The 72,089-nt window shown below is 39.9% G+C and overlaps 1 protein-coding gene across 1 annotated transcript; it reads left to right on the top strand.

Moving 5' to 3' along the window:
- The first annotated feature begins 39,607 nt into the window (after nucleotides 1-39,607).
- Nucleotides 39,608-40,504, top strand: LOC138874960 (uncharacterized). The gene is made up of 2 exons (XM_070153760.1): nucleotides 39,608-39,841; nucleotides 39,959-40,504. Exons 1-2 carry the CDS (start codon nucleotides 39,608-39,610, stop codon nucleotides 40,502-40,504), a joined length of 780 nt encoding a protein of 259 aa, XP_070009861.1.
- The last annotated feature ends 31,585 nt before the right edge of the window (nucleotides 40,505-72,089 follow it).

Below are 72,089 nucleotides of genomic sequence, written 5' to 3'. Positions count from 1 at the left end.
CCATGCACACTCATAGAAGGACATCTGCTTCCAGATTCTTTCAATCCACTCCTTGAGTCAGGGCACCACATTGGGAACCCGGGCAACAGTTGCACGACCATAAACACTGGTGATGAGAAAAGAAATAAAAGAAACTTGACATTTAAAGAAAACCTGTACTTACGAGATACATTCCACTTCTTAGGGAATGATAGGAACTCGGGACTGATCAGGTCTTTAGCTTTTATTAGAGAAAAATGCCCTGCCAACCTCGGTCTCGATCCTTGACGATTCTCGAAAAGGGAGCCTTGCTGGCTCGACAAACAAGCATGATTAGTCCCCCTCAAAAAATTCGGGGACTGTACAAATGAAGTATATGGTCGAGGATGAACTGAGGATATTCGGTGTTGTTCACAAAATGATATAAGAGGATCACGATCCTTTCAAGGGAGGGGTGGATTTGCCCTAGGCACATCTCATACCTCTTACAAAAGGCAAGGACTACTGGTTATACCGGGCCCAGCATGAAGGGGTAAGTACAAACACTTAAATGCCCCTCCACGTGAGTAGTAATATTGCCCTTAGGCCAGGGGACTACCAAGTCTTTGCCTTCCTATTTACAGTCCTCTCGGACAATATGAAGGGTATCTTCGGTAATGGAGCATATATATCTCCATGCTCCTTCACCTCGGTCTTGTTTGTCATAGGCCTTCTTGACCTTGAAGTCTTCTCTGATTGAACAACCCCTAGGGTATAAAGCTTTTCATGGTGGGCTCTGGGGCCGCCTCGGGAGCAGCCACCTCGGAAACATCCACATTGGGAACAACCACCTTGGCATCTGTTGCTGGGTGGGAAGATGAAAGGGCAGCTTGTTGAGGAGCTGATTTGGAAATTTTAGCCATTGGAGTTTTGGAAATTATGAATATTTGAAGAAAAATATGAGGATTTGAAGAATAAGTATGAAGATTTGAAGGAAAGGTATGAAGGTCCGATGAAAAGAATTTGAAGGTAGGATGAAGATCTCGGTAGAAATCTAAGAACAAATATGAAGATTTGAAGATCAAAGATGAATATATGAGAATTTGAAGAAGTTGGAAGCCGTTCGAAAATTCCAAGTAAACGCTAGTATCGGAAAGTGAGAGAGGTATAAAAAGTTTGAAGCTTTTATAGGGTAAAATATAATCAATATACGACGTTTCACATTCGAAGAGGACTAGCCGGTGATCGACACGTTTCCGAAGCCAGAATTACAGGATTGATGGGACGTTTCGGCTTATTCGTCATCTCAGTTGTAACATACGCAGTAAGTAACTAGGATTCGTCTATCGTTTCCCATAATTTCGACAAGCCTACTCTCTGGAAAACGACGGGACTATATGTATACGGGTAAAAATCGAGGCTGACACACACCCCGTTTTCCGATTGGTCAAACGAAGCAAAGACGTGACTACATGAGATCAGAATCGAAGGTGGGAACTTCTCATACTAAGGCCCGAATGGAGTGCTCACCACCGGGCCTGATAAGAAAACACTTCCCCAAACCCAGAACGAGCTCTGAGAACACGGAAAGCATGGCAATGATTGCACACGACTAACAGAGGGCAGTGATTTCCGCACTCCACCAAATATCATGGCGCAGATCTCGCCCGGCATCGGCAGCGGATCAGTAATTGACAAGAAAGGAGGATTTTTATCATTTTTAGAATTGTACTAGGATGAAACTCTCTTAGTATATACAGGGTAAGTTTCTTTACATTGTAACACGTATATCAAGGCAATACAATCTTATTTCTCTGCTTCCTAGCTATAGAAAGGCTCTTGTTTTAATTATTATTGTTTGTGTGTGTGTGTGTGTGTGTATATATATATATTTGTTTTCGAATTAAGGGTCTGGTCAAGGACAAAACTCCTGTTTAGCTTAAATCCGAACCTGGCCTTAACGTCACAACTGGTTTAATTATTTATTTTATCTTTAACTCATTTATCTAACATTCTTGATTATTTGTGTTGAATCTATCCACATATCCTTAAAATCGCGTATAAATTCAATTGTTATCCGTTATAAGGGTAAATAACCTAACCTCCCTAACCTTCTTGGATTGAGAAATATTACCTCCTCCACCTTTTGAATAGGAATGGTAATCCCCTTAAGCTCAGGGGCGGAGCTAGAGTGCCGAGAGCGGGTTCGGCCGAATCCAGTAGCTTTGGTTCGAACCATGTATTTGTCTTAAAATTTTTATTCAAAATGTAAAATTTATTAATTTAGAACCCAGTAACTTAAGGAGATTAAAATTTCGAACCGATAAACTTGAAATCCTGGTTGCGCCTCTGCTTAAGCTATATTTTCTTGTGAAGTTTAGAATTTTAATACAAGAAAAAAATATAGTTGTCTTTTTCTTTTTTTATAGTTCAACAAACAAAGAAATTGTTTCGGCCCAGAGGATATGTAAAATCAGTACCGCGCTTCGATCAAAGACAACTAATGTCATGAGCGTTCCTCCCTTATGTGAATAGGAATTATAATCAAATGAATAGAAGTCTCGCAGATTTCTGAAATTTCTAAGCCATTTGTGATTATATAAATCGCAATTCCATTTGACTGATTGCACAAATTTAACTCTGGTATGATACCTAATGGTTCACCATCCGTACATATACCGGCAGACAAAGATGCCGAGAACACCTGGTGAACAAAATACTTGAATTATCAGTTCATTACATGTAAAATAATAATCCTATCAGCAAGTGACAATATTTATTCTACAGCTCGCCGGAAAAATTTATCCTTGCAATTTATCTCTCATACTTCCAGATTATGATTTTGAAAATTCAATATGATGTACCTTATTCTGACCTATTAAGAGCAAATTAATTGTTGTAAAAGAAAAACAACAAAATGCATTTAATGAATTTAAATCTGGATACAATGATTCAAATTTAGACCCTTGATCATTAAGGTGAAACAAATGAGATTATTAATGTTCTCTCTGTAGAAGAAAGGCTTCTTTCCATTTCCTTTCACTGACATCTCTTGCTATGAACAGTGGGATACCGTGAAGGAAATTGAATAGCTAATGCAAATTATTAGACAATCGATTGTTTAGCTCACTATAAGTAGAAAAAACAAATTGTGAAAACAAACTTCGCTTGTCTTGATCGGTACCACTTCAACTGGCTAGGCTGGAAGGGGTTATAAAAGGACCAGTCAAAGTTATTTTTCTCAAACATCATTTGAGTAAATCTTAGCATCCAACCAAATACCTTAAAGTAATGACTAAGTACTGACAGTTCCCTTTTACCTATTGGATTGATTCAAATGCAACCTCAACCTCTTAAATTCATATAATGTATGAACAAACATGAGTTCAAATTATGTGTTGATGGTGTAAAAAAATTTTACATAATCAAATCAGTAATTGCAATTAATCTTATTTAATAGCATTAACTGAAAATCTAGAATAAGTAGGAAAAATATTAGTTGGCCAACCACTTTTTTGTAACGACCCGGTCGGTCGTTTTGAGAATTTAAGCTCTGTTCGGCAGCGCACGGTCTTGAACAACTTCATAAAATGAGTATCGACTTGCGTGCAAGGTTGAATTCAGTTAATGGAGGATTCAGAGTCAAAATTGGAAAAAGGAATCTAGTTTTGGAAGTTTGAACGTGAGTGTCACACCTCCTTTTTGCGCGCCCGCCCCCGAAGGGTTAAATGCGCGAGAGAGTTTTTCCAATTTAAGTGACAATAATCGAAATGAGATTATTTATTTAATTCAGAGTCGCCACATGGGAAAGGTTTGGCTTTTGGTGTCCCAAGTCACCGGTTTATCTTGAATCCCAAATCGAGGAAATTTTCGACTTTTCCAAATGAAGTCTGCGAACCAGAAATTCTAAGTAAGGAATTCTGTTGACCCGAGGGAAGGTGTTAGGCACCCTCGAATCCCGTGGTTCTAGCACGGTCGCTTAAATTGTTATAATGGCTAAATATCTGATTTAAATATATGTTATGACTTACGTGCTTTTATTAAGTTTAAACCGCTTTTATTATTATCATTTATTTTTATAGAATTGCAACGTCGTGAAAATGCATCTCGAACCACGTCACAATCAATGCACCCATAGTTGTTAACACATTTCGACTCCGTTGAGATTTGAATTTGGGTCACATAAATGCGCACCCGAATTTAAGAATGTAATTTAATTAAGTCGCGCCTAAAGAATCTAACGCGTTATTATCTTTGGGGAAGGCAGTGGAATTCACTAAACAGTCCATCCCAAATTCTAAGTATTTATCATGATCAATTATTGAGGGCCCCGCAATTTGCATTTTTATTTGGCGAGGCTCGTCTCACTATTTTAGAAGGGTATCCTACAGTGACTACATTTCTACTACGTTTGTCTCTAAAAAAAGAAAGATGATACCGAACTTACTTGTTTGAACAAATACAGACTGAATCTTTATTATGTTTGCCGAACCTAAATTTGTTTGATTACCTGATTGATTGTTTATGAGGTGAGAGTTACCTCATGCTTTGTCTTCATCGAGTGAATACGCTTATTAATTTGCTAAGTGAGATTGCAAGCAAACTAACAACATATACTGAGTTACATTTAACGACCTCCAAGTTTTATTTTGAACTCTAACCTATTTGAAATTGATAAACGAAATTGGCTGTTTATTAGGAAAATTACTACTAATTGAACTCAAAACGACTATTAGTTTTCCTCAACAGTCATCGCATTATTTCGAAACAAGGAATCTATACCGAGACCCGATATCGAACCTATATCGGAACAAATAATCTGACAGGAGAGCTGGCATTCATAGCCAGACTCTTAATGTGACTGCATAAGAGTTTGTTTGGGATACATTTATCCCAGACCTAGTACCACAGATTTGTCAATTCAGTGGTCTAGGCAAAATACATACCAGTGCTTGCCATGACTCTATGTTATACAGCCATAACTAAGTCAAACAGAATGTTATACTAAACTGAATGTATACTAAATCAAACATATTGTCTATGTCATGCTGTCATTACTATTGAACAATACTATCTAATAGTTCATCTCAAACAGAATGTATGTTAGTTTATACAGAATGTTTGCAGTTTGCAGTTAAACAAATACAGGCTAAACTAGCATTCAACCTATTTTGAACACCAGTATTATAACATAAACAGATGTTCATTTCTTTATTTCTGCTTCAACTTCGAACTTTCAACAACACATGGTTTCAGGAGTTGTGTACCTGGAAATATTTGACAATTTGAAGAAGGGGGAAATCAGCAGAGTAACAATGGCAACAGGTGCAGCAGCAATAACAACAGCAATCGAAACAACACAGCAGAACAGGTTCTATTGCAAGAAGTAGAGCTATAGTTGAAGAGAAAGCAGCCAAATGAAGCAGCACACAGTGTGATGGAAACAAAACTCCAGACGATCTAATTCCGAGATATACCAAATGCAACAAACACTAACAATAATCTCGATTGAAACTCAGAAGAAGCAACACTGCCTAACACATTGACAACAGATGAACTTCAGACAAAACCAGGCCAAGTTTCTGATTTCCTAATCTGTTTTTATCTCTTTCTTGTTCTCTTTCTATTTCTGTATCCTCACAGTCTGTGTATCCCTCTATCTCTTTTTCTTCTATATCCTCCCCTAGTGTGTCCTCTATGTCTGTATGTATATATCTGTATGTCTCTATCAACTCTCTCTTTTTCTCTTCTCTCCTCGCAGTGTGATGTATTTCTTTCCTCTAAATCTTCAGGGTTCTCTAACCTCTAATCCTCCCCTTAACAATTCCCTCTGTCTCTACCTCCCTCCTTATCTCTCAATCCTCTTATGTTTGTCCCCCCTTTTTTATCAGATGTCCTTCTCCCTTTATAAGCCTTAACACTACCCCTTTTAACAGCCTGTTTTAGAATATCATCACACCCCTCTCATGTGCCTTCCATTTTCAGTTCCACTTTAGCTAATTAAGTATTAAACCCCATCATTTCCTTGGCAGGCTTAACTTTTAAAAGGTTTAATACTTTTAAACTAAAGCAAGGTATGGGCAGTAGAATATATCTGACAGCATATGCTGTCAAACCATTTTTAACTCAAAAACCCTTTAATGCAGGAAATAGGCTGTGCACAATGCACATGCTGTGCACAAGTGCACATGCCATCAACTCAGATTTCAATTACAGATCAAGCCTTAGGTTTCTGAAATCATATTAACAACTATAAGTAACTGAACTTGGTTCTTAATTGATTCAGGCAAATGTTCAACAGAAGCAAATCGATTTATTTCGTTCAGGCAGTTGAAACTAATTGACGACCCATGTCGACTTGACTATATTAGCATTAACACATACAATCGTAGCCAAAAATCAGACATTTAATAGTATCGACCCATGATTTGAATTATACTGACTAAACAAAGTGGTACTCGAGGAAACCAATCAATCAGTTCAATTTTGAGAATTAGCTAATTGCACACCACTTACATACACATTATCAGGGCAAATAGAAAGACTCATTCAAACAAACAGAAGTTCAGGCAAAGTGGATGGGGCACAGTTGACAAAATTCAAAGACACAAAATCAAAGCATGAACAGACTTTTACCACAATCAGATGGGCCAAAACAAATAAAGAAAAGAAAGAACTCACCTTAAACCTTGAAAAATCAAAACCTCAACTCGGACTCGGACAGACCTTTCTTAAGGCTGAACGGACTTTAATCGAAGTGTTTCTCAAATGAGAAACACTTTGATTAAAGTCCATTAGACCTTAACCTCTTTGGTTTGAACGGATATGGACCAGTGACGAAGAATCACCAAGTTCCAAAACTCAGATCTGGGATTCATGCTTCCCTGATCAGATTCGGACCAAACCAAGTATGGTTTGGTCACGAGGGGGTCTGGGGAGTGTCTGGTATGAATTTAGGGTTAAACCGTGTAGATCGAGTTTTGACTCGAATCTTCAAATGAAGATTCGAGAAGGTGGGAAGGGATTCGAACTACATGGTTGATAGATTTGGGTTCAGGATGGCAAGGGGGTTCTAGGGTGTTAAAGGGAAGGTCACCGGCGTCCATGCCGCCGGGTTTCTGGTGAAGGGAGATGGGGGCGGCTCTAGGGTTTCGTAGGGGAAAGGATGAGGACGAAGGCTAGGGTATTGGATAGGGGGGGCAGGGTATGGTTGGGAACTTATATATGAGATGGGTGGGGTTGATCTTAGCCGTTGGATGAGGCGAGATGGAAGGCTCAGATCTTTCCTCTGATGAGGAAACGGCGTCGTTTATCATTCAGAGTTTGGGGGTTGGTTTGGGTAAGACGGGTCGGGTTAGTTTATGGGTATGGGAATGTGATCTAGGCCGTTGATCAATCTGAGATCAACGGCCCAGATCGACCTGTATTAATACGACGTTGTTTGGACTCTCTGGGCATTAGCTGGACTGGACCGGGCAGGCCTGGTTTGGGTATTGTTTGTTTGGGCCAATTTTAATAAATTGGCCCAATCCGGAGGAGGAAGATTATTTCTTTTTTTTTTTATTTTGAAAACAAAACTAAGCAAAAAATCAAATTAAAAATTAAATACACACTCAATACAATTATTTGCACACACACTAAAATATTTCAAAACAGGTAAAATCAAACAAATCAAAATCACGGACGAAGATGCCTATTTATGATTTTCTATTTAACGACCGGATTACGGTTCGAATTATGCATGACCCACACATTTTTTGTATTTTGTTTTAAATAAATAAATAAATAAAAATGGGCAAAAGTCACAAATAAATCAACAAAGTGCCGCACAGAAATCCAAAATTGTACAGCAGGACCAATTTTTATTCTTTTGGAGCGACTGTCGCGCAAAACAAAAATCACGTGCTCACAACTGCCCCTCTTTGTTCGGAAACACGAAGAGTTTTCGTGCAAAGATAAAGTGAGCGTGTATGAGCGATTTTTGCCTATGGACCACTCCATATGAAGCATGTTTTTGAAAGATCTGACCGAATCTTGCTCCAAAGATTTCCTACATATCCTGGGCTAAACAGGAATCAGGTCAATGTAGTTCGAGAAGTTTTGGTAGCTGGGACTACCATGGGATTGCAATGCTTGCTGCTACTGCTGTTGCTGTTGTCACTGCTGCGTTACTGACCGCCTTATTACAACCAAACGAAAATTGGAAACTGAACTAACTACTTATATGCATGTCAACTGCTAGTTACAAGATTCCTATCTATGATTCTTTTACGACTTGATCTTGGGTCTTAGCTGATTCTACTTGTAGACTCCGATCTGAATCTTGATGCTTGCGAGTTGCGGCGACTTGTTTAATCTCTGGGATACTGAGTGAGACGCGATTGGCAGGGTTCAGGACCTTAATCAAATGTTGGAGTCAATCCGCCTTCCATTTACTCCGATATCTCGGGACATCTTTTTTTTTCTTTTTCTTCTTTGATTCCGAACTGGGACTCATCTCGTGGGTCATTTCGATCCATGTGGCTCGAGGTCAGACCTGCGGGAGAAAACAAACGAACGAAATTTTCTGCCCCAGTTTCACTAGGAAAATTTCGTTAATTATTCGCCAGGAAGTTCATAAAATTGATGAAAGAGGATATGCATGCTCAGTTCAGGGTTGGAGCCCTAATACCGACTAGCTGGGGAAAGGTTCAGTTTAGGGTTTAAAACCCTAACGCCGAACAAAGGAAGAATTCAGTTTAGGATTTAAAACCCTAATGCTGACTAAAGAAAAATTCAGTTTAGGGTTTAAAACCCTAATGCTGAACTGCATGGAAAAGCTCAGTTTAGGGTTTAAAACCCTAATGCTGGCTGAATGGAAAAAGTTCAATTTAGGGTTTAAAACCCTAATGCTGACTAAAAGGAAAATTCAGTTTAGGGTTTAAAACCCTTATGCTGATTGCATGGAAAAGCTCAGTTTAGGGTTTAAAACCCTAATGCTGGCTGAAAGGAAAATTCAATTTAGGGTTTAAAACCCTAATGCTGATTGCATGGAAAAGCTCAGTTTTAGGGTTTAAAACCCTAATGCTGGCTGAAAGGAAAGAGTTCTCGGGTTATGCCGGGAGGATTCATCGGGTTACGCCGGGAAGATTCATCGGGTCATGCCGGGAAGATTCATCGGGTCATGCCGGGAAGATTCATCGGGTTATGCCGAAGGTTCATCGGGTTATGCCGGAGGTTCATCGGGTTATGCCGGAAAGGTTTATCGGGTTATGCCGAAAAGACTCATCGGGTTATACCGGGAAGGTTTATCGAGTTATGCCGAAAAGATTCATCGGGTTATGCCGGGAAGATTCATCGGGTTATGCCGGGAAGATTCATCAGGTTATGCCGGGAAGATTCATCGGGTTATGCCGGGAGGATTCATCGGATCATGCCGGAGGTTCATCGGGTTATGCCGGAAAGTTTATCGGGTTATGCCGAAAAGATTTATCGGGTTATGCCGAAAGATTCATCGGGTTATGCCGGAGGGGTTCATCGGGTTATGCCGAGAAGATTCATCGGGTTATGCTGGGAGGATTCATTGGGTTATGCCGGGAGGATTCATCGGGTTATGCCGGGAAGGTTTATCGGGTTATGCCAAAAAGATTCATCGGGTTATGCTGGGAGGATTCATCGGGTCATGCCGGGAAGATTCATCGGGTTATGCCGGGAAGATTCATCGGGTTATGCCAGGAGGATTCATCGGGTTATGCCGAAAAGATTCATCGGGTTATGCCGGGAGGATTCATCGGGTTATGCCGGGAGGATTCATCGGGTCATGCCGGGAAGATTCATCGGGTCATGCCGGGAAGGTTTATCGGGTTATGACGAAAAGATTCATCGGGTTATGCCGGGAAGATTCATCGGGTTATGCCGGGAAATTCATCGGGTTATGCCGGAAGGTTTATCGGGTTATGCCGAAAAGATTTATCGGGTTATGCCGAAAGATTCATCGGGTTATGCCGGAGGGGTTCATCGGGTTATGCCGAGAAGATTCATCGGGTTATGCCGGGAAGATTCATCGGGTTATGCCGGGAAGATTCATCGGGTTATGCCGGGAGGATTCATCGGGTTATGCCGGGAGGATTCATCGGGTTATGCCGGGAAGGTTTATCGGGTTATGCCGAAAAGATTCATCGGGTTATGCCGGGAGGATTCATCGGGTCATGCCGGGAAGATTCATCGGGTCATGCCGGGAAGATTCATCGGGTTATGCCAGGAGGATTCATCGGGTTATGCCGAAAAGATTCATCGGGTTATGCCGGGAGGATTCATCGGATTATGCCGGGAGGATTCATCGGGTCATGCCGGGAAGATTCATCGGATCATGCCGGGAAGGTTTATCGGGTTATGACGAAAAGATTCATCGGGTTATGCCGGGAAGATTCATCGGGTTATGCCGGGAAATTCATCGGGTTATGCCGGAAGGTTTATCGGGTTATGCCGAAAAGATTTATCGGGTTATGCCGAAAGATTCATCGGGTTATGCCGGAGGGATTCATCGGGTTATGCCGAGGGGATTCATCGGGTTATGCCGGGAAGGTTTATCGGGTTATGCCGAAAAGATTCATCGGGTTATGCCGGGAAGATTCATCGGGTTATGCCGGGAAGATTCATCGGGTTATACCGGGGGGATTCATCGGGTTATGCCGGGAAGATTCATCGGGTTATGCCGGAAGGTTTATTGGGTTATGCCGAAAGGGGAAAGAGTCCTCGGATTATGCCGGGGATTTGGGTAGGAAAAGCTCCTTGGGTTATGCCAGGGAGATCCGTGGTTTATACCGGGATAGCCGAGGAATGAGGTCCTACGCTACCATGATTTGTTTTTTCATTTGGGATGTTCATTTTTATTTCTTGTCTTCTTTCTTTTCTTTGGTTCAATCCCTTATATTTATCAAAATGCACGAAAAATTTCGGGAAACTTACCTTTGGTCGTTTTCCCGCTGCAAGGCTGTTTCAACGCTTGCGTGTTCTATTTCTTTTAGGCTACACTTGCTTCTTGCATGGCTGCTTTGGGCCGCACCTGTCTCAATTTCCTAAACAAAGAAAAATTGTTAGTTTGAAGACGGCGGTTGGTCTGGGGACCTTGACTGTTCCAGTTGCTTTGTTTTAGCCTAAATCTTGTTGAGAAACTCTGCCATTGATTAGATTTACATGCGAAACCCTTTGGACTACTCAGACTTGCGTTTCCAAATTTTGTGACGATTTGCCTTATAAGGCTTTGGTTTTTCCGTCCCGTTCTGCTTGGGGATTTTTGGTGGGGATTTTATCAGGGAGACTCTGTGGGGATTTGTACAAGAGAACCTCCGTGTGGATTTATCCAATGCGGACTCTGTGAATTTTTTTTTTTTTTGTAGTTTTTTGTAGCAAACTTGCTGGAGATGTGCTGGGGTGGACTTCTTTGGGGAGTTGTACAAGGGGAGACTCTGTGGGGATTTGTAACAAGGGATACCCTGTGGGGATTTGTCGGTTTTGGAAACAAATCAACTACCATGGCCAATCGGGATGGGACTGACGCGCCACTGAGGTCGTACATTTTATTTGACTCTTGCCAAACGGAGACCTATAAAACCGGTCCTGCCACCTTTCCTTGCGATTATTACGGAATTAAGAGTTAGATCAAAAAGAACTCAAAGAAAACTATGTAAAGGAGAACATATTAGTTTAAAGAGAAACGCCCCTTTCGGGGAGAAAAGAAGGACTTATCTGGAGTGTATGCCAGTTTCAAACTGACATGACATGCCTTTTGGACTGGATGCCCGACCTCCGAGAACTTGCATTTCCTCATGAATCAAAACAGATCTATATTTATTTTTTCAAAACCCGGGAACCTTGCCAGGACTTTCTGAGGTGGAATCATCTTTTTGGCCGACAACGCCCTTTGCGGGTTTTCGCTAGTCGACCTCTCTCATTTCTCTTCTTACTGTCGCCTGCTAGTACTCTTTGCGGGTTTTTACTAAACAAGCTCTCTCATTTTCAATTTCTCTTCTCGCATCACCTCACGGTGCCCAAAGGTTTTCTCCGACAAGACTCTCTCATTTGTTGTATCGGACCCAAATAATTCCATCTTCCTATTTTGAAATGCTTTGCTGATTGATCAGAAGGACTTGAAAAAGGTTTGGGGTGGAAAGAATTTGGATTGAACTACAACTTTGGAACCTTTTGGGTAGGATTATTGCGGAATCGTTATAACTTCTGCCCCAGTTTTACTTTCGGGGGAATTCCTGGATTTTATTGTTGGTGTGACTGAACCCCTAAGAGAGGTTGCCTACGTATCCTTTCGGAATCAAGTCAGACGTAGTTCATGAAATTCTTTTGTTTTTGGATTTTTTTTTGTTTTTCTATTTCCTCTTTCTTTCTCCTTTCATTTTCCTCATTTTTCTCATTTCATTTTCTTTGTATTTTCATCCTTTTTTTTTCAATAATAGTTTCAGGTTCCAAAGAGGGTAATCAAAGAAAAGTAACCTGCTCAAATGGGTTTGCAAAGGGTTAATAGTGTTTGGGTAGCGAGAATGAAAGCCTTCGTCATCTCAAACTGTGCAAAGATATCGCCAGAGTGATCTAGACATATCACTGCACCTGCTTTCCAAGCAAGGCTGACGTCGTTTCTTTCGACGTCGCCCAGATACAAATGCTCCATTTGGTAACGTTTTTCGATGACGTATGGACCCTTCTTTCTTGGTACAATTGCTCGTGACAAACTGCAGTTATTAAGGTTGTCATTCTGTACGGGTCTAAACCCATTTACTGCTCTCAAACTCTGCTTTAGTGACGGACATTTTCCAAACCGATGAACCAATTTTCTTTAGTTGTTCCTACTTTTAAAATTCTTTATATCTCAAATTTTGACTCATTATTTGAAGTCTGGTCGGAGTTCTCGTGATCCGGGCATGAAGTCCGCAAACATGTCATGTTATTTAAAGCTGCATTTATCAGAATTGAAGAGAACACAAAAGAAAACATAGAAAAAGAAAGTGAGTAATCAAGCATAATTTCATTTCTTGGCATTTTGGGGAAGATAAGGAAAAAGGTTGACATTCAGGAAATTAAAAACATGAAACTGAAGAAAAACATCTGAGTCACCCTCTGGGGTAACTCGTGATGCAGAGAAAGTGGCAAGACAGGTTCATTAGGACTTCTGTTTGATCAAGAATGGCGTAGCCTTCTAGTTTTGAAGCTTGGTGCTTGGTCCTATGTACGATACTTCAATGGTGCTAGTGCCCTCTCCTGGCTGGACCATGTGTATTTGGCATAGCTTTTCCCTTGTCGCCTCACATATTTCCTCACTCTCGTCGAGCGGGGACACCTTATCATCTTCCTCTTTGTTGTATTTTGGCTTCTGTGGTATGCGTCCGACAAACACTGGGTCGTTCGGCCGAGGTTGTTTGATCGTCCCCCATACAATGGAGGCCTGCTTGAATACATCACTTATTCCTTTTTCTTGCTCCGGAGTTACCCTGGGTCCTTTTTCTGTATCAGCAATAACAATTATGGCTTTAAGTGCTGGATCAACTTCCTCGTGTTCACAAATCATCCCAACTATCGGCCCGTTGTTGTGGGCGGGCAGCGGATTATTGGTCACATTTGGGATATCCTCGTCTCTCAACACAATCTTCCCTTGGTCTAACAGATTCTCTACAGCTTGTTTCAATGTCCAACAGTCGTTGGTGTCGTGCCCTTCTACCCCTGAATGGTATGCACATCTGACACCCCGCTGATATGATGGTGATCCCGGGTTCTGCCCGTTTGGTGGTATGGGCTGCAACAAATTCATTTGGACAAGCTTGGGGAATAGGGCGGAATAGGGTTCACCGATTGGTGTGTAGTTGGGTCTCCTGGGTGGTTCCCGAGGACGGAAATTATTCTGAGGAGGTCGAGGATTGTAGTGGTTTCGGTGAGGAGGCTGATTCCTAGGATGTGGGGCCTGCCCCCGATTGACTGGTTGTGACCGCTGGATATAAGGCTGGGCGCTCATGACCATGTAGGGCTGAGGAGCGTAGGTCGCATTTTGGTGGGGGAAATAACGTTGCGAGGTTCTTTCCGAAGAACAAAGCCCGGGATTATGATATTCTCCCGCCTCTGATACCGTCATGGACGTTTCCTCTTTTTTCTTCCCTCTTGCCATTCCTCCAGACCCGCTTTGGACGGCTTGGGAGGTTGCCCTTATGGCTGCCTGACTCAAAATTCTTCCCGTTTTCAAACCGTTCTCCACCATCTCTCCAATCTTAATCGCTTCTGCGAAAGGCTTTCCCATGGCCGACATCATGTTTTGGAAATAGTCGGACTCTTGAGCCTGGAGAAAAGTAGTGACCATCTCTATCTCGTCCATGGAAGGTTTTACCCTTGACGCTTGCTCGCGCCATTTGATGGCGTATTCTCTGAAACTTTCCGAGGGTTTCTTCTTTAAGTTTGACAAAGCATTCCTGTCTGGTGCGATGTCAATATTATATTGAAACTGCCCTACGAAGTCTCTGGCAAGATCATCCCATATATGCCAGCGAGATATGTCCTGGTCCATATACCATTCCGAAGCGACTCCCACCAAACTTTCTCCAAAATATGCCATTAGCAGTTCTTCTTTTCCGCCGGCTCCCCGCAATTGATTGCAGTATTTTTTAAGATGTGCAATGGGGTCACCGTGCCCATCGTATTTCTCGAACTTTGGGGTCTTGAAACCTGCTGGCAGGTGCACGTGAGGGAACATGCATAGGTCGGCGTAAGAGACGCTCTTCTGTCCGCTCAATCCTTGCATATTTTTCAAACTTTGTTCAAGGCTTCTCATTCTCTTGGCAATCTCATTTTGTTCTGCAATTCTGGGGTTCTGATCCTGCCCGGGTGCAAGCTCGCACTGAGGCGGTAGAGGATTAGTGCTGGTAGCGAACCTAGTTGGTTCCATTGAGAACGATGGTGCTTGGAATGTAAAAGAGGATGAGTCAAAGCTTGGCTTGTACGTGGTAGGCTGTGCCGTAATCGGGCAAGGCGATGCAGTAAAGATGTTCATGCTTGCATCAGTGGATGACATTCGGGGATGAGGCTCAGAAGGCGATCCAGCAGAGAAGGCTGAGGTGGCTGGGTACCCGAATGGGGTAGCAGGATAATTTATGGGGACATTAGAAGTCCCACTTGACCTGGAGAATAATTCAGGGAATCCGGGGACGACACTTGGCGGCTCTTTCCCATTATTCCAATCGTCCAGCATTTCCAACATGCGGAGCCGTAGGATTCTATTTTCCTCCGCAGTTGCGGATTCAGGTGTGAGGACGGCTGAGATTGAGCTCTCCTCAGAAACAGGGATTGTTTGCAATGGAATTTCTGAAGACATTTCCACACTTCCTTTTGACCTGGTGAAGTAAGTGTGAGTACTGCTTCTGGTCCTAACAACAGGTAGTTGAACACTTCCCCTTGACCTTGTGAAGTATGAGTGCGAGGCCAGACTTTCACCAAACCAACCGTCTTTTCAAAAACCCTGGAGTACTCAACGACAAACGCACGGTTAATTTGCAGCAAATAACAGATAGTCAATCTCACGTTGGGCATGATACACCTACACAGTCAAGTGGATTACTACATGTTTGCTACGAGAGCATGCGTCATTCCGGCATTTTCCTCTTATTAGTTTTTCCCCTTCTTTTCTTTTTTCTTTTTTTTTTTCCTTTTTTTTGTTTTTCTTTTATTTTATTTTTTTTATTTTGCAGTAAAAGAAATGCGACCGGATCCGATGAGGATTGCCTACGTATCACGATGCCTACGTGAATCAGATCATTACGTAGTTCGAAACTAACAAGTATAAAAATAAAGAAGCAAATGCTCATTTAGCATAGGGCTCAAAAGATTTGACTATTCTTTGTTTATTTACTTATTCAATTTTTTTTTTTTTTGGAATTTTTGAAAATACTTTGAAAGAAGAAAGAAAATTTTGTTTATTTTGATTTTTGTTTTATTTTTAAAAGAAAGACTTCTAAAAAGTTTATTTGCTTTTGACTTGAATTCTGGAAATTTATTAAAAAAAGAAAATATGTTTGGTTGATTTTTTTTCGTTTGTTTTACCTTTTCTACGGAAGAAAGAATGTATATGATGTTGCCCCTTAAATTTTGAAAGAGGGACTTTTAAGAAAATGATGTGAAATTCTGAGTTTTATTTATTTACAAAAGCACTTCTAAAGAAAAATCCTAATATTTTGAAATTCAATTTTTCAAATATATATTTTTTTAAACAAAACATTTTACAAAAGAGAGACTAAAAAGCAAAGAGTATTTTTTTTTGGATTTTTATTGCTGATTTTTAATTCTTATTACATTATTTCACATGAAAGACTTCACAAAGAAGGAGACTATTTTTATTTGAGTTTAAGAAAACTTCTATATTATTTTTTTTCTTTTTTTTTTTATATTTTCTAAGGAAAAATTTATAAAGAAAGAACTAAAGGGAAATATATTTTTTTGGATTTTTGAAAATTGGGGCCGGAACCGATGAGGTTTTCCTACGTATCTCACATCCGGTGAGAATCAGACCCGCGTAGTTCGGTCAAATTAACCGAATTATTTTAGAACAAAATTCTTTCCTTTTCAACAAACAACTTTCCAAAAATAAAAGACTATTTTTCTATCTTTTTGTTTTTTCTTTTTCTTAGTAAAGCAAATTATTGAAGACAAAACATTTTCCCTTTTATTATCGCAAAATTTCGGCAGAGTTTTGACAGTAATTGGGCATTGATATTTTTCAAAGTAGAAAATTAGTCCTATACACTGCTATTTTTTTATTATTATTATTTTTTATATTTTTCAAATACTCCAAAGTCAGGCAGCATGCATGTCTGAGACAAATAAATGCGCGGAAACAAATAGGATGCAACAAGATGGTCTTTTCATTTCAGGTTGCTAGTCCTAGACGGACCCAACCCCTGTGTTGAGTCCCCTAAGTCAAATGCAACATGATGCAAATAAGCGTTCCTACTAGGGATCCGGCATGAAGTCAAGTTATTCTAGGTTCGTAACCTGGGTATTTGTTCTAGACTGTGTACCCGAGCGGACAACTCGAGTCGAGGAGGGGGCTACGTACCGGGGACCCGCGAGATCGTCCGGCTTTGTAACTTGTCCGACCTCTTTCTTATTTCAGGTATTGACACTAACAGAATAGGGAGTCTCGACCAGCGAGCTTCTCCCCGGAGGTAAGAAGAGAAGGGTTTCGGCACAGTTTATATACAGTTCAGATAATATCAAAGCGGTAAAAGACAACATTTAGCACGTTATGCAAAAACATGTAATAGAGATCAGATAATAAAGCCAAATATAACGATTATTCTAAGCTCGAATTCTTGAACCCTGAACCAGTGGTTCTGGGTTACGTCCCCAGCAGAGTCGCCAGAGCTGTCACACCTCCTTTTTGCGCGCCCGCCCCCCGAAGGGTTAAATGCGCGAGGGAGTTTTTCCAATTTAAGTGACAATATTCGAAATGGGATTATTTATTTAATTCAGAGTCGCCACTTGGAAAAGGTTTGGCTTTTGGTATCCCAAGTCACCGGTTTATCTTGAATCCCAAATCGAGGAAATTTTCGACTTTTCCAAATGAAGTCTGCGAACCAGAAATTCTAAGTAAGGAATTCTGTTGACCCGAGGGAAGGTGTTAGGCACCCTCGAATCCCATGGTTCTAGCACGGTCGCTTAAATTATTATAATGGCTAAATATCTGATTTAAATACATGTTATGACTTACGTGCTTTTATTAAGTTTAAACCGCTTTTATTATTATCATTTATTTTTATAGAATTGCAACGTCGTGAAAATGCATCTCGAACCACGTCACAATCAATGCACCCGTAGTTGTTAACACATTTCGACTCCGTTGAGATTTGAATTTGGGTCACATAAATGCGCACCCGAATTTAAGAATGTAATTTAATTAAGTCGCGCCTAAAGAATATAACGCGTTATTATCTTTGGGGAAGGCAGTGGAATTCACTAAACAGTCCATCCCAAATTCTAAGTATTTATCATGATCAATTATTGAGGGCCCCGCAATTTGCATTTTTATTTGGCGAGGCTCGTCTCACTATTTTAGAAGGGTATCCTACAGTGACTACATTTCTACTACGTTTGTCTCTAAAAAAAGAAAGATGATACCGAACTTACTTGTTTGAACAAATACAGACTGAATCTTTATTATGTTTGCCGAACCTAAATTTGTTTGATTACCTTATTGATTGTTTATGAGGTGAGAGTTACCTCATGCTTTGTCTTCATCGAGTGAATACGCTTATTAATTTGCTAAGTGAGATTGCAAGCAAACTAACAACATATACTGAGTTACATTTAACGACCTCCAAGTTTTATTTTGAACTCTAACCTATTTGAAATTGATAAACGAAATTGGCTGTTTATTAGGAAAATTACTACTAATTGAACTCAAAACGACTATTAGTTTTCCTCAACAGTCATCGCATTATTTCGAAACAAGGAATCTATACCGAGACCCGATATCGAACCTATATCGGAACAAATAATCTGACAGGAGAGCTGGCATTCATAGCCAGACTCTTAATGTGACTGCATAAGAGTTTGTTTGGGATACATTTATCCCAGACCTAGTACCACAGATTTGTCAATTCAGTGGTCTAGGCAAAATACATACCAGTGCTTGCCATGACTCTATGTTATACAGCCATAACTAAGTCAAACAGAATGTTATACTGAACTGAATGTATACTAAATCAAACATACTGTCTATGTCATGCTGTCATTACTATTGAACAATACTATCTAATAGTTCATCTCAAACAGAATGTATGTTAGTTTATACAGAATGTTTGCAGTTTGCAGTTAAACAAATACAGGCTAAACTAGCATTCAACCTATTTTGAACACCAATATTATAACATAAACAGATGTTCATTTCTTTATTTCTGCTTCAACTTCGAACTTTCAACAACACATGGTTTCAGGAGTTGTGTACCTGGAAATATTTGACAATTTGAAGAAGGGGGAAATCAGCAGAGTAACAATGGCAACAGGTGCAGCAGCAATAACATCAGCAATCGAAACAACACAGCAGAACAGGTTCTATTGCAAGAAGTAAAGCTATAGTTGAAGAGAAAGCAGCCAAATGAAGCAGCACACAGTGTGATGGAAACAAAACTCCAGACGATCTAATTCTGAGATATACCAAATGCAACAAACACTAACAATAATCTCGATTGAAACTCAGAAGAAGCAACACTGCCTAACACATTGACAACAGATGAACTTCAGACAAAACCAGGCCAAGTTTCTGATTTCCAAATCTGTTTTTATCTCTTTCTTGTTCTCTTTCTATTTCTGTATCCTCACAGTCTGTGTATCCCTCTATCTCTTTTTCTTCTATATCCTCCCCTAGTGTGTCCTCTATGTCTGTATGTATATATCTGTATGTCTCTATCAACTCTCTCTTTTTCTCTTCTCTCCTCGCAGTGTGATGTATTTCTTTCCTCTAAATCTTCAGGGTTCTCTAACCTCTAATCCTCCTCTTAACAATTCCCTTTGTCTCTACCTCCCTCCTTATCTCTCAATCCTCTTATGTCTGTCCCCCCTTTTTTATCAGATGTCCTTCTCCCTTTATAAGCCTTAACACTACCCCTTTTAACAGCCTGTTTTAGAATATCATCACACCCCTCTCATGTGCCTTCCATTTTCAGTTCCACTTTAGCTAATTAAGTATTAAACCCCATCATTCCCTTGGCAGGCTTAACTTTTAAAAGGTTTAATACTTTTAAACTAAAGCAAGGTATGGGCAGTAGAATATATCTGACAGCATATGCTGTCAAACCATTTTTAACTCAAAAACCCTTTTATGCAGGAAACAGGCTGTGCACAATGCACATGCTGTGCACAAGTGCACATGCTGTGCACAAGTGCACATGCCATCAACTCAGATTTCAATTACAGATCAAGCCTTAGGTTTCTGAAATCATATTAACAACTATAAGTAACTGAACTTGGTTCTTAATTGATTCAGGCAAATGTTCAACAGAAGCAAATCGATTTATTTTGTTCAGGCAGTTGAAACTAATTGACGACTCATGTCGACTCGACTATATTAGCATTAACATACACAATCGTAGCCAAAAATCAGACATTTAATAGTATCAACCCATGATTTGAATTATACTGACTAAACAAAGTGGTACTCGAGAAGCCAATTGATCAGTTCAATGTTGAGAATCAGCTAATTGCACACCACTTACATACACATTATCAGGGCAAATAGAAAGACTCATTCAAACAAACAGAAGTTCAGGCAAAGTGGACGGGGCACAATTGACAAAATTCAAAGACACAAAATCAAAGCATGAACAGACTTTTACCACAATCAGATGGGCCAAAACAAATAAAGAAAAGAAAGAACTCACCCTAAACCTTGAAAAATCAAAACCTCAACTCGGACTCGGACAGACCTTTCTTAAGGCTGAACGAACTTTAATCGAAGTGTTTCTCAAATGAGAAACACTTTGATTAAAGTCCATTAGACCTTAACCTCTTCGGTTTGAACGGATATGGACCAGTGACGAAGAATCACCAAGTTCCAAAACTCAGATCTGGGATTCATGCTTCCCTGATCAGATTCGGACCAAACCAAGTATGGTTTGGTCACGAGGGGGTCTGGGGAGTGTCTGGTATGAATTTAGGGTTAAACCGTGTAGATCGAGTTTTGACTCGAATCTTCAAATGAAGATTCGAGAAGGTGGGAAGGGATTCGAACTACATGGTTGATAGATTTGGGTTCAGGATGGCAAAGGGGTTCTAGGGTGTTAAAGGGAAGGTCACCGGCGTCCATGCCGCCAGGTTTCTGGTGAAGGGAGATGGGGGCGGCTCTAGGGTTTTTGTAGGGGAAAGGATGAGGACGAAGGCTAGGGTATTGGATAGGGAGGGCAGGGTATGGTTGGGAACTTATATATGAGATGGGTGGGGTTGATCTTAGCCGTTGGATGAGGCGAGATGGAAGGCTCAGATCTTTCCTCTGATGAGGAAACGACGTCGTTTCTCATTCAGAGTTTGGGGGTTGGTTTGGGTAAGACGGGTAGGGTTAGTTTATGGGTATGGGAATGTGATCTAGGCCATTGATCAATCTGAGATCAACGGCCCAGATCGACCTGTATTAATACGACGTCGTTTGGACTCTCTGGGCATTAGCTGGACTGGACCGGGCAGGCCTGGTTTGGGTATTGTTTGTTTGGGCCAATTTTAATAAATTGGCCCAATCCGGAGGAGGAAGATTATTTCTTTTTTTATTTTATTTTAAAAACAAAACTAAGCAAAAAATCAAATTAAAAATTAAATACACACTCAATACAATTATTTGCACACACACTAAAATATTTCAAAACAGGTAAAATCAAACAAATCAAAATCACGGACGAAGATGCCTATTTATGATTTTCTATTTAACGACCGGATTACGGTTCGAATTATGCATGACCCACACATTTTTTGTATTTTGTTTTAAATAAATAAATAAATAAAAATGGGCAAAAGTCACAAATAAATCAACAAAGTGCCGCACAGAAATCCAAAATTGTACAGCAGGACCAATTTTTATTCTTTTGGAGCGACTGTCGCGCAAAACAAAAATCACGTGCTCACAGTGAGAATTTGACCGGAATTGGACTTTTGAGTAAACGGCCCCGAAATGAATTTTTGATGATTCCAACAGCTTCGTATGGTGATTTTGGACTTAGGCGTGCGTCCTGATTCGGATTTGGAGGTCCGTAGGGTAAATTGAGGCATTTCGGCGAAAGTTGTAAAAGTTGAAGTTTGGAAAACGGAGAAGTTTGACCCATAGTTGACTTTTGTGATATCGGGGTCGGAATGCGATTATGAGAGTTGGAGCAGCTCCATTATGTCATTTTGGACTTGTCTTCTTTGGCGTCATTCCGGGTTGATTTGTTCGGTTTCGGCACAAGTTTTCGAATTTGGAAGATTTGGAAGTTCATAGTTTGATTCATGGTGTGATTCGTCGTTTCAGCGTTGTTTGATGTGATTTGAGACCTCGAGCGAGTCCGTGTTAGGTTATGTGACTTGTTTATGTGTTTGGACAGGGCCCCGGGGACCTGTGTTCCGGGTGGGCCACGATTCATTTTCCCCTATGTTTGGACTGTTGTTCTGCTATCTGGTATTTCCTTCTATGCGATCGCATAGGCATAGACGCGATCGCATAGTACAATGTTAACCTACCATATTTTCCTTCTATGCGATTGCATTGATTCGTTCGCGATCGCATAGCACAAATTTGGACAGCAACATATTCCTTCTATGCGATTGCATTGATTTGTCCGCGATAGCATAGCACAAATTTGAACAACAACATTTTCCTTCTATGTGATTGCATTGATTTGTTCGCGATAGCATAGCACAAATTTGGACAGCAACATTTTTCTTCTATGTGATTGCATTGATTTGCCCACGAATGCATAGGACATTTTGGGCCAGTAGCTATTTTCTTCTATGCGATCGCATCACTTCTCCCGCGATCGCAATGAGCAAACACCTGGGCAGACAGAATATATTCCAAAATCGAGGGTTGCACCATTTTTATCATATTTTAACTTCTAGAACTCGGTTCTTGGCGATTTTTGGTGGGTTTTTCATGAAATTTGATTGGGTAAGTGTTCTTCAACTAGAATTAAATATATTTGATGAATTTATCTTATTTTTATCATTTAAATTGTGTTTTGGGTTGGGGAAATAGTTGGGTTTTGAAGAAAAATTTCAAAATGAAAAATCATGATTTGAAGGATCAAATGGTATCAGAATTGGATAAATTTTATATGGTTGAAGTCATTTTGGAATGGGTGATCGGATTTTGTAAAATTTGACGGGTTCCGAGGTGCAGTTCCGGAGGTCAATTTTTATATTTTTGTAAAGATTGAAACTTTATTATTCGAAATAGTTCCTTATTTAATTTATGTGTGTTTTGGAGTTGTTATAGGTGGATTTGAGCTGTCCGGAGGTCTTTTCGACTGAGAAGTCCATTTTAGAGTACCGAGTTGTCGTCTTTGAGGTAAGTAACTTGCCTAACTTTGTGTGGGGGACTTCCCCCTTAGGATTGAGTCTTCTATGTTGATTGAAGTCCGAGTACGCACTCGTTGCGGATAGTTGGCCTTTTAGGGTTCTTAGGTTCTTATATTCACTATGTATGGAGTTGTTCTTGATATGACTGACTTCCTGCTTATTAGTTTCGTCTCTAAATGCTTAGTTGGAATTATTTGCTTTATGATTTACTCTTATTGCCTAATTGTCATCCTATTTGATTTAACTGAAGAACTTTGTCTCTCTTATCATCATGCAACCTTTTCATAACTGTTTGTGTTATTGAGGGTTATTGTCATCCCTGCTATAATCGCCTAGTCTTAAGTACAGCTAAGATCACCTTCCCTTAATTGAAATTATCGAATATTTTTGGAACTTCCCAACCTTAAACAGAGTTTAGATGACCTATATCTTTGTCGACTTGCTTTTATTTGGGACTACTAGACTCGTGTTGTCTTCCTTGTACTGATTTGTTTATTTTGGGATCGTCACTACATGTTAGTTTCGCCTTTAGTTGAATTGTTCCCTTTATGCCTTTCATTTTTCTTACTGTGGCTATTCTTGTGAACTGGTTATACCCATTCCTTGCGATTTGAAGTTTTGGAGTGGATTCACTCGCTATATTTTGTATTATTGTCACTGTTGTTGTTGTGCTGGTTGTGTTGGTACATGAGGTCTCTGCTGTGTGGTTGTTGTTGTGTTGTGTACGAGGTCTCTACCGTGTGGTTGTTGTTGAGGGGTTGCACGAGGTTTTTGCCGTGCTATTGCTACTATTGATATATTGCACATGCGGCGTGACAAGGAAGGATATGTATATATGCTTATATGTGGGTTGCGCATGTGGCGAGATAAGGTGGGAACATTATGATGCACGTGTGGCGAAACAAGGCGGGCACTTATTATGTTATTATTTGCATATGTGGCGAGACAAGGTGGGCTATGTCAGGGATTGATTTTGAGGATTTGTGATGGCCTGGAGGCATTCTTGTTGTTTAATATTTTGTTGTAGTACGCTTACCTGTATGAGCTTTATCTCGTGAAAGTTGTGAGGAAACATCTTACGTGTTGTCCGTTACTTTCCTTACGCTTATTAGTTGGTAGGAACTATGTGAAAGCACTTGCACAAGAATACACGTAGTTGAACACTCCTATTGGATGTGAAGTCCTCCTGAATTTTGTTGAGTATAGATGTACACCCTCGTTTACTTATTATATATGTGAGAGTGGCCCTAGTTAGCAAGTGAGTTGTCAGCATGACCATGGGGTTGATGGGGGCACAGGATGTCAAGTGTTAGATTTTAGGTACTAGGACTCGTGAGCTGTAATTTGTCCGAGATTCGGTACTTCGTGGAAATTGTTGGATAATATCTGATGTGAAAACTGTCGTAGGATTGAAGTTATTGCTTACCTTTACTGTATTGTGACTTTAGGATTTGGGTTGTGTTTTTGCTCGCTCTTCTATGTCATTATTCTTAGTATTTTTGTTGTTACTTGCTGTTTTCTTCCCTTATTGTGATTGCAGTATTGTTAGCCATTTTGTGTAGTCTTTATATATACATCATGTTCCGTTGTTCCTATATTTATACAGTTTAGTGGACCGGTAGGTATCTTGGCTGTTCCTTGTTACTACTCCACTAAGGATAGTCTTGATACTTATTGGGCACCGCTGTGGTGTGCTCATGCTACTCTTCTACACATTTTTGTTGTGCAGATCCAGGCACTTCCACTCAGTCTTATCATCCTTGAGGCGAGGCACTTCTGTAGAGACTTCGAGGTATATCTGCCGCGTCTGCAGACCGAGGAGTCCCTTTCTATCTTTCTGTAATAAGTATAGCCCTTCAGTAATTTTCCTTTGTTTAGATATTTTCGGAGTTAGAGCTTCTTATGTATCTCTTAGCTTGTGATTCATGAGATTCCGGGTTTTGGGAATTGTTGTTAGCTTAATGAGTTGTTATTGTATGTGCCGAGCGGCACCTTAAACACTGTTTCATTTTACTATTTCGGTTTTTAATTATTGTTTCGCAATTATTGTTTATATTCCGCATTGTTAGGATTACCTAGTCGTAGATACTAGGTGCCGTTATGATGGTTCACGGAGGGCGAACCGGGGTCGTGACATTTTTGGGTAGCCATATATTAGAGTTTAGCGAACTTTCAAAATATATTAACAAAATAGCCACTAGTTCGACCAAATTAACGGTTTTACCCCAAATTAATACATAGAGCAACTCGAACAATCGGTACTAGAGTTCAAAATTTTTGACAAGTAAAACTCTAGCAAATTGGGCTGGAGTTCAAGCCCCAGCAACAATTCCTAGTGTTTGAACTTATAACGTCCCAATCAGTCATCTGAGTTCTAGACCTCGTTGTTTAATTTGAAACTTCCAGTAGGTTCATTTGGTACTTTGTGACTTGTAGATATGAGTGGCTCGAGTTTCAAATGGTTCACGAGTATTTTGGAACACTTGATTTCTAATCTGAAGCACTAAAATTCATAGAGTTGATCAAGGTCAATAATTTGGCTTAACGTGCATAGAATCATAGTTTGAAGCTTCTAACAGGTTCATATGATGATTTTTACTTGTACGTATGTTCCAATTAGGACCCTAGGGGTTCGGGGTGCATTTTAACACTATTGCATAAAAATTAGAAGTTTAAGATTCTTAAGTTGATTTAAGTTGTCGAAATTATTTAAAGCGTTTTATTTTGTGTTTTGAGCTTTTGGATAAGTTCATATAGGATATTTGAATTTGTTGGGATGGTTTAAAAGGTTTCCCGGGGGCCGCTTGAATTTTGGGGTGTTCGAAGAAGGTTGTTAAGGCAAAACATAATAATAAAACATATGAAATTTTATCCATACTGTTCAACTATTTTCTAACACTTTTATAAATAGCCTCTTTTCCTACTTAGAGTATATCTCACCATTTTAGGAGCTATAGGGCTTGGATTGAGGTGATTTTTTAGGAGAATTTTAGCTACTTCATTGGCATAAAAATTCTAATTTCAATCTATGATTATAACTTAAATGTCATGATCCAAAATTCACTGGAGTCGTGATGGCGCCTAACTCCGCTTGCTAGGAAAGCCTACAATAGATATGTGAAAATAAACTTCAACATTGATATGAAATAGTCAAAATAGTGAAATAACATAAATATTGAAATTATAGTGATAATACAAGAGAAAATCACTCAAAATATGGTATCATCGAGTGCATGATCTCTATAGATTACTAAATTTTAAATTTGAACAAAATCCAATACTATCTAAAAGTCTAAACAATAGCAACATATGATTAAGGAGGCGACTTCAAGGATAACGGAACAACAGTACTACCTCAAAATCTCCAAGCAAAATTGGCATAACAGTTCACTATCAACTATCGTTATCAGTAATACCTGGATCTACACATGAAGTGCAGAGTGTAGTATGAGTATAACCGGCCCTACAAACTTAATAAGTAGCAACCATATCCTCGGAAAAAAACAGTGACAAGGTTGGTCAAGTCTGATGCTTACTTTGAACAACCAATAACAACATTAATAGCAGAATAAAAGCATATAAAGAGAAGCAACTCAGGTAATAACATGTTCAACTCGAGCACAATAAAAGGAGAAATATGCATGCTTTTCATATATGTCAGTTAATGCATAGGCTCTTAACACAGAAACCACTTAGACATGGAGTTATCAAGGCAAACTATGATTTCAAGATCGAAACAACAAATAGAGACAATTCAAATACCAATTAGCATGAGGAAAAATACAACTTTACGTCTGCATGTCAAATATACATGTTAATTTAACAACATCATAGTGTAATCATCAAGTATAAACAATCTCAACATGCTCATCTGGTACAAGTACCCCTCAATCATGTTCTCAGAACTCTCATTATGCCTGGTATAACACCCCTGAATCATCACATACACATACACTCAGCACTATGAGTGCCTAACATAAGTCCCTCATGAAGAACATCTCATGTGCCTGACCTCACAGGGTTATTACCTGACTCCGAAGGGGAAGATCCTAGCCAAAGCACTGATCAGATCAAAAGTCAATGATCTATATCCCTCAGCACAATATAGGGAATTGTTGCAAGCATCACCTCAATACCAATTTCAAAATGTCTATGGCACAAGATTAGTCATCAATCTCCTTAAGTCTCAATTTGCAAATATCTCACACTACCAATAATTAAAATACCGTTTCATGACTTAAAATATGACTATAGTTAAGGCAAATATCTCAAAATAACAAAAATAGCTCTATCATGTCTCAAACAAATAAGCACATGGTCTAGAAATAATTTCTAGCATGGGAAATAGCTCACATAGTCATACAAGTGGAGGATATACGGAATTAAAGAGGTATGATAGCTAAACAAGGAAATAATATCATAAAGATTTCCCGAATCATGAATAACTACGGCGCCCGCATATATGCTTGTCACGTCGCATACACGCCACTCCCAACATGTAATAAACATCATGGCATACGGAGAAATACCCTCAATCCAAGATCGGTCAAGAAACTTACCTCAAATACGTAAAAATCAATACTCCAAAATCTCTAATCTATCTACAAATGGGTCTAATATAGTCAATTAACACACCTCGGTGTTAGATAGTACCAAAGAAAACAACAATGGTGCAAAAAGAAGCGTTCTTTAATCAATAAAGCAAAGTCAACCAAAAGGTCAATCTGGACTAATATTTTGAAACACGACAAACTCATAAATTTCGACAACCCATTCAAATACGAGTCCAACCATATAAGTTTCATTCAAATCCGACTCCGTATCGGGGTTGAAATCCAATTTATTCACTTGCCAAAATTACTTATGAAAACACCAATTTCCATCCTTAGATTTACCAAACAAATTTCAAAATCGAAGATATAATTATGAATAATAATCAAATTTAAGTTAAGACCACTTATCAAATCTACGTGGCTGAAACACCAAAAAATTGCTCCAATTCGAGCTCCTACTCTCAAAATGTGATAAAATGAAGCTAACACTCTAATATATTACCCTGCTAGTGAATTCCGCTTCTGCAGACATTCTGGTCACTTATGCGACATCTCTTCTACCATAGGTTCCTCGTATTTTGCGAGATCCACTTAAATTTTTGACCCTTCGCTTCTGCGACAAAACTCCACTTCTACGGATCCGCTCCTGTGCACATCTTCCCACCCATGTCTGCACTCAAACTTCCAAACCTGCAGACTCCCAAGCTAGGCCAACCTCACTTCTGTACTACCTTCCTCACTTCTGCGGCAATGAAAATGCGCAACATGGGCCGCTTCTGTAACTTCACACTTGCGTGAAAGTTTCGATGTTGCGAAACACCATAACTAATAGCTGTCAGCCATCTCCAATCTCATTCTGGCTAGTACGAAACCCACCCGAGTGCCTAGGGACCCCGCCTGAGCTTGCCAACAAGTCCTAAAATATGACACGGACCTACTAGAGGTTTTAAATCACACAAAGTAACATCAAAATCATAAATTGCACATCAATTCAAACTTAATGAACTATCAAAACTTCTAATTTCCAAACTTATGTCAAACCACGTAAACAACTCAGAGTGACTCTAAATTTCGAATAGAAGTCATAAATCACCATACAAACCTTTCTTAAAGCTCGAAATATAAAACGGACCTCGATAACCACCAAGTCAACTATGAGTAAAACTTATTATTTTTCAAACCTTCAAATTATTAATTTTCGGTAATTAGCCTCAAATTCATCTAGAGATATTGGAAACCAGTTCTGGACATACACCAAAATCCAAAATACCATCCAGACCTATCAGAACTATCAAAACATTGATTCTAGGTAATTTACACCAAAGCCAAACTTTGTAAACACTTTTAACTTAAGATTCCAAGCTATGAACTAAGTTTTCCAAATCACTTCCGAACCCCGAGATAACCAAACTGCTCACACCCGCAAGTCATAAAATTTCAAACACAACTAGGGGAAACATCAAATAGGGGGAAAGGTACAAATGCACAAAACGACCAATCGGGTCATTATACTTTTCACCTCTTAAACAAGCGTTCTTCTTTGAACGGTTTCAGAAATGTATTTGTGGTATCAAACAACTGTGTATATATGCTCCTCATGTCGACCTATATCTCCCAGACCGCCTCTTTATCCGACTGATCTCTCCACTGGACCTTTACTAAAGTTATCTCATTGGACCTCAAATTTTGAACGTGCTTGTCTAGAATAGCTACCAGCTCTTCCTCATAACTCAGGTCCTCATCTAATTGAACTGAACTGAAGTCTAACACATGGGACTTGTCCGCATGATAACGTTAGAGCATAGACATATAAAATACCGAATGAACTAATGACAATCTTAGTGGAAATGCAAATGTGTAAGCTATATCATCGTCCCTCTCAAAGATCAATAAACCTCGGGCTCAACTTGCCCATATTTCCGAATCTCATCACACCCTTCATAGGTAAGATTTTCAACAGAACCTTCTCACCCTCCAGGAAAATAATGTCACTAACCTCCTGATCTGCATAACTCTTCTTCCTGTTCAGCTGTACAAATCCTCTCCTAAATAAACTGAACTGTCTCAAGAGGCTCATGAACCAAGTCTATACCTATCAACCTAGCCTCACCGGGCTCTAACCATCCAATAGGTGAACGACATCGCCTACCATACAATGCTTCATACGGGGCAATCAGAATCATTGACTAATAGCTGTTATTTTATGCAAATGTTGTTAGTGGAAAATGGCCTCCAAAATCAATAACACTGTCCTTCAACTTATCCTCCAAAATTTGAATAGTTTGCTCAAACTGGTCGTCTATTTGTGGGTGAAAAGTCATGCTAAATTCCAAACGAGTATCCAACCCATGCTGAACTGACCTGTAGAAATGGAAGGTGAACTTAGTGCTTTTGTACGAAATGATAGATAATGGCACCCTATGCAATTAAATCTCATGCATATTAATATGTACCAATCTCCTTGAAGAGTTGATGGTCGGAACCGGTGTGAAGAATGTACTTAGTCAACCTATAAATAATCACCCTAACTGCATCGAAATCTTTAAAGTCTGATGCAACCCATCTACAACATCCATAATAATCCTCTCCTATTTCCACTCTAGGATAGGCAATCACTGAGTTAACCCGACAGACTTTTGGTACTGGTGGAAATTCAAACACCTAGAAACATGGCCTATAATATTTTTCTTCATCTGCCACCACCAATAATGCTGTTTCAAGTCACAGTACATCTTTGTGACACCTAGGTGAATTGAATATCTAGAACTATAAGCCTCCTCAAAGATCAACCTTCGAAATACAGATTTGGCTTTATAGCCTCAATACACCATCATCACCTATGATAACCTTCTCAGCACCTCCTCGCTTAACTTTATCTCTCAAAACAAGCAAATGGGGATCATCATACAGTCGAGCCTTAATGCGCTTGGGTAAGTAAGATTGTGCAATAACTGAAGCAAGAACTATCACTACCTCAATTTTCCTCTGTAAGATGTCGTGATGACACCTAATCTCTATGACTAGGTAAGCCTAATATTTAATAATAATTGAATAGATGTAATTAGCAAAATACTTAAAACCAGTCTGATAATCTCATATAACTTCCGAAAAGCAAAATCTCAACCATACAATCCCCAAGAACTGTGGGATATAGTCATAAGCTCTATTTAATAAACAAAAATATCTTATACATCACGGTTTGAAAGAAAATACAACATTAAATGAGAATAAGGGAAGGTGACTCCGAGGCATGCGGAAGTCGAGTAGGCATACCATGAAGTCTCCGATAAAGGTAGCTAGCAGGTAATCTCTAATGGCCGACACGAGTAGACGTACATGGATCTACACAAAAAAATGTGCAGAAGCGTAGAATGGGTACACCACAACGGTACCTAATAAATATCAAGCCTAACCTCAGTTCAGTAGTGACGAGGCCAGGTCAAGACACCTACTAGGATATAAATAAATAATATTAAAATGTAATACAGATATGTAATGGAAAGTGAAGATACAACTAATACGAAACAAGATAATAATTCGAATTAGTACCGAGAATAACTAATGAAAATAGCATAAAAGTAGCAACTAAAGGGGCTTCAAAGATCATGTACGGACAACAACTACTAGAACAATAAATAATGAAACAACAAGATATAGTTCCACCAAAACACTTTGCAACTTGAAACAAATAGCAAGAATAACAACAAGGTACCATCTCATGTATAATGAAATCAAAGCCGAGGTACCGCTTCGTATAATCAAGAATTACAACCGAGGTACCGCCTCGTATTCACATTTCTCCAGTTCAATCACAATGTTTTCTTATACCGCCACGTGAGCCTTATATTTGAAATAGGTTTTAAAAATAGTTTTTCCCGAAAAAGCTAGACACACTTTAGCCCGCCTTATGATGCTGCGTGGCGTTATGTAGTTCCCCCAACAAGAAACACACACATAAGTCCCACCTTATACCGCCGCATGCACATTAACCCCAAGCCTTATACCGCCGCATGCGCGCCAATATCACATTACAATAACAACTTACACCACATGTGCCCATATATCACAATTAGCCAAAAATGCACAATACCAATGTTTCTGAAACAATAGCCCACGACTCGACCACAATAGGTACAAGAATACTAACGACAATGATGAATGTAAAATGTTCAAAAGGAAGATGGCCTCAATGTGATAACAACTTTCCCTACCTCAACACCAATAATTCAACAATGAGAGATAATGTATAATCGCGATGTTAAATAGGAATAATTCACAATGGAAAAATAACATATATCAATGACTTCAATTAATGATAATCAACAGTGAAGAGATAACATGTAACAATAAAAGAGGCAACAAGTTCAACTAAAGCATGAGAGCAAATTATGAATTAGGAGGTAGAACAAGTATTAACGAAAACATTTATGGCATGTAAGGATAGACTAACACACGTAAGAATAGATTGACCAAGAGAATTAAAACATGATATAGCATTCAATTAAGGCATGGAAATAGTCTAAGTATCCTAAACTAATCAAATACTACGTACAACCTGTGTACTCACACGTCACCTTGCGTACACGGATTTCACTTAGCACAATTACATCAAACAATACAAATCCTGAGGGTTAGTACCCCCATATGAAGTTAAGAAACACACTTAACTCAACTAGGCCAACTCAACACTTGAAAATATCTTTTCCTTAAAATCTGCCTCCACACGGCTCAAATCTAACCAAAATCGACTCAAAATCATCAAACATTGCTAAGGAAATCAATTGCAACAGATAAAGCTAAGATCTTTACACTTTTTCTAAAAAGTCAACAAAAGCCAACTCGGGGCTCGCCTAGTCAAAACCCGAGTCCAATAGTAGATTTTGTCTACCCATGACTCCATGAGTTCATATATATGATTAGTTTCAAAATCTGAGTCCAAATCTACTCTCAAAACTCAATTTCTTATTTTTCAAAAACTTGACAAAGTTTCACAAATTTTCATTTTGATTCACATGATTTTGATATTAAAATCTATGATGTGTTGATAAAATATGATTAGAAGTAGATTAGAATCACTTACCCAAGGTTTGTAGGTGAAAATCCCCTCTGCAAAGTGCCTCCTACTGAGTCTAGGCTTCCCAATGAGAGAATGAGTTTAAAAATCCCGTCTTCCATCCTTTTAACCAGCTGCAAATGTCGCATTTGTGACATTGGGTTTGCATTTGCAAACCTTCGCAATTGCGGACCAGGGATCGCATTTGTGAACCCTTACAGCCTTATACATCATTTAATTTGCTAGAAAGTCTTCGCAGTTCACAGCCTTATACATCATTTCATTTGTGAGAAAGTCTTTGCAACTGCGAAGCTGGAAATATCGCAATTGCGAACAAATGTTCGCAATTGCGAACTCTGCCCAGATTCTGCTTCCTTCACAAAGGTGAAGGGACGGTCGCATTTGCGAAATCATCCCCCTTGTTTCCACATTCGCATTTGTGAGCCTGGTGTTTGCAATTGCGACACCGGAGCAGAAGACACCATATTTTTTGCAATTTAAGTCAAAAACTCTCTAAAACATGTCCAAAACTCAATCGAGCCCTCGAGGTTCCAAAACAAACATCCGTAAAAGTCTGAAAACATCATACGAACTCGTTCGAGCGATCAAAACACAACAATAACATCTAAAACTATGAATTGAACTCTAAAATGCATAACATTCAAGGATTTTTTCAAGAACTTCTAGAATTACAACTAAACGTCCAAATCCTATCAAATCAACTCCAAACGACTCCAAATTTTGCAGAAAAGTTCTAAATATCATCATGGACCTATTCAAGGTCCCAAAATCAATTTTCGAGTTCGATAGCTAAAAGTCAACCTACGGTCAAACCTTTCAACTTCACATTACCAAATTTTAGCAAATCAACATAAATAATCCTACGGACTTCCAAAACCATTTTAGGGCATAAGCCCAAGTTGAAGTCATGATACGAAGCTATTAGAGCCATAAAAACACAATTTTGGGGTCATATTCGTAAAAGTCAAAGATTGGTCAACATTTTCTAATTTAAACCTCTAAGTCAAGAATCAAGGGTCCAAATTAACCCAAAAGCTTCTTGGAATGAAACTAACCGACCCTGCAAGTCGTAAAATCATAAACTGACATGTGTGAAGCATGAAAATGGAAGATCGAGGAACAAGAATCGACCCTGCATCGGTAACACTCCATCATCCCTAATAGTAACCTCATTGGCATTGTTGTGCTGAACCATGTCCTTGAGGACAAGAAAATGGGGGTCGTCATATTGACGCTCTCTGATACGATAATATAGAGAAGACCGAGAAACCACAAAGGTAAGAACTCGAGTGGGCTTCGATATATCCAATATAACAAACTGGTTGGTTAAGGCATAAACCTCTAATGCTAATGGCTTCTCCACTACAGGTAGATATGCTAAACTATCCAACCTTTCCACCTTTTGAATCAAGGCATAGACAACCACATTGGCCTTTTCGGAATGATACAGAATGGTGATATTATAGTCCTTAAGTAACTCTAACTATCCCCGCTGATGCAAGTTAAGATCTTTCTAATTTGAACAGATGTTGTAGACTCTGGTGGTCGGTAAATACCTCACAAGGGACACCGTACAAATAATGCCACCAGCTCTTCAATGCATAAATAATGGCTGCCAACTCCAAGTCGTAGACTGGATAATTCTTCTCATGGGTCTTTTGTTGTCTAGACACGTAGGGAATCACCCTACCATATTGCATCAGCACCGCTCCAAGGCCAATATGTGACGCATCACAATACACAATATAAGACCCCAAACCCGTAGGCAAACACTGGGGTTGTAGTCAAAGTATTCTTGAGATTTTGATAGCTCGCCTCACACTCCTCAGACCATCTGAAAGGAGCACCCTTCATGGTCATTCTAGTCATAGGTGCAACAATAGATGAGAAACCCTCTACAAAATGATGATAATACCTATCCAAACCAAGTAAACTCCGAATCTTAGTGGCTGAAGATGGTCTGGACCAATATACACCGGTTTAATCTTCTTCGGATCTACCTTGATCCCTTCACTCGACACCACATGACCCCAAAATGCCACCGAATCAAGCCAAAATTCACACTTTGAGAAGTTTTCATATAACTGCTTCCCTCTCAAAGGTCTGGAGCACGATCCTCAAGTAATGGTCATGATCTTCCCGACTGGGAGAGTACAACAAGATGTCATAAAAAAACATAATGATTAATGAATCAAGATAAGGCTGGATAGACTATTCATCGAGTGCATAAATGTTGTTGGGGTGTTAGTCAGCCCAAATGACATCATAAGGAACTCGTAGTGACCATACCGATTCCTAAAGGCAGTCTTCAAAATATCCGAATCCCGAATCTTCGTGTGATGATAACCTGAGTGAAAATCAATGTTTCAAAACACTCTGGCACCCTGTAGCTGATCAAATAAGTCATCAATGCGTGGCAATAGATACCTGTTCGTCACTATAACCTTGTTTAACTGATGATAATCAATACACATACGCATAGAACCATCCTTCTTCTTAACAAACAAGACCAGAGCTCCCCATGACGATACACTAGGCCGAACAAAACCCTTATTAAGCAACTCTAGCAACTTCTCATTTAACTCCTTCAACTTTGCTAGGGCCATACAATATGGTTGAATAAAAATATTCCGAATGTCCGGAAACAAGTCAATACCAAAATCGATATCCCTATCGGGCATCATGACCAAAAGATATGCTGGAAATACATCTAAAAAGTCTCTCACTACCGAAACTGACTCAATGATAGGAGTATCAACACTGATATCCCCCACGAAGGTTAGATAAGCATCACACCTATTCTCAACCATCCGCCGAGCCTTTATAAATGCTACAACCTTGCTAGTAACATAATCTAATGCACCCCTCCACTCTAACCATGGTAAACCTGGCATAGCCAGTGTCACAGTCTTGGCGTGACAATAGAATAACATGATAGGGAGACAACCATTGCATGCCCAAGATAACATCAAAGTCTACCGTACTAGTAAAAATAGATCAACTCTGGTCTCAAAACCACCAATAACAACTAACCACGACCGATACACATGGTCCACAATAATAGAATATCCCATAGGCATGGACACATAAATGGTAGAACTTAAAGAATCATGAGATAAATCCAAATACGGAGCAAAGTAAGATAACACATATGAATAAGTGGATCCCGAATCAAATAAGATTGATGCATCTCTATTGAAAATCGAAAACATACCCGTAATGACTGAATCTGAAGCAACTACCTCTATCATACATAGAAAAGCATAGAATCTAGCCTGGCCTCCCCCTCTAGGGTGACCTCTACCCGCCCATCCCTAAAAGGATAAAATATCATGACTATAGATAAGGAAAACAACACAATATAGCAACAATAGCCCTATCATGTCTCAAATAGATAAGCACATAGTCCAGCCGTGATTTATAGCATGAATAATAACTTATGTAGTCATACATATGGATAAAACACGGTATCAAAGAGGCTTGATAGCAAAACAAGGCACATAGTAGCCTAAAGTCTACCCGGATTATGAATAACCATGGTGTACATATAGATGTTCATCACCTCGCACGTGCGTCACCCCCAACACATAAAAAATATCATGGACAATGGTGAAGTTATCCTCAAACCAAGCTTAGGCAAGATACTTATCTATAGTCATATATTCAGTCATGATATAATATTCGCATATTATATCTCTATCTTGGTGAGCTCTTTATATATTATCTCACATGTTGTTGGTGTCCTTATTTGTGTTATACAAGTTTGAGATGAGTTCTAGCATGTTGAACAACTCTGTACAGTATAATTATTATGGTACTGTAAGAGGTTGGCCTATTGAGACTTGAGGATATTAATCACTGATCTTAGGCCATAGAGCCATGTTGATATTTGATAGTGAGGTAACATGTGCACCAGGCCCCATATTGAGCTGGGTGGTTGATAATAGGCTAGATTCATATAGTTTGGCGACTGTTTATGCCCCAACTTGACTATGCTTCACTATTATAGGATAGTTAAATGATGATAAATTGGCCATAATTGTGAATTTCATGTTTTGCAGGAGCGAGTTGCGCTTATGAGGACGTAGGACAATGTTTGGAGCTAAATTAAAGCAAGGGAAGCCCCTTGGAGCTGAGTATGTGTGAAAGAAGAGAGAAAAGAAGAGTTAAAATGCTGAACTAGCTTAGTGCGGCCTTAGCGCGCCCTTATCACGACCACGGTAGTCCAGAAAATGGAGGTAGAATGTTATGCAATATACGCGACCACTAGTGTGGTTCGAGCGCGACCGCGCTAGTCCACTCCGAAGCACATAATTTCTGGGGTAAACTTAGAAGTTTGAGGGTAATTCCACTTAACCTATAAGAGGTCCAGCTCGCACAAAGAGACATTATGAAGGTTTTTACAGCTTAGTTGAAGGCAAAAAGAGGCAAGAGGCAAAGAGGATAATTCGACATCGAGTTCTACCTTTCTTCTTTTTATATTTATCAATTATGATGAATTTTGCTGTTGTTAGTATGAATACGATTATGAGTAGCTAATTATTTAGTCTAGGGTTTTTATGGAACCTGTGGAAGGATGAACTTCGTGTTATGTTAATATAGTTTGCCCAGTTTAATCTCAATTTGTTCAGCTACGTTCTTGTTGTAGTTAATTGATGGGATCCTCAATTAGCTTTGCCTATTTAGTATGTATTACTCGGGAGAGAGTGCATATTTAGGTAATTGTTGAACAACACCACTCCCAAAGTATATGAGGAATCAAACACCGAGGGTTTAAAGGTGGGATTAGGGATAACGAAACCTTGGGTGCGATCTAAAGTGAGCTGTAATAAAAGCCAGCTTGCGTAACTCGGGAGAGTGAGTCTAGTAAATTGTCGTGATTACTTAGGAGAGATTTACGATAGTAAGAGTGCTCATGATCGATAGAGAAGATTAGGTAATTCTATGTGAAACAAAACAGGAAAGGATTCCATCAATAGGGGAAATCACAACCTTAGCTTTTAGTTTACTTAATTTTATTCAGTTATAGTTAGTAGAATTATCACCAAGTGTTATTCAAAATATCTGGGAAGTTGATTACGAATGATTCAGTGTGTCTAACAAAAGTAATTGGTAGGTTAATTCCCTGTAGGATTTGACTATGGGCTAAATACTAGGATTATATTTGCAACGAATGCTTGTCCTTTTTATAAGGCATAGTTGGGTCTGATCAAATTTTGGCGCCGTTGCCGGAGAATTAACGGTGTTATCTATTACTGTTGAAAGAAATACAAAAATTCTTAGTGTAGTCGGTTTTCTTTATCTTCAATCTATACATTGAAATTTTATCGTTTGTTGACTTAATTGTACAGGTGCATGCCTCGAAACTCATCGAGAACTGGTAAAGTATTTGAAGCATTATCAGATCCCGAGAAATTTTTCAAGGCCTTGAATCGGGCCAACCGAAAAAACAAACAACAACAATCAACTGAACAACTTGAACCAGGCATGAGGGATCGTGTGGTAGACCCACCTGCGCTAGTAGTGGTGCCTCTTGTGCCAGAGGCTACTCTATATGACAGGGCGCAACCCACAGTAGAGAATTTGGCCATAGCGATATTAGTCCCGCAGATACAGGCCGAATCCTTTCAAATCACAAACAACATGTTGCGCTTGTTGCAAAACAAGGGACTATTTTGTGGGTCATACATTGAAGATACTCAACAACACTTGAAGAATTTCCTGTCAATATGCAAAACTCAAAGGCAGCCCAACGTAACTCAGGAAGCAATAAAGCTGTTGTTGTTTCCATTCTCAGTCACAAGAGCTACCTAGATGGCTAAATTCGCTCCCCATTAATTCCATCACGACCTGGGAGGAGTTAGTCAAGCAATTTGTGAATAAGTTTCATCCACCCAACAAGACTGCTCAGCAAATTGATGAAATTTTGACCTTCAAACAAAAAACAATGGAAACACTGCAAGAAACATGGGAACTATTCAAAGGGATGTTGGTCATATGTCCGCACCACTGTATTCTCGATCATATGTTGGGGCAGCGGTTTTACATGGGTCTAATATATAGCGTGAAGGATAATGTTGATACTTCAGCTGGTGGAGCATTCTTTAGCAAAACATGGAGAGAAAGCTAGAGCCTACTTGACAAGATGGCACAGAATTCGGGGTGGACAACTAGGAATGCACCGATCACACCAGTAGTTCACTCAGTGCCCTTAGATCCATCCAACACTCTTGCGGAAAATATGGCCACCTTAATGACACAAATGAGTATACTCACCAAAAAGGTAGAAGAGTCAGGGCAGAAGCAATAGGTTTACATTGTAGATACTACCAATAGGGGCTTATGCACATCTTGCATTAGTCAGCCAATTGGTAGCCAATGGAATGCAAAATATGATCATCATCATTACCCCGAGGACATGAATTATGTGTCTAATTATGGGGGCCAGAGATAGGGTGCTCAGAATTGGGGTTAACAGAATCAGCCATACAGGCCAGTCCTGCCACAGACCAACAATGGAAATATGGCAGGCATGCGACCTCACAATAATGTTGCGCCCTACCAAAGGCCACAGGGATACAACAATCAAAATCAACAGCAGGGTTATTATCCTCCCCAGTAGCAACATGGTGGGAGACATGAAGATGGGTTTGCTAGACTCAAAGCAGTGATGCAGCAGGTTATTGGGTCGAATGCAAAAATGAGTGAAAAAGTAGATGAACATGAGTCAACTATAAAGAATATTGAAGTGCAAATGGGCCAGATTTTGATGTCTTTGAATAATCATCCTCATGGGACATTGCTTGCACACACTCAGATAAATCCAAAAGATGAAGGCCCGAAGTAGCTTATGGCAGTGAGTTTACGTAATGGCAGAGACTTTGACTTGGAGCAAGAGAGGGCTCGAGAAAGCAGATAGGCTGAGACACTTGTACCAGTGCCCATTGAGCTAGATGATTCAATGAAACTGACAGAGGTGACAATACGGCCTGCCCAAGAAGAAACCAACACACAGATTGAGGCTGAGAAAGAAGCTGAGACAGCCCGGGAACCGGTAGTTGAGGTGGTGTCTGACAAAGAGAAAACCCAAATCATTGGGAAGAAGAGACCTCCATCACCATTCCCACAGAGGTTGGCCAAATACAAAAAAGAAGAACAATACAAGAAATTCTTGGAGATGCTGAAACAAATCCAGGTAAATATTCCATTGATTGATGCTCTGAAGGAGATGCCTGGTTATACAAAAATGATGAAGGACTTGATGTCCCGAAAATTCGATTTCCAAGACTTGGCTGCAGTGACTCTAACTTAGACCTACAGTGCTGTGGTGACTAGACTAGTTGTTGAGAAGTTGTTTGATCCAAGAAGTTTCACAATTCCCTGGACCATTGGTAACTTTGCCTTTGCCAAGACACTTTGTGATTTGAGAGCTAGCAGAAATCTTATGCCCCTGGCGATCTATAAGAGGCTGGCTGACAGAACTGTGAAAAGACCCTCTGGTATCTTAGATGACTTGTTGATTCTGGTAGGGAAATTTGTGTTCCCTGCAGATTTTGTGATTCTGGATTGCAAGGTGGATGAAGAAATTCCCATACTTTTGGGAAGGCTGTTCTTGGCCACAAGGAAAGCTCTCATTGATTGTGAAATTTGGGAGCTCAAGATGAGGTTGAACGATGAGGAAAAAACATTTAACGTGCAGAAATCTATGAGGAGACCAAGTGAATTCGCCAATTGTTCTCTAATTGATGCCGTGGATTTAATTGTTGAAGCGAATGATGAGACATTGACTATTGAGGATCCTCTTGCTGCAGGTCTTGTGAATTTAGATAAGGTGAATGGGGAAGAATTGGCAGAATAGGTGATGGCTTTAGAGGGTAGAGGGTTTTGGGATAGAACACTTGAATTCGAGCCCCTGCACTTAGAAAATAGAGAAACTCCTTCGGTCAAGCCATCCATAAAAGAACCACCAAAGTTGGAGTTGAAGCCACTGCCCGCCCATCTCAGGTATGCGTTTCTAGAAACTAACTCCACATTATCTGTTATTATCTCATCTAGTTTGTTAAAGGAGCAGTCACAACAGCTTTTGCAGGTACTCAAGGAGTGCAAGACTTCCATTGGGTGGACCATGGCAAACATCAAGGGGATCAGCCTGGTATACTGTATGCATAAAATTCTGCTGGAAGAGGGGCACAAACCTTCCAGGGAACACCAAAGAAGGTTGAACCCTAACATGAAGGAAGTGGTGAAAAAAGAGGTGATTAAGTGGTTGGATGCGGAGATCATTTTCCCCATCTCTGACAGCAATTGGGTTAGCCCGGTGCAATGTGTCCCTAAGAAGGGTGGTATGACGGTGGTCAAATATGATAACAATGAGCTGATCTCTACAAGAACCGTCACATGCTGGAGAATTTGTATGGACAACAGGAAATTAAATCTGGCCACTCGGAAAGACCACATCCCACTTCCTTTCATTGATCAGATGCTATACAGACTGGCAGGGAGGTCCCACTTCATTTTTCTTGATGGGTACTCAGGGTACAACCAAATTTCCATTACACCAAAGGAGAAAGAGAAAACCTTCTTCACATGTCCATATGGAATTTATGCTTTTCGGAGGATGCCCTTTGGCCTATGCAATGCACCTGCCATATTCCAAAGGTAGATGATGGCCATATTCACTGACATGGTATAAGACATAATGGAGGTGTTCATGGATGATTTCTCCGTGGTGGGAAACTCATTCGACGAGTGCTTTACAAATCTGACCCGAGTGTTGAAAAGATGTATTGAGACTAACCTGGTATTTAATTGGGAAAAGTGCCATTTCATGGTACAAGAGGGCATAGTATTGGGACACCGGGTATCAAGCAAGGGAATCAAGGTGGATCGTGCTAAAGTTGACATGATAGCAAAGCTGCCACCCCCCACATCAGTCAAGGAAATTAGGAGCTTCCTCGGGCATGTCGGTTTTTACCGGAGATTCATAAAAGACTTCTCAAAAATGGCCAACCCTCTCTGTAAGTTGTTAGAAAAAGATCACCTTTCATGTTTTCTAATGATTGTAGGGTAGCATTCGAGGAGTTGAAAAAGAGGCTAGTCACAACACCCATCATTGTTGCCCCCGACTGGGAGCAACCATCAGAACTCATATGTGAGGCTAGTGACTACGTAGTGGGGCAGTGCTGGGACAGTGGAAAGACAAGCTAATGCACTCAATTTACTATGCTAGTAGAACATTGAGTGGAGCCCAGCTGAACTACACTATGACTGAAAAGGAGATGTTGGTTGTTGTATTTGCATTTGACAAGTTTAGATCATACCTGATTGGCTCTAAGGTAATTGTATATACTGATCATGCAGCACTCAGGTACTTGATTGAGAAGAAAGAGTCCAAACCACGCCTGATTCGTTGGGTGCTGTTACTGCAAGAGTTCAACCTGGAGATTCGTGACCGTAAGGGCACAGAAAACCAAGTCGCTGATCATCTATCACGACTTGAAGGAGCTAAAAACTCAGTTGAGGTAGAGGATATTTTGGAAACCTTTTCAGACGAGCAACTACTCGTTATAAGCCTTGAGGAAGTGCCATGGTATGCAGACTTTGCAAATTACCTAAAAAGCGGTATAGTTCCCTATGACCTTTCCTCTGTGCAAAAGAAAAAGTTTTATCGTAACTGCCGCATGTATTACTGGGATGAACCTTATTTGTTTTGAATATGTGTTGACAATATGATCCGGAGGTGTGTCCCAGAGATAGAACAATCTTCTATTTTTCAAGAATGTCACACATTGGCGTATGACGAGCATTTTGGAGGAGTCCAGACGACAGCAAAAGTGCTAGAAGCCGGGTTCTACTAGCGAATAGTGTTTAAGGATGCACATCAATGGGTGAACGACTGTAATGAATGTGAGCGAACCGGAAACATTTTCCATCGCCATGAGATGCCCATGAACCCAATTCAGGATGTTGAAGTGTCTGATGTATGGGGGGATAGACTTCATAGGCCCCTTCATTAGCTCCTTTGTCTATAAGTACATAGTTGTTGCTGTGGATTACGTGTCCAAATGGGTGGAAACTGTAGCACTGCCCACCAATGATGCAAGAGTGGTGGTGGGGTTTTTGAAGAAGAATATATTCAACCATTTCAGGACCCCGAGAGCTATTATCAGTGACGGAGGCACTCACTTCTGCAATCGTTCCTTCAAGAAATTGCTAGCAAAGTATGATGTTCACCACAAGGTGGCAACACCATATCATCCTCAGACCAGTGGACAGGTCGAAGTGCTGAATAGAGAGATAAAATGTGTGCTGACCAAGACTATGAATGCCACAAGAACTGATTGGGCAAAAAAGCTAGATGATGCACTCTGGGTCTACAGAACTGCTTTCAAAACACCAATTGATATGTCACCATACAAGTTGGTGTTCGGGAAGGCCTATCCCTTGCTAGTGGAACTAGAACATAGAGCTTGGTGGGCAATGAAACAGCTAAATATAGACATTGAGGCTGTAGGAACAAATAGAGTCACAAAATTGCATGAGCTAGACGAGTTCCGTTTTCTTGATTTCGAGAGCACGAGGTTGTACAAGGAGAGAATGAAGATTAAGGTTAAGGTTATTTCCGGGTAAACTCAAGTCACGATGGTCTGGACCATTTCGAGTGGTCGAAGTATTCCCTTCAGGTGCCATAGAGATTGCCTCAGAGAAAGACTCTCATACATTTAGAGTCAATGTGCAAAGATTGAAACCATATGTGGGCATGGATAAACCAAAGGAAGTGTCAGTGATCCATCTGTCTGAACCTCAGAGGTCGAGCGAGCCTTAAATGCGCTTATCTGCGTCGTGCCGCGATGTTAAATCAGGCATTGCATGGGAGGCAACCCATTGATCTGTTGTAACTATCATGCCATGACATTAACTCAGGCACTGGTTGGTTGGCAACCCAATGCGTAATGACTTTAGTATAGTTAGTAATTATTAGTTTTGATTTTTGTAAGTACTAACCAATGCAGAGGAGCTTGAGCAAGTGATAAGTCCATCGGACGCGGAAGGAACATGTAAAAAAGTGCAAAAATTTTGAGCGCAGGAGCGCGCCCGCGCTACAGGCCGCACATATGGGCAAACATTTTGCCTCAGCATCTCGCCCAGTAGCGCACCGCCCACGCTATGACCGCACTAGTGACCGCGCTAGAAGCTCACCCGCGATAATGGCTGCGCTAGTGACCGCGCATATGGCCAAGTACACTGTTTCACTAGCACGGCCGCGCTCGTACCGCGCTACGACCACGCTAGTACTGTCTGCCTGCCACTTTATTTAACATAACATTTTTTTTATTTTTTTACTTTGTAAATTAAATTGTTTTAGTAGCTTATAGTTGTTTATTCCCCATCCCACCCTCACTATTTCCCTATTCTTTACTCCAATTCTCAACGCCTAAATATAAAAAAAATAACCCTAGCCCTAATTCCCTTCTTCTTCAAATTCCCTTATTCTCTATTCCCAACCCAAATTTCCCAAGGTTCAAGCCACGCCCTCCCCTACTCTTCTTCACTTCTTACCATCTTCTCTCACTATAGGTAAGGTTTTATTTTTGCCATTGTTTTTGTATTTGTTTTTAGAGATTTTCGTTTAATTTCTTCATTATGTAGTAGTTTTCTGTTCTTCTCCTTTCCTAGTAGTAATTTGTAGTGTTTGTGTAGTGCTTGTGGGTGGTAGTGTTGGTGGAGTTGTCTATTCACTTAGTGGTTGAATTTGGGGGAAATTGTGGTGGTATTGGGTTACAACATGTTTGAATTGGCATTTCGGTATATAATGCCCGCAAGGTGTTTGTTTAAATGACATAGTGAGTGTAAATGGTCATTGTGACCAATTGTGTGAGTGAAGCCTGAGTAACCGCAGTTGAGTCGCAATATTCTTGTTTGTGCTAATGCTATTCCTCTTCCAGGTACTATGGCACCATCCAGGAAACACCGCACCACAGGTGCTTCTTCCAGCGGTCAAGCTGGATCATCCAGGGAACGCGGGTCATCTCCTGCTTGTCCTTTTGATAGTAGCAGGTTCGTCTCTGCCAAGGCTCAGGACCGCTTTGCTGATAAGGCCCCTAAGAAACCGATACTGGACAGGGGCATAGATATAGAGTCGCTCCAGCTGGGCTACCCTAACTTGTATAATGAGCTGGTAAGGCGGGGGCTACAAATCTTATTTGAAGAACCGGATGAGGGGAATGTGATGGTTGTTTGTGAATTCTATGCCAATGTAAAAGAACATATGAATGGCATAGTAACAGTGCGCAGAAAGGTGGTAGATGCCTCTGTTGAGCCTATATGGAGGATATACCAGTTGGCCACTCCTGTGGATGCGTATGAGGACTATTTATGAGATGTATGGCAGATCACACACGCAGTGGGAGAGGTTCTTTGCAACAATCTGTGTACCCGACAAGTAAATTGTCTGGATGAAGTATAGGCAGAAGTTTCACTTCGCGGCGCTCACCTTTGAAGGGAAATGCTGGTTGTATGTCATCAACAACTGCCTGATCCCGTCTTCTAACACCACATAGGTGAATGGTCCTTGAGCTTCTCTAATTTAGTGCTTTCTGAATGGTCACAACTTTGACGTGGCCAAGCCGAGTCACAAGGAGATGTTCACCCATTGTCCGGTGAAGAGGGGGTTCTTCTTCCCTTCCTTAATTACTAGGCTTTGTCGGGCAGCTCGGGTGCCAGAGAATTTGAATGTGAATGGGATAGTACCAAAAGACTCCAAGTTCCGCGCTGATAACGTAACTACTGGAAAAGAGTCTGTGGTAGCTGGTAGTGATGATAGTGCTAAATCTGATGACTCGAAGGAAAAGGAGGCTGAGCAGAAGGAAGTGAGGGTCGAGTCACCGGCCCATGACAAGATTGCAGAGGCTGCAGGACCATCTGGGCCTACTCGGGTCACCCGGTTCACAGCTTTAGAGTAGGAGCTGGCAGGATTACGTACCCCGGGCACTGACTTAGGTACACGGGTTGATGCGGTGGCTGCCCAGTAGGTGAAATCAGAGAAGAAAGTATTGGGCTGGCTGAGAGCTCTGGGTCATGCATGCAATTTGAACTCGGACACAGTCTCCGATCAAGAGTGATCACTCAGGGAAGTTCCTTTACCTCACTGTTCTTTATTTTGTATGCCATGAGGACATGTCTTCCTTTTAAGTGTGGGGTGAGGGATACTTCAATGTATGTGTTTATATGTAACAACTTCACTGTTTGATGTTTTCTTTGTTTTTCTTGATTGTTTTTCTGGTTTTGAGTAATAGTCAAATTAGCTAAGTTTACTTGTCCTGACGACGGATCTCTTTTGATGGGGTTCTTGAGGGTCTAAGTCGACGTGGAAATTTGAAAAAAATGTCATGACCCAAATCGGAGGGCCGCAACGAGCACCCGCTGCCTTACCCAACCTAGTACCAACGAAACATATCTTTCTTATCATACCGTCATGGGTAAATGGGCCGGAAGGGCCGTCATGATATAACTAGAATAAAACATAAGGGAATACTTGACATAGGAAGACCCAAGATGTAATACCAACTTATATATGTGACATACGGTCCTATAAGACCCAAAATGAACACTCGTACAATGAACATAGGCCGACAAGGCCATACAATCTTTCATATACATGACATCTATCTACAAGCCTCTAAGAGTACATACACATCATAAAGATCAAGATAGGCCCCCTCCATACCAATCAATACATGTCCAAATCATACTGACCAAATAGGCAACTCTAGAGCAAGTGGAGTGCACCAACAACTTCCGCTGAGCTGATAGCCTACTAGGAGGAATGTCAACCTATCTATCGGGACCTGCAGGCATGAAACGCAGCGTCCCCAGGCAAAAGGGAAGTGAGTACGAATAAAGTACCGAGTATGTAAGGCAGGAAAGCATAAACAAGAATAGTAATGTAAAGAGAGATAGATGAGATACAACCTGTAATATCTGAGTGCCTTTGGGGGCTACTGACATGAAATGCATAATACATATATATACATAAACTTTTCAAAACATATGCCTCTGTAGGCATCATCATCATCATATCGTACTCGGCCTCAAAATGGACTCGGTAAAAATGTACCCGGCCATCACAAGGCTCGGTAGAATCGTACCCGGCTACGTGGAGCTAGGTAAACCCAACTGATCAGGGTTGCACAATAGGTGTCGTACCAGACTGACTATAGCGCGACTCGGTAGAGTAAAATAGATACTATATATAATGCATGCTAGACTAATGGAATCACTTTCTAAACATTTCGGAGTGACTTAAGGTCATTGCATCTTCGATTAACATTATGGACATCATACCATCTATATGAACTTCTATAGGATTCAAGGATCATTTATACTTGCTTAGAATAACTTTATAAGGAAAGAACAAAATAAGCAACCTTAGTTGCTAGGAGTAGATCCGTTATGAAATAGCATATTCATTTCACTTGAGATCATGCCAAAAGAAAGAAGGAAGTGCCTTAACATACCATAAACTTGTTGAGTCCTTAATACCTTCCAAGAAACTCTTCAAACAAGTCAACTCAATCTATCATAGTATAAGGAGATTCAAAATCAGTGCTGAGCAAAGGCTAAGTCTGTAACTTAAGCTAGTAGCTCATTTATGTAAATTTGGGCAGCATCTTCCCTGTAGCGAGGGCTCCTCCAATACCATATACCAAAAACAACAACTAGAGAAATCCATCAATATATAAATATCAATATCAAGACACCATATAACAACAACAAGTCACAACTACTTCACGACGAGTGGCAAGCTTCGATTGGAATCCGTATAACCCATATCACCCTTTATAGACTTCTATTTTTTTTCAGTTAGTGCCCCACACTACCTGTGGCGCTACAAAATGGCTATTTTTTTCAGTTAGTTCCCCACGCTACTTGTGGCGGTACAAAATGGCTATTTTCTAATTTTTCTCCTTTTTGGCTCTAATATCGCACCTTTCCCCCATATTGCCTTCAGATGATTCCTACACATAAAAACACCATGAATTAGCTTAAATCGATACATTTTACATACGAAATTCACGAAATACAAGTAAAATATGAGTCGATATATATATATATATGTATATATATATATATATATATATATATATATAAAGAGCTAAATATCAATACCCCCCACTTAAACTCTTGCTCGCCCTCAAGCAATGGGACTATCAACTACATCCCAAAAACGTACACATCTCAACTAAAGAGGAGCACTTCAATTTTTAACCATACACTCTACCATTGACTATGATCGATACCGACAATCATAACATACAAATTTCGCATTCTCCCTGCTTCAAACATACCCAAGTATAACCATTTCAATTTAATCAATTCAAACAACCTATCCGTAACCATCCTACCTCAAGAGCCGACTCATTGTCTCTAAGCACCCTCAACTCACACACTAACCCAATAAGAGAAGTTTACAACATTACCTATACTTCATGAGATCATGTGCCCTCACCAACACACAAAAAAGTGAAGATAGAATAGTCCACACATTCAAGTATGCCTTTGAATATAATTTAAGGACATCACGCAATTTGAACAAGAAAATCGCTCACTCTCACAAAGAATTCATATGTATTCCATGATCGTACCATAAGCTGCCCGTTGTGTACATCTTTACTAATCTAAGCTAGCCAAATCTAGGATCAATTGGAATTTTAAGATTGTAATGTAGATTAAGGGACGAGTATGATACATTTACGAATAGTGACTAACCATCGTTAGCACTTTAATACAATACACTCATAAATCGAGAACAAATTCATCTCAACCAATTCACTCACCACAAACCATATACAACATAGCCTTTTTTTTTAATTATGCCCTTTTATACTTCCACTAGCAAAAATTAGCAAGATTAGGAGGTGAGTGAAAAGCACATCTATGATCAAGCAAGAAACGCCTATGTCATCTCCTAGACTAGCACCACTTAATGATTTCGCTTCGATTAATACACGAAAGAAGTTCTAGACTATTCAGGATAGCACAGAAGATCACAAATCCTCACACGCACATTGTACATGATCCAATCGAGATGGTTCTGTTCAACTTCAAGTCAAGCAATATTGCACTATTTGGCATACAAGTCAAACAACCGAGAAAAGGCTTCATAGAGTAGGCTATTCATTTCCCTCAGGCATCACAATTCAAATCAAATGTACGAGAAGACAAAGTGCATGTCATAACCTAATGTGCCAGCACCAAACATGTCAATAGGCAGCTCAGAGCAACTCAGTTTCTTCCTAACCTTCTCCTAAAGAAAAGTACCTGGTTCAAGCTACACCGTCGGAAAAGAACTGGTGCCCAAAGAAAAACCAAGGGATACTACCTAACTATCTTAAAACAAAGTCTTATTTGATATTTTTAATCGGAATTTAATCCCTCAAGAAAATTGTCCAAAAGATCCATCATCGGGAAAAGTTCGGGCTTTTTCTGATTTTTTTGTTGCTTTTCTCAGTTTTTTATTTATTTATTTATTTATTTATTAATTACAAAAGTCGCTACACTAGGAAAGAATACTACAATTAAGGTAGGATAGCACAGAAAATCACCTGATAGTCTCCTCACCCCACACGTAAAATTGTGCAATATCCTCAAGGCACAAAATATATAATAAGAGGGTAAAAAAGACTCCTCTGTAGGCCAAAGGCCGAAACATTAGCAGGTCACGGAATACTCAGTCTTCTCCCGATTATTATCCTTTGTGCGGGCACCCCACACTTAATTTCAACCACCTGCTAGATTTTTCACACGGCTATTGGCTTTGATTCCATACTCCTACTCCTGCAAAATACAAAAATAACACTACAACATTAACACAAAAAAATAAAAAGAAAAATAGAATTGGGTTGCCTCCCAACAACTGCTTGATTTAACGTCACAGTACGATGCCATTTCTTTCACCACTTTTCCTTCCACTTTGATGATATGAATTGCGCACCCAATTTTGCATCAATTTTTCTTTCACGTTCCTGGGGCAGTAGTACAAGTACACAAGAACCAAGTAAATAATGTCCTATCTTACACTTCTTTGCCCTTAAGTGAGGTATGTCATTTTGTCTTCTTAGCATCGCAAATTTTAGAATATATGCACTTTGTTCCTCATCCATTGACTCTTTCATAGGCTCGAATGGATCAATTCTTGTGTCCCCAACCAAACACAATGTTGAAAAGTATTTAAAATCAGGTCCAATGCGCTCCAACTCTAGAATCGCTTCACTTTTGGCATCCTCGCTTTTGCACACTTCGTCAACCTTGGCTTTATTAATAATATTTTGGTTAAATAGTTGGAATTCCTCTTTTCGTTCCACAAGCCGGCCATTATCCACAAAAATTAGTTGTAGTGTATCATACACCTCAACCTTTTTATTTAATTGAGCCAATTGAGCTTGTTCCTCTAGCCAAGTGTCACGACCCTAAATCCGGACCCGGTCGTGATGGTGCCTCTCATGAAGACAAGGCTAGCCGACACATTCCCATTTCAGTTTTAAGCAGATAAACAATAAGAATTAAGTCTAAAGCGTAATAAATAATCCAAAAGTAAGTAGTGAACATTACATTTTGCGGAAATAAAGCCTAATACAGCCCGATACCGGGGTGTCACTAGTCATGAGCATCTACCAATTCTAGCACAAGTCTGAAAAGTCTACAAAGCAATTACAGAATAACTGAGAAAGAGAAAGAAATGAGATAAGGGGGGAGAAACATGGGACTGCGGACGCCAAGCAGCTACCTCTTGAACTCCGAAGACTGCCGGGAGCTCTCAACTCGCGCTAGCAGGATCAGCAATGCTTAAATCTGCACACGGGGTGCAGGGAGTAAAGTGAGTACTTCAATTCAGTAAGTAATAATTATAAATAAAGACTGAAAGCAAGAAATCACGTAAGGCACATTATAGGCTATAAGGAAGCAGTAAAGATGTGTAAAATTACTGAGTTCAGTTTAAAACTTCATAAAATGCCTTTTTAACAGTTAAGCAAGCAATTGACAGGCAAATAGGAAAGATAAGCACATAAAGGATCGCCCCTCGGGCAAAATCATAGAACAACACTAGCCCCTCGGGCTATCTCTCACATCACACTTGGTACGCGCGCTCACTAGGGGTGTGCAGACTCCTGGAGGGGTACCTTACGGCCCAAGCACAATATCAAGTCGCGGTATCATCACTAGGCTCTCGGCCTCAAATCAACAAGCCACCCCGTCGCCTCCAAATCTCAGGCCCTCGGCCTCATAATCATAATCAGTGTTTCTTCACAACATAAGCTCTCGGCCTTACTCAGTCAAAATCTCACAATCCACTCGGGCAACAACAAAACATGATATTCAGCCCTGAATATTATTTAAAATATCATTTAAGTGTTAAAACAGAGTAAACATGGCTTAGTTATGAAAACGGTAGAATATAGCATGACTGAGTTCAAGTATAAAGTCAAACAGTGAGGAAATATCAATAAAAATCCCCTAAGGGTTCAAATAGTTGGCACGATGCCCAAATATGGCATTCGGCCCAAAACATGATGATAACAAATAGTTTTCAGTCAAATACGCGGTAAAATCATCACTCGGGATGGACTAAGCCACAATCCCCAATAGTGCACGACCCCAAGCTCGTCATCTAGAGTGTATGTCACCTCAATATAGCACAACGATGTGCAATCCGGGGATTCATACCCTCAGAATATCATTTACAATCATTACTCATCTCAATCCGGTCCAAACTCTAGCCCGCGATACCTTTGCCCATTGAATCGGCCTCCACTCGCGTCGAATCTATCTCAAAATAGAATCACGGTGTCAAAATATGCTAAGGGAATGAATCCCAAGCAAAAATAATCAATTTACAACACAAATCCGGAAATTGGCCAAAACCCAACCCTCGGGCCCACGTCTCGGATTCCGGTAAAAATCACATCAATGGATTCCTTATCACTCCTCGAGTTCATTCATACCAAAATCATCAAAATCCAACCACAAATGACCCCTCAAATCCCAAATTCTAGGTCTCCAATTTCAATCCATAGTTCTTCAATTTTAGGCTTAATTTCCATGAATAATTAGATAGATTTCACATTAGAATCGAGTTTTAAGTCCATGAATCTTACCTCCAAATGATTCCCCTTGAATCCCTCTTTAATCCTTTTCAAAAAGCTCCAAAAATGCTCAAAAATAAACCCCAAAATACCGGACAAGATGGCTATTTAAACATTCTGCTCAGGCCTCATTTCCTTCTTTGCGAACGCGGTCAACGCCTCGCGTTCGCGAAGCACAAATCAACTTTGATAAAAAATTACTCTTCGCGCTCGCAACCTGCCCATCGCGAATGAAATGCTTCTTCCGCTTGACCCTTTGCTATCGTGTTACCTCACTCGCGAACGTGATGAATAAAATACCCCAAAGCTCAACTGCCCAATTCCTCTACGCGAACGCGATGACCAATCACCCAGCCCTTCGCGAACGTGGAGCCTTCCTCATGAACGCCAAGGCTTAATTCCCAGCCTTCACTAACTAACCCTTCACGAACTCGAGGACCCACTCGCAAACACGAAGGTCTAAATTCTCTGCAACACACAATAGTTTTTTGCATTTCCAAACAACATGAAATGTTCCGATTCACCCCCCCCCCTTGTAACTCACTAGAGGCCCTCAGGACCTCAACCAAACATACCAACATATCTTATAACCTCATTCAAACTTGTTCCAACCTTTGGAATGCTCAAAACAACATCAAAACACCAAATTCGCATCGGATTCAAGCCTAAGAATTTCAAAATCTTCTAAATTACGCTTTTGATAAAAAATCCAACCAAACCACATCCGAATGACCTGAAATTTTGTACAAACATCCCAAATAACACAACGGAACTACTTCAACTCTCGGAATTCTATTCCGACCCCTATATCAAAATCTCACCTATCAACCGAAAATCGCCAAAAATCCAATTTCGCCAATTCAAGCCTAAATCTACTCCGGACTTTCTAAACACATTCCGATCACACTCCTAAGTCCCAAATCACCTCTCGAAGCTATCCGAACCATCGGAACTCACATACGAGCCCTCTAACACATAAGTCAACATTCGGTTGACTTTTCCAACTTAAGTTTCCTTAAAAGAGGCTAAGTGTCTCAAACCTTACCAAATCCTTTCCGAACCCGAGCCAACCAACCCGATCACATATAGAACCAATAGAGAAAGCAATAAGAAGCAGAAATTGGGGAAATAGAGAGGCAACTCATGAGATGAATGGCCGGGTCATCACAACAAGATTGGCTCACGATATCTGCCTTTCAAAGTTATCTTCTTGTGGGACTCGCTCTCTTGTCTAGTTGAGATTCTTCTTGAAAATTGGTCATTAATTCTTCCATTCTTGCATGCAGTCCTTTTAATGCTAATGCAGTCTTTTGGTGAATTTCATCTTGTTGCTCGGCTACTTGCCTCACCATGTCCATAATACGAGCAACACATTCCACATCCTCCAAATAATTGCTCCTATCAAACTCACAAATATTATTAGAAACATCATAATAATTGCTCTGAGAAGGATAATAAGGATTAGGACAATCATCCCAATGGCCACTTTAACCACCACACACATTACAAAAATTTCACTCATAAGATTGAGATTCACAATTTTACTACAAGTGTGGTCCTCCACAATATGGACAGGGATCACCAAAATAAGAATAACCAATATTCGACTAACTCATTCCAAGATGCCATATCAACAAAGATAATAAAATATTAAACTAAGATAAAATAAATAAATAAAACTTGAATTGACAAAAAGTAAAAATTTAATCTTGAAAAATAGCTAATTTCTAAGTCCCCAGTAACGGCGTCAAAAACTTATTGCTCCTAAATGAACACGCAAGTATACGTGATCGACAAGTAATATAGGTTATATAAGTTCAGATATCGTACCTATAGGGACTTGTGATTAACTATCAGTTAAATTAAACCCAAATAATTAATCTATTCAAGTAAATCCTAAAGTATGAATAATTAACTCAAATTAATCTAGAGTAACAAACTAAAAGATTAACGGAACAAGTTGGCGAAATTAGACACGAATTCAATGAGAGATGATATTCTAGAGCTATAGATTGGCTAACAATCTCGTTGAATCTTCCACTTAAATTGTCTAATTAATTTATCTGGTTTATTAATTGACATGGTTAATATTACTCGTAGCCTTCTCCCAAATTACTACTCGCCTATTCAAGCTAACCTAATGCCTCTATTCCTATGGAATTAGGATTAACAAGAACGCATTAGTAATTCCCGCATAATAACTAAGCAAGGTGATTAGGTACATCCCTATCCTAACCGCAAATCCGCTCCACATGCTCGAGTTTATGGTCTTGCTCCGCTCAATCTTATATGCAATCTAGAATTCTCTCTCCCGAGTTCAATCCTAGATTCATAGATAATATTCAACTGGTGATCAAGCAATCAAATAATTAAGCGCAAGATTGAATAAATAAACCAATATGATAAAATAATAAGAACAATTCAAGCTTCAAACTACAACGTTCATGTAACAGTCAAAATTCTTGAACTAATAAACTATGAGATTAAAGGAAGTGAAGAGCAAGAAAACTTTGAATCCTTGCTCCCCGAGTGTTTTATATGTGTATTTCCCTCTCAAAGTGGTGTCTCTCCTCTCAAAATAGGTTTAGACTTGCTTTTATACGCGTTGGGAGGGAGGAGGGAGGTGGAGGGTCTTGGGTCGTCATAACCTTATCCCGGACGAAGTAGGAGAGATTTTCCATCACCAGCGTCCAGGGTAGAGTGAGAGCTAGCCCTGGCGCTAGGATTTTTGCGGTTCTAGAAACTGGGCCACAGGTAGCGCCCCACGCTGCCTATGGCTCTACAAATGGCCATTTTTTAATTTTGCTCCTTTTTTGTTCTAATCTTGCATATTTTGCCCCATATTGCTTGCGGATAATTCCTACACATAAAAACACTAGGAATGAGCAAAAATTAATACATTTTACATCCAAAATTTACGAAACACGAGTAAAATATGAGACGATATATATATATATATATATATATATATATATATATATATATATATATATATATATATATATAATGCTAAATATCATGTGACCCACAAGAGACGATAAATGAAACCATTTTAGAATGGGCTGTTAAATTCTTAGAAAAGATGGTCATGACTAACTATGGCAAATTAAAATATATCGATAATACAAAAACCAATACAGTATCCCCATATATAAGGTGAATCCTTTGAACGTTATTGTGGTCAAGATGTAATACATTGCATTTTATCTCTTTTGATGTGGCTCATTATTGACTAATCATTCGTGATGTTTGTGCATCATCTTGGAAAAACGGGGTTTTTTTGGGGGGTGGAGTGGCTCTCTATGTACTTTTTGGTGCCACTATGAATGCAACCATTTCATGACTTGAGTATGATTTAGGGGGATTTGCATCTATACCCGCTTTTTGGGTCACATTTTAATTTGTCCCCGCTTTGCAAAAAAAAATTCAAACGTACCCACTTTTCGCGTAACTTCAGCATACGGGGCTGAAGTAGCAAAGGCAATCACGCAAAACTTCCGCATTCTAGTAGATGAGCCTGAAGTAGCAAAGACAATACGCTTATGTTTTTTTTGTCCTGGATAAGCTTTTTCAAAAACTTCAGCAGAAGATGCTGAAGTTATTTTGTTCATTTGTAAAAACTTCAGCACTAAATAAACTGAAGTTATTTTGTCCTTGATTCATTAGTTTTGTCATAAAGCTTTTTCAAAAACTTCAGCAGAAGATGCTGAAGTTATTTAGTTCATTTGTAAAAACTTCAAATCTGATTGTAAGCACCCTCCACTTCCAACCAAGAGGTTGTGAGTTCGAGTCATCCCAAGAGCAAGGTGGGGAGTTCTTGGAGGGAAGGATGTCGATGGTCTATTGGAAACAGCCTCTCTACCCCAGGGTAGGGGTAAGGTCTGCGTATACACTACCCTCCCCAGAACCCATTAGTGGGATTATACTGGGTGGTTGTTGTTGTTGTATTTGTAAAAACTTCAGCACTAAAAAGCTGAAGTTTTTTTGTCTTGGATAAGCTTTTTCAAAAACTTCAGCAGAAGTTTCTGAAGTTATTTAGTTCATTTGAAAAAACTTTAGCACTATATAAGCTGAAGTTTTTGAAAAAGCTTTCCAACATACTATATAAATAATCGCCTTATTCTTTCATAGTATATTACTGCTATAAAATAATCTGATTGTCAACTGTATCTAAATCATAAATTTTGGAAACAATAAACTTGAAAATAACAGAATTACGTGGAAATATTCACAAATTATTGACTACTAACTTACGTAATTATTTATTATTTATTTTTAAATAATCTGATAAATATACTTATGGCAATCATCCCACGAACTGAAGTTTCATAGCAGCACCAACAGCAGCAGAAAAAAGAAGAAGAAGAAGAAGAAGAAGAAAACGAATGAGGAGAAGGATGAGGAGAAAGGGGGCTGAAGTTATTTAAAAAGTGGGTACAAGTTAAAACTTAAAAAAAATGGGTATAGGTTAAATGGGGGAGACCAAATAGGGTGCCCCGTGTAATTTTTACATGATTAAGACAATAATTAAAAAGGACTTTTTTCAGTTTTAGCCCGCGCCAGAAATTATTCGCATTCGGTAGCCGAAAAAGTGTTAAATTTATATAATTTTTATATATAATATATAGAATGTATATATACATAAAAAATGGGGGCAACCCCATTCTCCTTGGTATATGGCTCCGAAGCCTTAATCCCAGTCGAGGTTGGCGAACCTAGCGCTCAATTTTGGCATGCAACGAAGGAATCAAATCATGAGGCTATGAATACTAGCCTCGAGCTATTGAATGAAAAACGGGAAGTTGCACTTGTCTGAATGGCTGCACAAAAAGAGAGAATCGAAAGATATTACAACAGAAGGGCCAACCTTCGCCACTTCAAAATCGCGGACTTAATTCTAAGGCAAGTCACCCTCAATACTCGAGATTCAAACGAAGGGAAGCTAGACCCGAATTGGGAAAGACTATATCAAGTCATTGGTATCATTGGAAAAGAGTCCTACAAACTTGGCACGATGGAAGGCGAACAATTTCCAAACAATTGGAACATGTCACCACTCAAACGATATTGTTACTGAGGTATGAATTTTTCCCCTTTCCAATTTTATTCGATACTAACTTATTGCAGGTGGTCAATAAAGGCATCGAGGAAACCTTTTAACACGAAGATCTTAGGTTTTAAAGCACGCGTTGCACTCTTTTTCCCTTAGTCCGATTTTTATCCCAAATGGGTTTTTCTGGTGAGGTTTTTAATGATGCAACAACCATGTGCTACCTAAAGAGAATTCAACAGTATCCGAGGCTTCTCTTCAATCAACCTTGAATACTGGGGGGCATCACTCTCGAAGGTTATATTTTTGAGAAAATACTGTACACCAAAAAGATCTCGATAGGAAAACTTTGTAATGGGCCAAACGGTCGGATGAATTGTGTCTATATAGAATAGTCGAGCCCGATGGTGAAGCATGTACACATGTATGAATTATTCAAAGAAGCTTTCTCTCTATATCAAACATTTTGTGTATCGAAGAAATTTGCTACTATACGATTTCTATACATATGATTTTCTGTGAGAAATGGCTCAAGAGCCAAAACACAAATGCACCTCAAAAACTTGGGGACTGTCATCGTCAGTCAACACATTCGAGTTGTCTAAACTTGAATTCGCTAGACCTCGAAGAGGCATTCCTCGATGTAAAGGCCAAGGTCATCATGCTCGGGGACTAATATTTTTGAACAAGTTTGAAATGTTATCAGGAAACAAGTCCAAATGACATACCCGAAGGCTATGGCCATATTAAAGGCTAAAACCGAAATAACGCGGCTAGGAGATGTCCGAATCCCGCAATAAAAATAGGCCTTTGAGTTCAATGAAAACCGGTTAGATAAAGGCTATCCTCGGCAAATTAATCAAAGGTCTTCGATAAAATCAGCCCTCAAAAAATCTTAAGAGGTATCAAATTATTCGAATATGAACTTGTGCTAAGGCACTAAAATCAAAGGGTTTCGATTGACACCGAACCCTAAAAAACCCAATGGGTAAAAAATGCATACCAAGGCATAAATAAATTTTTACTAAGTCTTCTAAGCCGAAAAAGGGGAAATAATAGTCATCTCTTAGAGGCAATAATGGCCCGATCTAAAAGAGCCTAAGGGCCAATACACTCAGGGTTCAAGACCTTGTTCTTACCTGATCTGAACCCAAGGGTTCGATTATCCCATGCATAAATAAGTAAATAGCTTAATTATGGCTCGGGGACTCACCATTATCCAGCACGGGACTGTAAGGGTCTATGTCCAAAGTTCGAACTTATTCGAACTCGACCATGGAAATTTCGAAGAGAACATCTGAGATAAAATTTCAAACACACAGTTAAAAGGAATGGAGTCATTACAGGAATTTTATAAGGCACGAAATATCGAGAAAACATTCAGGCAAATTCTTCTTTTATATACTTGGAAAAAATGTATATACAAGAGACCGATGAACGGTCTTACAAAAAAAGGCAATACAAAAAGAGAAACGAAAATCCTATCTATTCCCTGGGGCTGGTCTCTCCCTAGGGAGCAGCTTCCTCTTCGGGACCAATTTCATTATTGGATCCACTTTGGATGCCTTTGGCATCATCGTTATCGGAGGAGGAGACGAGAAACTCGGCATCGGCTTCGAGTTCTTTTGCTTGGGCTATCTCCTCGGTGAGGTCGAAGCCTCGAGCATGGATCTCTTCGAGGGTATCCCTCCAGGATCGACATCTGGCCAAATCACTGATCCATTTCTCCTGGATGGAGGCTTACCTTAGTTCCATTTGAGTAGCCTCAGCATCCCTTAGGTACATAGCAACGGTTTTATCAGCCGTGGCATTCATCTTCTCGACCTCGGCCATGGCTTCAGCAACCTCAGCTCGGGTTATGGCAAGTTTGGCTTCGATATCCTCGATCATCTTGACCTAGGCCAGATTTTTCACTTTGGCACCTCGGAGCTGGGTTTCAGCCAATGCCAGTTGGGCTAGAGCAGCTTCTTTCTCAGCAGCAAGTCGATCCATGTTTTCCTTCCACTGTTTGCAGTCGGCTTTAACTTGATCGACCTCCCCTCGAAGCTGCCCGATCATCTCCAATTTTTGCTGAAGCTGAGACACTGAAGTGCTAGCCTTAACAGTTGGGTCAAGTAGACCATACTCTTGCAAAATGATGATTACCTACTTTTCTAGTTCGGCCTCATTTTTGCAAACTTTGGCCAAGTCAGCCCAAAGGTCTTTGAGCTCCTCCTCCTTTTTACTGAAAGGGAGTTTCAGAGCCTTCCCTCCGCCCGAGGATTTCTTGAGTTCGGCCTCACATTGACTCAGCTTGGCCCTAAACTTGATAATGGCCTACACAGAAAAAGAGATATTAGTTAAGAAAGGGGAGAAGAAAAAATTGCAACAACGTGAGCTAACACTTACCTGGGAGAAAAGACGACGAGCCTCTTCAAAGAGGGTAGATGCGTCGTTAAGGTCGGCAGCATCATCGACCCTAGTAAAGAAATCCTAGAAAGGATCTTCCTCAATGGGGTCTCCGCTCAGGTCAAGCGTTCGCAGAGCTTGAGCTTCCTTTATTGCCTCCTCATAATAAGATGGTGGAGAAGGAGAGTGACCTATTGTAAAGTCCCCAAGCAAGTCACTCGGGGTGCTCTGTTCAGCCCTGGGGGTCTCGGTACTTGTCCCCTTTGGTGTAATTGTTGAAGGCGGAGGAACAATCTCGACCCCAGGCGATTTGGGGCTTTAACCGAGTCTTTCTTTAGAGTTTCTCACCACGAGACAGGGTCTTCGGTTCGGAGGGTTTGGCAGCCTCAACTGGTTTCCTAGCTTGGGTCACCAACATCGATTCTTTGCCCTCGTTTTCTTCGTCATCAAGAAACTGGTGGGTCGAGTCTACGTCCGCATGAATAGAATTCCTCCTGCGTCTTCGAGTAAGAGTCGTTTTTTCTTGGGGGTTTTCGGGCTTCGAAACCCTTTTCCTCTTATTATCTTTTCTCAATTTAGGAATCGGGGACTTGACTTCTTCCCCTAGAGAGGACGGACATATTTCAGAGAAATCTCCAATGCCTGCATAAATTAAAATTTGAGTTTGAGGAAGAAATGACTTCGGTAAAGAAGGGAGGCATCAAAAAACATACAAAGAAAAACTCACCATGGAATTTGGCTTCCCATTTTCCCCTCGACAAGTCATGCCATTTGCGCTCGTCATATGAGGAGGTCGTAGCTAACTTTGGGACCCAATCTTCGAGGTCGAGGATCTCATGGGGCATCCAAGCAACAATTGCAAAAAAAGTAAAGGCATCACACAATGCTAAGAAAAAGTATAAAAGGATATTGGGAAAAGGACTTCACTTACGATCGGGGTTCCATTTCTCTTGGAACGACATTTTATTCCTTGGGGACGACGTCTGAGGTCCTCACTCGGACGAATCGGCTCATCCTGCCTCGATCCTTATCCTCATTATTGCTAGCGAAGAAGGCTTTGCACGATCGGCATTAGAGCTTGATCAACCCTCGAAATAGCTGAGGCCGATACAATCGGGTGAGGTAACTAAGCGTGAACTCTAGTCCCTCGGTCTTGTTGGAGAAATAGCGAAGCATAATCACTATGCGCCAGAAAGAAGGGTGGATCTGGCTGAGGGTGACTTGATATCTTTTGTAGAAGCCAATCACGATCGGATCAAGAGGACCCAGTGTGAAGGGGTAAGTGTAAACACTTAGGAACCCCTCCATGTGGGTGGTGACACTCTCTTCGGGGGTCGAAATCTATACCATGACCTCATCCCGCAGCCACATTCCTTGTTCATAGCCTCGAGGTATTTCTCCGTTATCAAACAAATATACCTCAATGCATGCTCGCATCGACCGGGAACTGCAGGGGGATTTTTAACATTGAAGTCTTTCTTTATGACGCAGGCGATGGGAACGATCTCGTGAAGGGCCGGCGTTTTGTCACTGGCCGGACTGGAGGAAGAAGAGGAAGCCTTCTCTTTTTGAGGAACTGTTTTAGAGGTTTTCGCCATGGTTTTAGGTTTAAAGATGCGGAAGGTGGCGGAGTTTGGTGTTTTCGGCACCAAAAGGGTGGAAGAAGCAGGTGGTGAGAGAAAGAAGAGAGGAAGAAATCAGAAAAGTTACAAGAAGGAAGTAAAAGTCCCTAATTAAAATAAGGGGCCATGTATTTTAGGTAAGCGACGACGGTTTGACGACATTAGTGGGACCATTACTGGCATGTATTTAATATGTTGGGGAAACAAACTGACGGGACATTTCGGTCACCTCGAGCGCTTACATCATGGGGATGATGTTGATGCACAATTATTTCCTATATTATTTTCAAAATGCATATACATCTTTAAAACCATGCATGAGCATCAATTGATATCTTTCTATAATTTCTGCATTTTTTAAGGATTTTATTAGTTTATCCTAGTATTTTATTATATAAATAATTACTAATTGCATCACAAATGGTTTTATAATAATTTTACTGCTTAATTTTTATCATTTATATTTATAATAAGCTTTAATTATTTCATGAATAGCCGCATTTAAAATTTTGGGTTTATAATTGCAATAGCTTTGCAATAATACCCCTTGTGTGCATAATTACTTTATTTCACGAGAAAAAAGCTTTTTATATTTTTTAATATTAAGTAATTATTTAAAATCATTTTTATGCACCAACATCATTTTTTATCCTTTATTAGCTATTTTTATAAATTATTTTATCAATTAATTATATATTTAAAAAATAGCCACTTTAAATTTATTTTAATTTCAGACCTAGCCCAAAACATTACCCCCAACCCAATTAAAATAGCCACAACCCAAATACCCTGACCCATTTCATAAAACCCATCTAATCCCCAAATCAAATCCTGGCCGTTGATCTCAGAGATCAACGGAAGGAAAGAGTTACCATTTTTAATTAATCTTCTACCACCAAACCCTACTCACTTTTCCAATTCTGTCACCACTGTTTTCTTGTTCTCCTCTCTTCTCTCTCTCTCTCTCTCAAGCTCTCCCCTAACCCTAGCCGCCTTCACCATAGAACACCCCGTTCCATGGGATTTCTCTATGATTTTAGGCCCCCACCGGCCTCTTTCCTCTTCTGTCTGTTCGATTTCTTCATGGTTTGAAGAAATCTCAAAAGACTCAACTCAGAGTCGACCTAAACTCTTCATTTTTGATGAACCTGCCTTGTGTTCATCGCTATGTTTGTGAGTATTGTTGTCTTTATGGTTATGGCTTGAAACTACGGTTCTTAACTAGATTTTTCTCATCTCGCCCCATTTTTTCAAAACCCTAATCTCTTTGTACTTGAGTCTGTTTAGATACTTGTAGATCTGAGATAATCTTAAGTTTATCTAGTATTTTCTTTGAAAAACCTTCTATTTTTCCTTATTATTAATCGATTTCAATGTTTTCTAAAACTAGTATTTTCTCTCAAGTTATCTGCAAAAAGGTTCTAAAGTTTCTAAGTGTTTGAATATGATTATCTTTACTAGTTCTACTGATTTTTCATACCTATGTTCTAATCCCTTGTTTGTTTAATTATTTCACTGTTCGCTTCGACCTGTTATTCTTTATCTTGTCAATTAACAGGGGATAACTTATTTTATCTGCCTAATTAGGTTTTGGAATCATATCTTTCTGTTGAAATTAGTACTTCTCTGTGAGTTTTACCTATTTTCCTTATTTATGACTCCTAATTGGTACTACTTGCCTTAACTAGTTTATTAGCCTGATTTCTAGGTTTTGATTTACTCTAACAGACTTATAAATGGTCTATGACTTATTTCCTGCCTTATTTGAATCCCAATCCGGGGCTAGTAATTGATTCCCCTTATTTTAAGCCGTCTTTCCCGGATTCTATTTGTACTAGTTAGTTGGGTTTAGCCTTAATTAATTGACTGATTTTAATTTGTATACCTTATTTATGAACTCTACTATTCTTTTCCTTACTTGTTTTACCTTGATAAGTGATATATAAACCCCATTCTGATTCCTTTCAAATAGACGAACACACTTAGAAAGATACAGAAACACACACAAAAACTCTTATTCACACACACTCTCCATTGTAATTCTTTCTATTACTTGTGTTTGTTACACTGTCTAGCTGGATGAAAGCCAATGCTAGACTATTGGATTCAACTTGCCTTCACTTTCCTGTTTTCTATCTCTTAACTTGTATGCCCTTATTTTTGTTATCATAATCTCTTCTGTGTGCTATGTGTCTCAAAATACTTCTACTTTGATACTTGTCTCCTAGCCATCTCCTTCTCAACTACTATGCTTTAGTCCCTATTCTCTATGACTTATATGATTAGTTCACTCTGAACCTCAACATGTGCCTGTTTATTATATGCTTCTTATTTATTTTAACCAGTATGCTTTAGTCATGTTACCTCTTTGTCCCATGTGGCTGTGTGGTTAGTATTCCAACATGCTTCTATTCTGCCCTATGTTTCTCTTAACTAGCATGATTTAAGTCCCGGCCTGTTCTATATGATAGCATGTCCCTGTTTTGCCCATGATACTGGTTTACTCATTCTGAAACTAGCATGTATAATTCCCACTGCCACACCCTGTTCTATATGATAGTTTTATTAGTCATTTTGATTTCAGCACGTTTCTCTATGTAATACATGTCTATATGCTCACCTAGTAATAGTTAATGGACTAAGTCAATTCTAACCATGTGAAGCCTTGTTTGACTTCATAGTGACTTTGTTTTGTCTATGATTCCAGTGTTCCTGGTGATTGTAACTACTGGAATTCATGTCTTGACTCAATCTGTTAAATGTGATTCTGTTTGTAGTTTTTGATCTTGTGACCTGATTCTATTTACTTCTAAAAATCCAAACTGTTTTTTCTTAAAACTACCTCCTACTTTTATATACTATTTTCAACTCCTACTCTTAGATATCTAGGGTCATGCCCCTCCAGTGTGAGCACTGCCTAGGAGTCCACGAGACTCCCCCGAACTCTGACACACTGGAGCTGGCTTTTCCAAACATGTTTACAAAAACTATTTCTTTGAAAAAGTTCTGGTGTGATCATTGCTTGGGGCCCCTAAGGCCCTTGGAAACTTTGACACACCAGAAGCCCATTTGGTGTAATATGGACTATTGGTGTACTCCAGATCTGATTAAAGGCATGGCTTCCAGGTTGATTTTGAGCCGGCCAAGGCTCCCTATAGTGTAGTAATTTTCATTATGTAATTCATTTGTATGGGGGTATTTGTAAAAAACTAGAAAGGGATTTTTATATCTTTGTTGGGGTTCAGGTAGAAACCACGCCCATAGGTGATTGTGAGGATATTTATATGCATTAGAAACCATGTTATAGGGTTTATCTCATTATGTTGAATTTTCATATTTTGCATCTTATAAATCCTCCTTATAGGATCTACATGTATTTTCAACTCAGCGTGCACTAGTGACCATGTCCATAGTGTTTTGTCCGTTTGATTAACCAATTTTCCAGGCGATGTGCTTAAGATTTCTGCCTACTAGTGATTAATAGAGATTATGCCTATAAGGTCTAAAAAATCAGTCTATGCATTTACATTATGCCTATTGGATATCAAAAATTAGTTTCTGCATTTAGATATCATGCCTATAAGCTTTTCAAAATTTGTTCCTGCATTTAGATATCATGCCTATAGAATTTCAAAAATTAATTTATGCATTTAGATATCATGCCTATAAGGTTTCAAAACTCGTTTCAGCACTTAGAAAGCATGCCTATATGGTTTAAAGATAAAATATGCCTATTAAAAATTAGTAGTTGATTTACAGTTGAGATGCCATATCTATAGGGTTCTGCCCGACTATCACTTAGGCAAACCTGTAGGTTAATTAAAAATTTTGATCTAAAACTGTGATTGCTTGTTTGAAATATGCCCGGATTTAGAGTGTTAATAAAATCAATAGGCAAACTGATAGGTACTCATATGCCCGCTTCAATAAAACTATTGTATATTCTGTTTATGCTCACTAGATATCCTACCTATAGGATCCTAAAATCATTGGTTTGAACAGTGTGCATTTGTTTATCTATTTGTGGAGGTTAACATGAGCCCACTTAATTGTTTCCTTATGTGATAGTCCTATTTGACTTTTGTCTGCCGCTTAGTTTTCTCCTTTTAAATAACATAGGCGAGTCTAGAACCGCCTGAAATAAAAGATCTAAACACCTCCAGGGCCAGAGGTAAGGGACGGGTAGTGCACGCATAGGGTAAGTACTGGATGTTATTAGAATACTTAGGTAATAATCAAAAAGGGGAGGGTAATTGGGTAGTAAAATAAAATGAAGACATGTGTGCTAATGCTATGTATAGCACCCCAACTTGGGGACGATTACCAAGTATTGCACAGAAGTGATCCTCTAGGCTAAAAACGTAGGACCCCCTTTTACTCCTCATTTTAAAAGTAATATCTATTTGTTTATCTGCTTATAAGAGTAATTCACTTAAAATGAGTTTGTCTGAGACCCACCGTTGTGGACCTCGAGGGGTGCCAAACATATTCCCCTCAAGGTAATTTTGAGCCTTTACCCAATCTCTAGTAATGTAAACTAGTTCATGAGTTATTTATTTTAGATGCCCTAACGCACCTTAATTCATTAGGTGGTAACTCTTCAAATCACATACCCGATTCCTAAAAGGAAAGGAGTTGTCCCGAGATGTCAAAACCCGGACTCCACGAGGAAAAAAGGAGTGCGACAGCATGGCGACTCTGCTGGGGATATTTTTAGGCTCTTACCATAACAAACTTATTTTTGTGAATTAGTCTTAAGCATTCTTATTCTGTTAATACATGTGCACCCTTTCCCTTTCCCCTTATTTGGATATAATTGCCTATTTATCAAGCATTTACGATTTCTTTTATAACAGAGATTGACTTGTCTCCTTGTTTTCTTTCTTAAACGTCTTTCAATTAATAAGTACTGCATTTATCATTTTTAACGTGCAAATGCGTGATAACATGCTATTTATTGTTGCATAAATCATGCTTAACATCATATTCCACTCATGTATAGTTAATCCTATAGCAACACTTGATCAGTATTTGTGCCCTTCCTATATATCACCCTTTAAATTTGAAAAGGCGTATTTGCGGTAAAACTAGTCGATCAATGGTGCAGTTGACGGTTCCATGCCTTTCCCCCTCAAGTTGTCCACTTGAGGGTACTAGTCTAGACCTCTCTAGAAACCTTACTCTCATTAATTCTACATGCATCATGGTCAAAACTAGCTAGGTTAATATGTTGTCCACATAATAACCCTTTAAGACAAGCCTCGTCCAAAAGTCCATTGGGTTGTTCATAATCCCAACGGACGCAACCACGATTGTGTGCATTAATTTTGGAGAAATAAGTCTCAATATTCTAATTATTGCTGTATAAATAGTCAAATCTGGAAGGGGAAAGATCCTAACCAAATTTGTTTCGTAGAAAATGAGGCACGAAGTCCCCAGGTTCAGCATGGTCCGTAACATACAACTATTATGGCTATATTGGTGGGATGATCTTCCGTCAAGTGATAAGAATCATGTGAAAAGGGTCTTGGGAAATTTGCCTTCTTTATTGGACCTCCAGCCGAACAACATGCTAATCGAAGATGCCATAATGTTCCGGGACAAAAAAAGGGCCGTGTTTCACTTTGGAAACATAGAAATGACCCCTCTCTTGGAAGAAATAGAGGTATTCGCTGGGCTACCTTGGGATAGTCCCGGTTTATTGATGCCGGAAAATCACTCTACTAGGAGGTTTCTGAAAATGATGGGGTTAAAGAAGAATGATGGCTTGGAGTCTCTGAAGAATTCCTACATACCCTTCGACTTCCTCTATGAACGGTACAGTCACAACAGATCTTATCGTACTTTAGATGACGAATTCTCCATCATATCCTTGCGTTGGATTCACCGCAGGGTTTTTGTGTTCATCGTCTGTTTCTTGGGTATGTTAGTGTTCCCGATCCAAGAGGACAGAATCCACACCAGACTGGCCATGGTAGCCAAAACTTTGATGGATGGGATCGAGGGGCAAACATATACCACTGTCCCTATGATCATAGCATACATATACCAGGCCTTAGAGCGCTGTCAGAAGGGATACAGATACTTCGAAGGTTGTAATCTGCTGTTACAAGTTTGGTTGTTGGAGCATCTCCAAAAAGGTCAATACCGTCTAGAGCTTCCACGAAGGCCGAGGAATGATCACATAACTTTCCATCATCCTAAGAGAACGACTTATATCCTAGACAGATTTACTCAACCCGAGAATGCTATAGGATGGGCGCAGTTTTTCAACAATTTGACTGTGGATCAGGTTCAATAGATGTTCGAATAGTTCCCTACCGACGAGTTCATCATCAGATCTAGGTATGTTCCACACTTGGTACTGATTGGGTTGAGGGGCATATACCCTTATGCTCCCATCAGAGTTTTGAGACAGGCAGGCAGGAAGCAGGTCATGCCACGAGTTGCTAAAATGAGTCACTACCGGGCAAATTTTCAGGATGATGATGTCCCATAAAAATGTAAAGCTCAACACATGTCTCATTTGAAAATTATCGTGGAAAAAATACCATCGAGCCAGATCGACATCATGATGGTCATGTGTACTTTTACCCATCATGGTTGGAGGATAACATAGAACAAATATTCGAGCCAAGGGTTGGTCCAGGAAATATAGTCATAGATGAAGTTGCCGAGGCACAAGTGAAGTACAACAAACTGCGCAAAAGAGTTCATGAGTCCGAGGCCGAACACATTGAGTGACACAAGACCGACATGGAACTAATTAATGAATGGAGGGAGATGGCTGTTAAATCAAGCGAAAGGTTGGAATATATGGAGTACAGTCTGATGGAACTGGAGGGAAAAATGAGGAAGAGAGCCACTGATTGCCAAAACGTTGAAGGAAGTGAAGGAGGACATCTAGCAAGGGCATACCTACCGTTGAACCTGCGCGATCTGGGGAATTTGATTGACGAAGCCAAAAACATCCAGCCTGGAGAAGGACATTTTGGGACCAAGTAGATTAGGTTTATTTGCTTTTTCAAATGTAATAAGGCCAAGTGCCATTAGTGACTTATCTTAGTTAGTGTCGTTTTAGATTCATCTATTTTTACAGTAATGAAATAAGGCAATTACTGGCACTGAAATTCTCCAAATCTATTTGTCGCTAGGTCTACCTCAGGCATAACGAGGCTCCCAAATTAGGACGCGAATTTACATTCCCACAATATGTGTTTAAATACTGCAAACATTTTTTTATAATTATTACTGACTTGTTTACCTTTTGTTTTTCTTTATTTTTATTATTTTCATCCCCTAAGGTTGGTTCGCACATACTAGCATCATCAGCATATCATACAAGATCTAGAGTCCCTCCACCTCCTCCTTATCCGAGTAATCCAAAAAGCAAAGGAAAAGCTAAGATGGATGACTTGGGTGGTATCCGAAAAGAAAATGCTGAGAATATTGAAACTTCAGACGGTCGGAGTACTCCATCCCAGAATGATTTGGTCCTACGATTAGAGCAGAAAATACTAGAGTTACAAGGAGAACTTGAGCAGGTCCACAACTTGGCAAACCTCTCCTTCACTGTGAACGTCCCAGACATTAACCAACAAAACGTTCAAAACCCAGCACCTTCTCAAAATACGCCAAACCAATGTCCATAAAATCCTCCCGCACCCCCATCAATATGCCACACCACCTCAAAATCACAGTCCTCTGCCGGTACCAAGTACTACACAACACCATCATCAACCAACCCAGTACACACAAACCACTACTTATCCCACTCCTCAGAACACACCACACCCTATTCTCGATCCTCAAAACTCTACCAACGATCTCCACTACACCCAAATCTATGGCTCCTACCAAAACAACCCCATATATATGGAAACACTACCTCACTCCACTCAACCAATCTCTTATACACCAGAATCCATTGAGAAGGACTTGCTCATCAAAAACATGGTTGAGGAGCTCAAGAAGTTGACAAGTTGAGTTCAGGGTGTTGAATGAGGTAAGGGATAGAACGTCTGAACTACAAGGATTTATGCATACAACCAGTTGTGGAACTGCCAAAGGGTTACAAACCTCCCAAGTTCGAAATGTTTGACAGAATAGATGATCCCAAGGTTTATTTGAGAACTTATTGTAACAAGCTCGTAGGGGTCGAAAATGATGAAAGGATTTGAATGAAGCTCTTCATGAGAAGTCTTACCGGAGATGCCTTGTCCTGGTACATAAGCCAGAATCCTAAGAAATGGGCCAATTGGGTGAGCATGGCATCAGACTTTGTAGACTGGTTCAGGTTCAATACGGAGAATACACCAGATGTCTTCCATATCCAGAACCTAAAGAAGAAGCCAACTTAGATTTTCCACGAGTATGCTACTCGGTGGAGGTCAAAAGCAGCCAAGGTCAGACCAGCATTAGACGAGGAACAGATGAACAAGTTCTTTGTCTGGGCATAGGACCCATAATATTATGAAAGGCTAATGGTTATCGAGAATCAAAAGTTCTCCGATATCATCAAACTTGGAGAAAGGATTGAAGAGGGCATTAAAAGCGGGATGGTGACAAATTTTCAGGCACTGCATGCCACAAACAAAGCATTGCAATCATGTGGCATATCAAAGAAGAAAGAAGTAGGGGCAGAAATGGTGGCCAAGGCCCAAAATTTCCACTCCCATACCAAATACCTCCACCTATTTACCAACTCTCACCTCCCAGATACTCTCAACCCGCCACCGCCTATCACACTTATCACAACCAGCCAGCCTACTATCATTCACCTCCAACTTGTCCAAATTACAAGAAACCCAGACCTAATTTTGATGCAAACCACCCAGACAATACACCACCATTGCTGAACCCATCGACCAGCTATACAAAAGATTGAAGGCTGCCAGTTATGTCACCCCTATTCCCGCTATGGCAATAGAGAATTCATCTCTATGGGTCAACCCGAATAGAACATGAGCATATCATTCTGGTATGAAGGGGCACACCATTGACAAGTGTAGTACATTGAAAGATAAGATTCAGACATTAATTGATAACAAGGTCATACAGGCGAAGGAAGTGGCACCCAATGTCTGCAACAATCTTCTTCCATATCATAGGGGCAAAGGGATCAATGTGATAGAAACTGATGAGGAGTGGGACCCCGAGGGATCAATTGGACTTATCAAAGAGGGAGACGATCCTAAGAAGCCCACAGTCACGGTCAATCCTATTGTGATCCAGGTACAACCGCCAGTTGAGGTTAAGGTAACCGCAACGGTTCCATTTGAGGTAGAAGTAACACCACCTGCAGCCACACCTGTTCCATTTGATGTAGAAGTGGCCACACCTTTCACAGTGTCAGTAGAAACCACGCCTCCTTTCAAGTCTAACGCCATACCTTGGGATTACGTTGTGGAAGCTAGGCAAAAGGGAAAAGCAAAGATGGAAGAATCTAGTGCCGCACAGGGAATGGCCAAAACTGGAAGGATCTATACACCCAAAAATTTGGGAGGATCCAACAAGGAAGCTGCTACCAAATAACCTGTCATTCAAACTAGACTGGACGATCTTTGAAGGAAAGTACAGGTGAGGGAATATTCTGTCGTCGATTATTTAAGCAAGACCCCCACCCAGTTATCCATCCTATCACTATTGCAAAATTCAGAGGCGCATAAGAATGTTTTGATGAAGGTGTTGAATGAAGCTTACGTGCCCAACAATATCACCAGTGGAGAAATGGCCAACATGGTAGGGAAAGTATTAGAGAGTCACAAGATCACCTTCCACGAGGATGAACTATCTCCAGAAGGGTTAAGTCATAACAGGGCTCTGCATATCATGGTACAGTTTGAAGACAAATTCATTGCTAGGGTCTTAATAGATGGGGGTTCAAGCCTCAACATTTGTCCATTGACTACTCTGAAAAGGATGGGCAAAGATTTCCATGAGATACGAGCATGAAGTATGAACATGAAAGCATTTGATGGGTCTCAAAGGTCCATGATTGGGGAGATTAACCTTTGTTTGCAGATGGGACCAACTTGGTTTGATGTCAAGTTCCAAATACTAGACATATCGGCTACATACAATCTTCTATTGGGTTGACCTTGGATACATGCCACTGGGGCTGTGGTTTCCATGCAACACCAGGCCGTGAAGTTCGTATAGAACCATCAGGAAGTAATCATTCATGGAGATGGAAGTAACCCCATTTACACCAGTTAAACTATCCACGTTATCGAGTATAGAAGAAGGCTGGGTGGAGAAACTTATCACTACATTGAACATGTCAACGCAATTGAGAAGGACAAGTGATGGAGTAACAAAATAGAAAGCATACTGGCATGGTCTGGGTATGAACCCGAAAAAGGGCTTGGGAAGGAACTCCAGGGCATTACCAAACGGATACAGTTGAAATGTCACGGCACAACTTTCAGGTTGGGATATCCAAACTCCTAGAAAGAATATGATGATTGGTCGCCTAAATGGCATGGTCCTTATTACCCTGTCGAACAGCCGATGCCACACCTAAATCAGACTTTTCACCAGGCCGATACAATATGGGGATCTACAGAGGAAGAAGCTTTGGCTGGGTTGAGAAACATTTTCCTAGAAGACGAGAATATAGATTGCAATGTGATAATTGAGCAGGAGGAGGAAGAAGGCATCACCATTCAGACTGTAAAGAAGGGAGTTGTTCTAAAAAATTGGACTGCCACACCATCCCGAGCCTGCCGAGTTCCTAGGTAGCTTGGCAATTAGCCTGACTTGTTTTAATAGCCATGCTAGGCATTTAAGATATTTTCAGTAGTTTTATTTTAAAGACACATTTTGTTTCAAAATAATTGCTCGAGTCATCAAGCCATACCTGTTTTGGATATTTTCAAATCTAATTAATGCATTGCTATGTATTATTCATTATTATCTTTCAAAATTTTCTTCTACAATGTTATTATTACTTTTCCTGATTAACCGATGACTGTGACATGTAATGAGACAACGCAATACAAGGACAGTGACTCAGAAGAAGAGGATGAAATACCTGAGGAAGTTGTCAGAGAAGTTGAGAACTTTGAGAACAAATCTAAGTCCAACCTGGACGAAATCGAAGCAATCAATTTGGGAGACGCCGAAACCGTCAAGAAGACTCGCATAAGCATTCACCTATCACCGTCAGAGAAGGCAGAGTACATTTATTTTGTAAAGGAATATGAGGATATCTTTGCATGGCCATATGATGACATGGCC

This window comes from Nicotiana sylvestris, chromosome 8 (genome assembly GCF_000393655.2).
Source record: "Nicotiana sylvestris chromosome 8, ASM39365v2, whole genome shotgun sequence".
In the NCBI taxonomy this organism is placed as follows: domain Eukaryota; kingdom Viridiplantae; phylum Streptophyta; class Magnoliopsida; order Solanales; family Solanaceae; genus Nicotiana; species Nicotiana sylvestris.
The sequence above is the reverse complement of the archived record's forward strand: the minus strand, read 5'-3'. Positions and strand labels throughout refer to the sequence as shown.

Excerpts from the sequence above, each read along its gene's own strand:
- LOC138874960 (XM_070153760.1), top strand. The coding sequence starts at position 39,608 with ATGAAACTGACAGAGGTGACAATACGGCCTGCCCAAGAAGAAACCAAC. Across the intron at positions 39,842-39,958 it reads AGATGCTGAAACAAATCCAG|ACCTACAGTGCTGTGGTGAC; the intron begins GTAAATATTCCA and ends ACTCTAACTTAG.